This window comes from Lineus longissimus, chromosome 7, assembly GCF_910592395.1.
Source record: "Lineus longissimus chromosome 7, tnLinLong1.2, whole genome shotgun sequence".
Lineage (NCBI taxonomy): Eukaryota > Metazoa > Nemertea > Pilidiophora > Heteronemertea > Lineidae > Lineus > Lineus longissimus.
The window spans coordinates 15,904,568-15,976,656 of NC_088314.1; the positions used below are offsets into that span (position 1 = coordinate 15,904,568).

General features: G+C 42.9%; 2 protein-coding genes and 1 long non-coding RNA gene across 3 annotated transcripts; 1 reads left to right on the plus strand and 2 right to left on the minus strand.

Moving 5' to 3' along the window:
• Positions 1 to 16,734: 16,734 nt before the first annotated feature.
• On the minus strand, positions 16,735 to 17,784 carry LOC135491611 (uncharacterized). The gene has a single exon (XM_064777583.1). The coding sequence runs from the start codon at positions 17,782 to 17,784 to the stop codon at positions 16,735 to 16,737; it is 1,050 nt and encodes a 349-aa protein (XP_064633653.1).
• A 10,191-nt stretch (positions 17,785 to 27,975) lies between these two features.
• Positions 27,976 to 28,587, plus strand: LOC135491613 (uncharacterized). Its single transcript, XM_064777584.1, has one exon. It carries the CDS (start codon positions 27,976 to 27,978, stop codon positions 28,585 to 28,587), a length of 612 nt encoding a protein of 203 aa, XP_064633654.1.
• A 4,105-nt stretch (positions 28,588 to 32,692) lies between these two features.
• Positions 32,693 to 39,323, minus strand: LOC135490639 (uncharacterized). The gene is made up of 4 exons (XR_010447747.1): positions 39,253 to 39,323; positions 35,543 to 35,625; positions 34,295 to 34,346; positions 32,693 to 32,785 (listed from the first exon to the last, which is right to left on the minus strand). It is a non-coding gene; the product is annotated as an uncharacterized LOC135490639 (long non-coding RNA).
• Between the last annotated feature and the right edge of the window lie 32,766 nt (positions 39,324 to 72,089).

The window sequence follows — 72,089 nt, forward strand, 5'->3', positions numbered from 1 at the left end:
TTGAACAGGGGTATGCATGAAATGACGTCGCGCCATTTGTGGAGCCAGGTAGGCCCGGCCATTGCACTGGCTAGTGAGACCTTAATCAAAATACCAAAAAAAGTGAAATCATAAAATATGATAATAAATGTCATTTTGAACATCATTTGACTTCATCGAATGCATTCGGGTGGATAAAGATGCTTTCATCTCAGTTCATGGACCAAAAAGGCCTCCACAGCTGAGGTGTGCTGTTACTCGAATTCCCTCTGAATTCCGCTTTCTGAACGAATTTGAAAATGGGTGAAGTGCTGAGTTTGCCTATGATTTTGAATGGATCACCACTGGAAGCTATTCTTGTTGGACCTGTCATGTAGGATACCAAAATGTTTGTATCAATCCAGATTTTCATATTTTGTTGTAAAAAGGGGAAATATGAGACTGCATGTTACCATTAATCAAAATACCAAAAAAAGTGAAATCATAAAATATGATAATAAATGTCATTTTGAACATCATTTGACTTCATCGAATGCATTCGGGTGGATAAAGATGCTTTCATCTCAGTTCATGGACCAAAAAGGCCTCCACAGCTGAGGTGTGCTGTTACTCGAATTCTCTCTGAATTCCGCTTTCTGAACGAATTTGAAAATGGGTGAAGTGCTGAGTTTGCCTATGATGTTGAATGGATCACCACTGGAAGCTATTCTTGTTGGACCTGTCATGTAGGACACCAAAATGTTTGTATCAATCCAGATTTTCATATTTTGTTGTAAAAAGGGGAAATATGAGACTGCATGTTACCATTAAGGTCTCACTAGCCAGTTGTGATCAGGTCAACATTGGTCCCCCTTAAAAAAAAGTTCTTCAATCTCAGGCGATTACCATGGATACAGATGAGCCTATCATATCGCTATTGCTGCATGTTCAAATGTCGGTGTCCTGGGTATTTTGTGAAGAGGTAGCTCTGACGATTATTTGAGGAAAATATCAGCTTCTTCTGTGCACGTCCGCAGTGACCAGGCCTCGCATGCTATGTATAGCTCAATCGGATGTTGACATGAACTGGTTCCTGTCAGAGTGCACATGTTCTCAAGGTGAGACTTCGCGGTCAAAATGCTCAAAGAAAAGCCGCAACAGCACCCTATTTTGGTATCAAAATTTAAAATTGTTATTATTTGGCTTTCTCAAGGTGATAAGTAGAAGTTTATAAAACTATTATTTCACCATCCATGTTAATTGTCAAGTTATAAGGCGGCAAGGTGAAATTTTCAAAATTTTCATCGATGTACAGGGTGTCTCATGTATTGTGCTGCCCCCATGTTCTCATGACTGAATTACTTGATAACAATGAAAGCTGGCCAGATGTATTCTAGAAGCGACAAGCTATTTAGAAATGTATAGGTTTATGTGTGAGAGTGATATACTGCAAGGTCGACAGCCACTTGAACAGGGGTATGCATGAAATGACGTCGCGCCATTTGTGGAGCCAGGTAGGCCCGGCCATTGCACTGGCTAGTGAGACCTTAATCAAAATACCAATAAAAGTGAAATCATAAAATATGATAATAAATGTCATTTTGAACATCATTTGACTTCATCGAATGCATTCGGGTGGATAAAGATGCTTTCATCTCAGTTCATGGACCAAAAAGGCCTCCACAGCTGATGTGTGCTGTTACTCGAATTCCCTCTGAATTCCGCTTTCTGAACGAATTTGAAAATGGGTGAAGTGCTGAGTTTGCCTATGATTTTGAATGGATCACCACTGGAAGCTATTCTTGTTGGACCTGTCATGTAGGACACCAAAATGTTTGTATCAATCCAGATTTTCATATTTTGTTGTAAAAAGGGGAAATATGAGACTGCATGTTACCATTAATCAAAATACCAAAAAAAGTGAAATCATAAAATATGATAATAAATGTCATTTTGAACATCATTTGACTTCATCGAATGCATTCGGGTGGATAAAGATGCTTTCATCTCAGTTCATGGACCAAAAAGGCCTCCACAGCTGAGGTGTGCTGTTACTCGAATTCTCTCTGAATTCCGCTTTCTGAACGAATTTGAAAATGGGTGAAGTGCTGAGTTTGCCTATGATGTTGAATGGATCACCACTGGAAGCTATTCTTGTTGGACCTGTCATGTAGGACACCAAAATGTTTGTATCAATCCAGATTTTCATATTTTGTTGTAAAAAGGGGAAATATGAGACTGCATGTTACCATTAAGGTCTCACTAGCCAGTTGTGATCAGGTCAACATTGGTCCCCCTTAAAAAAAAAGTTCTTCAATCTCAGGCGATTACCATGGATACAGATGAGCCTATCATATCGCTATTGCTGCATGTTCAAATGTCGGTGTCCTGGGTATTTTGTGAAGAGGTAGCTCTGACGATTATTTGAGGAAAATATCAGCTTCTTCTGTGCACGTCCGCAGTGACCAGGCCTCGCATGCTATGTATAGCTCAATCGGATGTTGACATGAACTGGTTCCTGTCAGAGTGCACATGTTCTCAAGGTGAGACTTCGCGGTCAAAATGCTCAAAGAAAAGCCGCAACAGCACCCTATTTTGGTATCAAAATTTAAAATTGTTATTATTTGGCTTTCTCAAGGTGATAAGTAGAAGTTTATAAAAATATTATTTCACCATCCATGTTAATTGTCAAGTTATAAGGCGGCAAGGTGAAATTTTCAAAATTTTCATCGATGTACAGGGTGTCTCATGTATTGTGCTGCCCCCATGTTCTCATGACTGAATTACTTAATAACAATGAAAGCTGGCCAGATGTATTCTGGAAGCGACAAGCTATTCAGAAATGTATAGGTTTATGTGTGAGAGTGATATACTGCAAGGTCGACAGCCACTTGAACAGGGGTATGCATGAAATGACGTCGCGCCATTTGTGGAGCCAGGTAGGCCCGGCCATTGCACTGGCTAGTGAGACCCATGGACGAATCGTCGCGGCTTCTGAATGAGTCGCCCGTATTTGGAACGGATCGGAACAAAGACATTTGCTTTGTAGCAATACTTATGACCTGCAGTCCAAATTTAGTTATCATCTCTTTTACCTCTGATGACTGGTCTACGATCTATTCTGAAATGTTTTGAGGTTTTTCGCAGAATTCACCTCAGTCACATTTAGACCGGCAGCCCAGGGCCCTCGGGTTAGTTGAACTAGGTACCAATATCTGAGTGTGGGAGTGGGTAAAGGGTCATCTGAGATGAATAGATGTGGCAGTCTGCCGGGTACCCCCCGTTGCATGTGGGTCTGGGGACCCCCCCCCCCCAAAAAAAACCCCCCAAAAAATGGTCCCAAGATAGTAGACTGAGATACCACTTGTAACCAATAACACTCTGTGCTTACTACTAAACATTCATCAAAAGTGCTAGAGACAGACATTTTTCGCGTCGCTAAGGGTCCGCCAGACCCCCCAAAAAGGGCCCAAAAAATGGGATAGCATAGACGAGCGAGATACCAAGTAAAATTAATGTCAAATGATTAAGCACTGTCCACTGTGTGTAAAACAGGTTACCCCAGATAAATTTTCCGTTGCACAAGCAGTACCAGACACCCCCAAGAATTGATCCCTCGCCCCCAGAGTCAAACTAGGCTTGCTTAGATATTGTAGGTACCAGCTGAAACCAGATTTAAATGATCAAGCACACCATTGGGAATACAGAATTATCAATGGCAGACAAAATGTTTATTGTAGCGACCCTGCCAGACCCCCCAAATAGGCCCTGGGGTACAACTAGGCTAGCCTGGATATTGCAGGTACCAGCTGAAACCAAGTTTAAATGATCAAGCACATCATAGGGAATGCAAAATTATCAACGACAGACAAAATGTCCATTGTTATGACCCTGCCAGACCCCAATAGGCTCTGGGGTACAACTTGGCTAGCCTAGATATTGTAAGTCTGATGTGGTCGTTAGATGTATACAAAACTACAAGTATCTGAGACAAACTAAAACATATATTTATTTCAAACATCTAGCTACATGATGGCAATGATGCAGGCAAGGTGATAAAAAAGACATATTGAGAAGTATGATCTCATCAGTGAGTAAAACTGCTGGGTTGAGATACCACTTGTAACCAATAACACTCTGTGCTTACTACTAAACATTCATCAAAAGTGCTAGAGACAGACATTTTTCGCGTCGCTAAGGGTCCGCCAGACCCCCCAAAAAGGGCCCAAAAAATGGGATAGCATAGACGAGCGAGATACCAAGTAAAATTAATGTCAAATGATTAAGCACTGTCCACTGTGTGTAAAACAGGTTACCCTAGATAAATTTTCCGTTGCACAAGCAGTACCAGACACCCCCAAGAATTGATCCCTCGCCCCCAGAGTCCAACTAGGCTTGCTTAGATATTGTAGGTACCAGCTGAAACCAGATTTAAATGATCAAGCACACCATTGGGAATACAGAATCATCAATGGCAGACAAAATGTTTATTGTAGCGACCCTGCCAGACCCCCCAAATAGGCCCTGGGGTACAACTAGGCTAGCCTGGATATTGCAGGTACCAGCTGAAACCAAGTTTAAATGATCAAGCACATCATAGGGAATGCAAAATTATCAACGACAGACAAAATGTCCATTGTTATGACCCTGCCAGACCCCAATAGGCTCTGGGGTACAACTTGGCTAGCCCAGATATTGTAAGTCTGATGTGGTCGTTAGATGTATACAAAACTACAAGTATCTGAGACAAACTAAAACATATATTTATTTCAAACATCTAGCTACATGATGGCAATGATGCAGGCAAGGTGATAAAAAAGACATATTGAGAAGTATGATCTCATCAGTGAGTAAAACTGCTGGGTCCGGTTTCTCAAAACCTCTGTTAGCCCTTACCACAATCGTTTATCCTCCATTTAGCGGTGCTTTTTTCAGTTAAAGGAATTATGGCATTCCAATTAAGATAAGAGAGGGGTAAAATTGTCATTATTGAACAGACCCTCAAAACCTGTTTTCTGCATCCAAAATTAACCAAGGGTTAATGCCTGATTTGTTACAACAGGTTAGGGCTAAAACCACTGTTTCGCCCTAACGACTGTTTAACTTAATAGAGGCTTTGAGCAACTGGGCCCTGAATGGGTAAGATACATGTAAAAGACAGAGCAAAACAGGCACGACAGGAAATTAACTATTATGCATTATACTGAGCACTTTAGAACTGTCCACAAATATGAAATTCCCAACAACGCCTTTGACAAATGAAGTGATAATTGCACAATGAACAACGTGAAAAACTTCGAAGAAATAGTGGCGAACATTATTGCTGGCAGTAGTAGTTCCATAGCATCAAAAAAAGACTAGTCATTTTGACTGAATATAAAAATAATTACACACACACAAAAATACATAATGGGGAACTTTGTTGCTACATGTAGCAGCAGTAGTTCAATCAACATAACATTATATACTATGATAGTCCCTTTAACTGATTGTCATTTCATTATATACCATGATAGTCCCTTTAACTGATTGTCATGTCATTGACAATTTATAATTCGAAGGGGCTACCCAAAAGACAGACAGCAGAGCTGTTCTTACATCTCACTTTCGCTGTCTGAGTCATCACTCCATTGTTTTCCAGAATCCGTGTCAATGACAGTATCATCATCATCCACGTCTTCCGTTTGCCCGTCGGCGTCTTCATCAGTATTCTCAGATTCCTCACTCCTACGATCACCTCCAAAAAGGTTGTCAGGTTCTGCAGGCCCAGGATACCAATCAGGTGTATAATATCCATGTTCATCCTTCCATCCGTACTGCAGTGGATCCAAATCATGATCTGGTTGTGGAGAGTCCGCATTACCCCAGACAATAGATACATAATGTGCACGGCGAGTCTTATTTGACAGAGCTTTTCCACACGGTGGTAGTAGCGCACAGTCAAGCTTTTACGATAGAGAAGGATACGGATATCCTTGGTACCCGGTTATACCGGTTCTGACATAGTCTTAAAGGGGAAAGGCCTCATATAATAGGAGATTCAAAATGGTTCCAGCCACATAACGCGGCGTCCGACATCCGCCATCCGTCCTAGGGGCTTCAAGGTTTATAGATCTGTGAACTTACTATTGTATTCTCCAATTATTTTCTGAAGAACATCTCACCTGGTTAATTTTTCCTGTCATTTGAACCAGTTTGTTGTGCCTTGCTCGATTCACTTCCTCCACGTCCTTCATTCCATACAGGGAGCACACATACTCCTCCGCTTTCTTTTGGCTTGGTTCTTCTCTGGCTCTTAGCGACGCGAAAATGTCTGTCTTTAGCACTTTTGATGTATGTTTAGTAGTAAGCACAGAGTGTTATTGGTTACAAGTGGTATCTCAGTCAACTATCTTGGGACCACTTTTAGGTCCTTTTGGGGGGTCCCCAGACCCACATGTACCCGGCAGACTGCCACATCTATTTATCTCAGATGACCCTTTACCCACTCCCACACTCACACATTGGCACCTAGTTCAACTAACCCTGCGGCAACATGACGTATATGTTTACGTCAGTTGTGCAAGGACACGTCTCCACTCTCTGCAGTCTTGGGCAGCTGTGTGCTTGGTTTTCCACCCGCGTGGCCTCGAAATCAGAAGACGAAACAGTGGGTTCGTATAATCGGTGGGTTTTAATCACTTATAGAATAATACACACAGCATGTTACTTGGTCTCACTTCCGCTTCTCCAACCTCTTCCCCGGTCTCACTCCACAGTCGGCATATGCCAGGTCTCACTTGCCTGTTAGGGTGCAATCCCCCCCCCCCCGGGGTATCATACATCACCCCCTTCTTTAGCGTATAAGGCTCCTGTCAAATGCAAATGAATTAACAACATGGGTTACTCTAAATATCAGCAGCGATTAGCATCAATCCAGTCAACCTACGGTTATAAATGCAAAAATACAAAAATACAAAAATGCAACAAATATCCTAAATGAATGTTCTGAATGATTTCAAGTTCACGCGCAGCAACCGGCATCAATCCAGTTAACCACTAAATATCATGCCCACACTTGATATTTCATGGCGACTGGCAACAATCCAGCCAACCACTAGAGTCCGTAGTGGAACATGCATAGCGACTAGCAACAGTCTAGACAACCATGGTAATAGGAAACCCCAGACACGGCGACAAGCAACAATCTAGTCAGTCACTGGACGTTCCCAGTGTCGAAAGGACAAATATAAGGAATTTACAGAGTGATGGACATTCAAAACGGCATGCCATATACATGTTACACAACAATAGCACAAGGAGTAAGTCCATAGGACGGGTAATGTGGCCCTACTTACAATAACTGATTCATACATGTGGCCAGACTATACTATTCCACTAAGGAAAACTCTTCATCTACTATACCTTTAAGTACTAGTACCTACCATAAAGTAACAAACTGCCCATTTCCTTACAAGAAATGGCCATTTTGTTAGTTCATACTTACCTATGGAACACTTTTGCATGTTACTCCATTTGGGCTCAAACACACGAGTATCCCTTTAATTTTCTAAAGGGAGAACTGAGTTAACAGCCCGGCCGCCAGGCGGCGCCCAGACCGATCCCGCGAGATCGCGCCGATCTCATGCCGCCATATCCAGTCTTACTCTTGAGCGTTAATAAAGAGTATGTCCCGTTTGTGGGGACGGCGGAAGGGCCGTGTTCCATAGGTAAGTATGAACTAACAAAATGGCCATTTCTTGTAAGGAAATGGGCATTTTGTGTCATTCAAACTTACCTATGGAACACTTTTGCATCGAATCCCAGCAGCTTATTGGAGGTGGGAAACGAGGACTTACCTAAGGCTGAGCTGTTGTTCCATCAAGGAGGCACCACCGGCATATTAGCTAAGGAGGACCGCCAGGGGAAATAAATGGGGAGAACCGGGGGACCGATATTTTGATCTCGGTATTACAATCGTATTTATAGAGAGTAATAGACCCATTCTCCGGAAAGCGCTAGAATTGCGTAATAAAACCATCTTCTTTCCCGCAACAGAGCTTAGAGCAAGTAAGGCATGTTCAAGGGTGTAGAATGAGTTATTGCTAAACAACAATAAGAAATTGCGTCCTATCTAGTCTACTAGGGGTTGCCTGGATTGTTGAAGATAGGGCATATCAAAAATGGCGCAAGATGCGCGTTTTGACTCTTCAATCGGGCTCCCCCCCCTCTTTTGATCTAGCCAGGATCAAACAACATGCCCCGCAGACACAATCGGGCCAATTATGTGCATGCCATCTACGAGGGAAGAAACGTCTCGTAGGTAGAAACGAGAGAATGTGGAGTGATTACTCCAACATGCAGCGGAAACGACTTCTTGAAGAGCAACTCCTCGGTAGTTAGCCCAGGAGGTGGCTAGTGCTCTAACTTCGTGCGCTGAGATGTTAGCTAGCGCACGAAGATCAGAGGAAGTCTTCAAGGTGTTGTAGGAAAGACGAATAGTCTCCACAATCCACCTTGAAATAGTGGCGGCCGCTATCTCTCGTCTATTTCCCTCCTTACAGGACAAAAACAAATGCTCTCTCCCCTGGCGGATACCGGGAGGTTTTGTCCTATTTATGTAGAACTTTAGGGCCCTGACGGGACATAAAGTTCTGTCAGGAAGATCATAAGATATCGTTCCTGACAGAGAGGGAATAGTAACCGGGGACCGAGAGGCGGCCGGTCCCTGGTTCTTCGCCAGAAAGCCTGGTATGAAAGCCAGGATAACCTCCCCTCCCTCTCTAAAAGCCAGCTTCTTAAAAGAAAGTGCATGGAGCTCTGATCTCCGTTGGGCGGTAGCAAGGCTACTAGAAAGACCGTTTTGAGTGTCAGATATTTCATGGATGAAATAGACATAGGTTCAAAAGGATGCCTCATGAGCACCTTAAGGACAACAGAAAGATCCCATTTAGGGGTGTTGTGAACCGGTCTAGGACGCTTTAATATCATTCCTCTGAAAAAAGGGGTTATTTGGTCCTCCCAACGAAGATCCCAGGTGCTTAAAACACGGAGGGTAGAAGCGATGGCGGACTTGTACCCTTTTATAGCCGTGACAGATAGTTGTCTTTCCATGAATAATTCAATAAAGAAATCAACTAATCTGTATATAGAGGGAGAGATCGGATTAACTCCGTTCTCCCTGCACCAGGAAGTGAAGGTAGACCACTTTCCTTGATACACATCAAGGGTTGACCCCCTTTGAGGTGCGGACATGCGTTTGACAGCGATGTCCGAAAAGCCTCTCTGGTGGAGATGCAACTGGATAAGTTCCAGGTGTGAAACTTGAAAAATCCACGGTTATGGTGGTAGCATCTCCCCAGGGGGTGCCACAGGAGGTGCTTCCAAGTAGGAAGACTCCTGGGGTGGTCTATCAGGAGCTTCAGCAAGGCTGGGAACCAGGCCTGATTTGGCCAGCAAGGTGCGATGAGAGTTATTCTCACCGGGTGGCTGGTCAAGATCTTGTTCAGGACTGGTTGGATGAGAGGGAGGGGTGGAAACGCACATGCGTTCAGCCCGACCCAAGAGGCTGTAAGGCTGTCGACTTCCAGGGCCTCTTCGTCCGGAAGTGGAGAGTAATAGATGGGAAGGTGATTGTTCAGCCTGGTGGCGAACAGATCTACCTTCGGAGATTGCCAAAGGCGACAAAGGTCGTCTACAATCTCCTGATGGAGTGTCCACTCTGTCTGGACTAGTTTGTCCTGACGGGACAGGGCGTCGGCAAGGATGTTGCGTTTGCCCGGTATGTGTCTGGCACATATCGATACTCCAAGGTCGGCACAAAGATTGTAAAGCTCCCAAATTAGCTGGCAAAGAATGCCGGACTTTGTGCCTCCCTGTCTCCTGACATATGCTACTACTGTAGAATTGTCGGAGAACAGGGTTACTCTCCGATTCTTCAGGTGAAGGGAAATAGCCCTCACGGCAAGAAGGACAGCCTTCATTTCCAATATAATTATTGAAAGAATCCTCCCTCCTCCCTTGTCCATAGACCCCTTATGGACATGTCCCCGTTGTTCTGATGTGCTCCCCACCCTAGTAGAGAAGCATATGTGAACAGGGACACTTCTGGGGGCGGTGGAGCAAGATCTACACCGCTTTGGAGATGAGTCTCCGACTCCCAGAAGTTCCAGACGTTCTTGAGTAGGTATTGAGGTATCAATACCAACTTGTCTAATGGGTCCCTGTGGGGTTTCCATAGAGACATTAGAAACATCTGGATGGGACGCATATATAGATGGCCAAGAGGGATTTGGTCTGCTGCCGAATTCAGAAGTCGCAAAAGGCTCAAGCATCGCCTTGCGGGAGCTTGAGTCCTTCCTCTGAATTCTGCGACGAGATGAATAATTTTCTTTATCCTGTCTAGGGGGGGGGGGGGGGGGGGGGGGGGGGGCAGCATTTTCCCTATGGCCGTAAGGAACCGAACTCCAACGTAAACGAAGTCTTGGGATGGTGTGAATTCTGACTTTGTTTCGTTGATAATCCAACCTTCGGAAACTACTTTTTGCTTTAGAACCTGAAGTTGTTGCAGTAGTAGTTCCCGCGATTTGCAACGGAGTAGCCAATCGTCTAGGTAGTGATGGAGCTTGAACCCCATCACGTGAAAGGGAGCGACGAAGGCTGTGACTATCATTGTAAAAATTAGGGGTGCCGATGCCAGACCGAACGGCAGGGCCCTACATTGATACGTCTTTCCTTCGTAATGGAATCGAAGGAAGTGTTGATAGTCTGGATGGATCGGTACATGCTTGCTTCTCCAGTAATGTCGCGACCTCTGCTTGGAGGGCAGAGGCCTTGACTGGGTCCTTCGGTGGCTGAACTGGGGTTGGATATATGGTAGTCGGGGGGGGGGGGGGGGGGGTACGGTTGAAATCTAGCTTCACTCCGTACCTCAACATGTTTGGGACTGGGGACCCCTTGGGGCACCAATCGTCCCAAACGTCTGCAAATTTTGGAGACGGCCCCCAACTACCGAAGTCGGCTCCTTTTTGCGTCCGGGAGGAGAAAGGAGGGGGGAGTCACTTCTTCCGGCCTGCACCCCTTGGACGAAAGGAGTGCCTAGTCGGACCGGATCCACCCTGGTTAGAGGAAGTATTTTTCCTCTTTCCAGTCCGGCGACCCTCCGCTTCCCGTCGGAAGGATCCAGCAGGAGCAGGCTGACTAGGCGGGGTAGGCCTAGGCAGGACCTGCCTGGCGTACGGGATTGAACCCGATGCCTGCTGGGGCCTCTCTATCTTTCTAGCGTTAGGTATAGAGGTCTTGGCCCTCTGTTTCGCAGTGGGGGCATATAATTTGTCCCAATCTTTCTGTACTTGAGCCGCCTCTTTTACAGAATCTGCGAACAGGAAAGAACCGTCCATAGGAGCGGTTCTTAAGGCCCCTTCCAGCTGGAGGGATCTGATGACATTGAGAGAGCCCAGTGCGGCGTCTCTACGGAGTAGGACGCTATTTGCTGCGGTCTTGGCGGACAGAGCAATAGCGTTCCTAATCGAATGTGACAAGGATGTCACAAGCGATTTTGTGTCATCAGATAGTGACTCATTATCCTTTAGGGATCTGGCTAGGGCCAGGTTAGTGTGCTCTGCGAAGGAGAGCACCACTAACGTGTTTTTGGCCAGACCCTCTTGTGCTCTAAGTTCCCGGTAAGCCGAGGAGGAGGTCACCCTAGGCACAAGTTGGTCCAGCTGTACATCGTCCTTTAATATGGAAGTCGATGCTGCAGCTGGACAGCCGGCCGAGCTGACTCGATAATAGTCAGCGCGGTACTGCCTAACGGGAGGAAGTTGTGCCGTGAACAACTTCCCCGGTTTACACCAAGCTTCCGGTCCGGCTGCCGGAAGGACAGGGATGGAAGTACGTTGGTGGGCGCCTTGGGAGTCTCTGATTGTATGCTCCAAAAGTTCAGAGACTGCTACCACCGACGGGGAGGGAGGAAGGAATTCAAGGGCCTGAGTGGAGCCCTGAGAGACCTGTGGATTGGGTCCACTTCCTGTCCCCAAAGTGAAAAGGTCGGTGTTGATAAGGCTGGCAGTTCCGGCGGGGTAGGGCACAGATCCTGCGGGAGGTACGCTCTGATCAAGGATCTGAGTGTCCTCATATCCGACAAGATACTGGCCTCCTCTGGTGACAGCTCCTCCTGATTGGGGGAGCGGTAGCCTGGCTGAGAACTCTCGTTCTCAGAAAATTCCTCTAAAATAGAGGAGTCGGATGGTGGGTATCCGATGGGACCAGGCGCACCAGAGGAAACGGAACCCTGCTCCAGATGGCTGAGTCTATCAGTAAGACCTGCTACCATCTGGATGAGCTGGGACAGTTGCTGTCCCGACTCGGGTTCCGGACCCGACTTGCGGCTTCTCTCAACGACAGGCGGTTGAGGAGAGGGTGAGCGCATAAGCGAACCCTCGAAGCCGTATGTACGGGCGAATGGGTCTTCCGGAAGCGGAAGTTTCCCATATTCTGAACCAGAGTTCAGATGTCCCCTCTGCGTAGCTCGTTCCATAGGAACAACGCCTCTGCTACGAGGAGGGGGTGGCACTTCCGGTTGGCTCCACCTAAGAGGTTGGCCAACGTAGGGACGTGCCTGCATTTCCATCAGGACGAAGTCCGAAACCGGAAATGCCCGTAACTCCTTCGCCGGTATGGAGCTACCGGTTGCCCTTTTAAGAGGAGGTACAGAGGGCGGAAACGCTGTTACCGAAGACGCATGGCGTTTCGGAGGTGGCGTTATAAAGTCGGTCCCTACTCTACTGTGTCCGTGAGGACTGGGGTTAAAACCCCCAGTAGAGTCTTCGGTTACTGATAAACGGGAACCCACGTCAGCAACCAGAACTGCGATCGGCAGACCGGAAGCAGGGTGCTCCCTCGTACAAAGGGCTTGTACTCGGGGGAGCGGACGACAGAGGAACCGGAAGGTTCCCTGAGGTCCGGGGTATATTAAATCCTTGGAGACTTACTGGATGTAAGTCTCCCTTGGGACCATAGACATTGATAATGTCTGATCCCGCATCCTTCGCAGCCGCGGCCGGAACCGGAACTCGGCTGACGGAAGGGGTGGTGGCGGAAGGTCTGGTAGACGTCCGGGTTATTTGCCCGGAAACGGAACCGGAAGAGGGTTTAGGTGTCTTCGCGGCCCGTTTCCCGCCACTAGACGAAGTCCTTTGTGGTGAGACAAAGGACGCCGTCAGAGGGGTACGCCATTAAAAACACTGGGAACCCCAAGTAGGCCAGAAAGGACGCAATTATTAATGGAAAGGAAAACATGCCTACTTGAATTAATCACTATTGCAATGGATCTGAGTCTTGTTCATTACAATAGAGAAGAGAATAGCCTACGTAAATCTACCCTACCAAGATCAAAATAATGGAGCCGGGTCGACTAAGCTAGCTAAGAAAGGTCTATAATTAAATAGACTGGACAATACTAATGCCAAGATTAGTTTGGCGGTCTACTCCGTAGGTGAATGAACCCAAAAATCGTCTAGACTTGGCTGGTTGAATTTGGTTTTAAATCGAATTCACGGCAGCTTTGAAAAAACGATGTGCTTCGTAGAAGCACAAGAGTAAAGACTGAAAATGGCGGCATGAGATCGGCGCGATCTCGCGGGATCGGTCAGGGCGCCGCCTGGTGGCCGAGCTGTTAACTCAGTTCTCCCTTTGAAATTAAAGGGATACTCTTGTGTTTGAGCCCAAATGGAGTAACATGCAAAAGTGTTCCATAGGTAAGTTTGAATGACACAAAATGACAATGGTGAGTGTTACCCTCTCTAGTGAGCAGGAGTTCCAAAACAGATTCACTGTTAACACTATACACTAACTCAAATTTCCAAACTTGTTCCTCATCAGGAACATTATTGAACACACAGTGTATGGAACTAATTATGCAAGCAACATGCAAGTACCCGAGTTCATCCTGTTGCAATAATCACACATATATTCACAAGTATTGGCCAATAACATACCAAAGAAGCACACACACATTCACACTTTATGCAACAGACTACATTCACAGGGTCACAAGCAGACGCGAAGCAGAAGTTGGTAAAACTCACATCATTTAATCAGGCAACTTCCGTAGGCAACTCTCATCCATACACGGTTTAATTCTGACACCAAACATGTCGACCAATGGTGTCATTACAAGAGCATATATCTCTAAATTCCTATTGTGGGCGTGGCCACTCCAAATTTACTCCTCGTGCGATGCGCGACTTGTCCGCATGTGTCATCATGGTCCTACCAGCCTCATCACATTGCAGTAGCACTGTAAAATCCTCGTTCATTTCCAAGACCAAATACGGCCCAAGCCATGGACGGTGCCGATCTCCCTTGAATGACTTCCTAGGATTGAAGTAGTATACAGCATCTCCAGCTTTCAGCGACTGGTACGTTGGAAGAGATGTTTTCCACTGCTTCTTTTGTACCCGTTGCGTGGTATTGAGATGGTTCCTAACCAACGCGAAAGCCTTATGGAACTTGGCCTCCAGGTTAGTAACGTAAGCAGGTACATTGGTTACATCCTCTGAAGGAGTGGTGTAGAGAAGGTCAAGTGGCAACTTCGTCTCCCTTGCTGTCAATAGGAAGTGGGGGTTTCGCCTGTGCTTGAATGAATGGATGATCGGTACGCCATCAGGAAAATAGGTAAAATTAAATCCCAACTGCCGACGCTTTCCTTGTGATCATGAATGTATGTCTTCATCATATTCTTTAGGGTCTTGTTAAAATTTTCGATAAGCCCATTACTTTTAGGATTGTACGCTGTGGTCAGTGTTTTGTCGACTCCTAACTTCTTCATCAGGGCAGTATACAGGCTCGAAACAAACTGGGCGCCGCGGTCGCTATGGATGATGTACATACACCCGAATCTTGATACTAAATCCTTGATTATGGCATTACAGACTTCTTCCGTTTCCATAGTGCGAAGGGGTGTGGCCTCCACCCACTTCGTGAAGTTGTCCTCCATAGTGATAATGTATTGGTATCCTCGGTCCGTAACTCTCAATGGCCCAATCAAATCAATGCTTACCCTCTCGAACGCTTCGCCAAACAACTGCTGAGTAAGAGGTCGTTGTATCTTCTTATGGGGATGTTTAACCATGTTACAAGTGTAACAGTAGGAAACAAAGCGCATAGTGTACCTACGCCATCCGACCCAATAGAATCTCGATTTTACACGTTGCAGAGTTTTCGGTGTTCCCAAATGTCCGGCAGTAGGATTGCAATGAAGCTTTTCCAAAACTTGCTGACGCAGAGCTCGTGGTAGCACTATCTGTACCCGAAGGTCCTTATCCTTCACTTCCAGTCTCCGACATAGAATCCCATCACGTACGAAAAGATTCCGCCAGTGTTGCCTTAAGGCTTTGACACTGAGACTTTCTGCTGAAATGGCTCTATATATGGGGTAGCCCGACCCACTGATCTTTAATTGAAGAATCGGAGCAATATCAGGGTCACTACGTTGTAGATTAGCTAGTTCACTCAAATTTGGATTTGTCAATTCCGTTGTTGATTCAGGTATGTCCTCTGTCTCTCTTTCCTCTGCTTCCTTTTCTTCCTCCTTCTTTGTCCGTGAACGTGTCATTATGGCGTTACAAGATATCATAAGGTCATCAACCTTTTGTTCAAGATTGTCATCTGTGTCACGTGAATGCTCGCAGTGTGGCACTTCTGCTGGTGGTACTACGCGTCTGTAGTGTCTTGGCTTTCCAGGACGATCCGATGATTTAGCCTGTCTGCATTGGCGTCCACACTGCAAACAGGGTATCCTACTCATGGCATCAGCGTTGCTATGCAGGCGTCCGGCACGATGAACCAAGTCGAATTTGAATGATGACATAAACAATTGCCAACGTTGGATTTGCTCATTAGCATCCGTGAGAGTAAGTAGGTGGCTAACTGCACTATTGTCCGTTCTAATCAAGAAATGCTGTCCGTAAAGATAAGGTTTGAAGTGTTCAATTGCACGAATCACCGCCAGAAATTCACGCTTCGTAATGCAGTACTTTCTTTCTGAGTCCGACAGTAATCTGGAGTAGAATCCGATGACATGCTCACGTCCCTTTTGAACCTGACTAAGCACTCCACCCATTCCCATGTTCGAGGCATCCGTGTCCAAGATGAATCCTCCACCTTTCACGTCAGGATATCATAGAACCGGTGCCGACGTCAGTGCAGCCTTAAGTCGAACAAAAGCTTGCTCACATTCGGCAGTCCAAACCAAACCACTGGAACTCTTGGTAAGCGCATACAAGGGGGCAGCGATGTCACTCATGTTTCGGATGAAACGTCTGTAGTAAGACACGAGACCTAAGAAACGTTTCACTTCGGTTTTGAGGTTCTTCTTCGGCACAGTGGACAACGACGGCCATTCCTTCACTGCTTCAATCTTGCTCTTCAGTGGAGCGATTCCTTTCCGTGAAATTACATGTCCAAGATATTCCAATGATGATTGCATTAGTATGCACTTGCTGGGCTTTATCTTCAAGTTAGCCTTCTGCAGTCTCGTCAGTACCGCTTTCAAGTTGTTGAGGGTTTCATCGAATGTCCGACCGTATACTAAAATATCGTCCAAGTAGAGTAGACACTTTTCCCATTGTAAGTGACGAAGTACATTCTCCATCAACCGTTCAAAAGTTAAAGGGGCGTTACATAGCCCGAAAGGCAGAACCGTGAACTGGAAAGATCCTTGTTTCGTCAAAAATGCACTCTTTTCCCTGTCACTCTGGGTGGCCAAAGGTACCTGCCAGTATCCCGACTGTAAATCTAGCGAACAAAAGAGTGTGCTCCCATGTAATGAATCCACACAGTCATCGAACTTTGGTGGGGGTAGTTATCGACCTTTGTCACTGAGTTCAAGCGCCGAAAATCAATGCAGAACCTACTAGTTCCATCCTTTTTGCCAACGATGACAGGGGCACTTGCCCATGGACTACTTGACTCCTCCATGATTCCCCATGCAAGTCCATCCTTTACAGCTTCCTTGATTATTTGTTCCTTTTTGAATCCCTGGCGTCTAAGAGGGAGTCGAAACGGTTTAGCTTCACCCGTATTAATCTCATCTCCCACAAGCGATGTCTTGCCAATATCTGATGGTGACTTGGAAAAAGTGTCCTGAAATTCGATCAGCAACGATGCAAGTTTTATCCTCTGAGGCACATCCAGGTCCGTACTCGATTTATGATAAAGTTCTGACAGATGCTGTGGCATATTATCTTCGAGTTTCTCCAGCAACTCGTCATCATTTGTGATGGGACTTTCATTGCTCGCATGAAAGATCTGTTTGGACTCGACTTCCGTATCCTCAGATACACAACCTGGAAATGCATATCCCACTATGCTGTCCTTGGGAATTACAATTTCCTCATCCGTTGCATTGAATAATTGAACAACTGTAGATCGCCTCTTCCTCCCCTGGGTCGTTAATGATCGTGCTGGAAGTACTCCACTCTTCTGGATAAAGTACACACTGGGTTCAAATGACACATCCTCCTTGGAACGAAAAGGTCTGTTCAAACACGCCTTGGTGATCAGTTCGGACCCAGGTGCTATCTTTGTCTCATATTGTAGCCTCACAGAATGGGGAAGAATGCTATGCTTTTGAGTTATCATGGGATATTCCGTCCCATTGAATACGAAAGTTTCAGTACTCATCTTAAAGTCACATCTAAATTCAGCAAGAAAATCCATTCCCCATATTCTGTCCATGCTATCCATGTTCGCTACCGTCATCTCGAATTCAAACCTAGTATTATACACTCGCACTGGTATCCTCACTGTTCCGAGTATACCCAGTTTCGATGCTCCATCGGCCATGGTTATGACATCTCCAGAAGGTAGTAGTGGCGGCCTGTGCTTCTTCAGTATGTTGAAGTATGCCTTCGAGGACAAGAACGTCGACTGTGACCCAGAATCAATCAAAAAACATGTTGGCAGTCCGTTCAAATAGGTCGTCAAATATGACCTAGATGGAGCTCTATTGGTTGCATTCACGTATTGGCCGTGCCCCGCCGCTGCCTCAGGGAAGGCACGGCCTACTGGTTTTCCGGGTCCTCAGTATTCTGGCCGGTGTCGGTAAAGTGCTGAACACCAACAGGACAATCTCTCCAGAAGTGGTCAGGTGAATGGCAAATAAAACACAACCTATCTGCCTGCTGTAACCTCCTATCTTCTTGATTATACCGTCCACGTCCATAGCCTCTTCCCCAACCAAAGCCACGGCCTCGTCCACGGCCTCTCTGAAAAGGGTTGCCCTGCCCCTGGGTGTTCTCTGATGATGGCTCTGGGGTGTTGAGAGCTGCCACTTCCTCCCTGCCATAGATGGGCTGATTCACTGCCAGAAGGTGAGCCTCGTAACTCTTCGCTAGCTGGAGCACATCCGCCAATGGACGATCCTTATGTTCAAATAATTTGTCACCCAGTGGTCCCTGACGCAATGCAAGATAAAGCTGTAAGCCTAAGTCGGGTTGAAGGCGTCCGTAAGCTCGCTTGCTGTACAAAGAGATGCGAAACGACAGTTGTTCCAGTGTTTCTCCGTGCTCCCTCGTGACATCTCTGAGTTTGGCCACCCATTCGGATTTCTCACCAATGTAATGCTTCTCTAACTTGGCCACCAGTTTCTCAAACGTTACAGTCTCTCCAGCTAGATCCAGCGCTGCCAAAACCTTCGCTGCTGGTCCCGTCAACTTCTCTCTCAGTAACGCAAGTTTTCCCCCAGATGACCACCCTGTGGTCATGGCGTTGAAATTGGCCAGGTAAGATTCAATACCAATTTCCTCCTCCTTGAATGGGGCCATCTTGGGCTGTCTCCTATTCACTACCGCAGATTGCAAAGGATCGCCAAATGAACAGTTTGTGAAGTGATTTACTACTGGTGCACTGACACCATTTGTTTCCGTACTGTGGGTAGGCAACAATCCTGCCACATCAGTACTATTGTCACTCATCACTACCTCCGGCCTAGTACAGTGGACAGGCAACAATCCAGTCACATCAGTACCCATGTCAGCGAATGTAACTCCCGTTGCACTGCTGCTGGCTGGCTCACTTGACTCTTTTCCTACTGGTGGTGCACTTAATTCCAGGGCTGGTGGTGATAGGCTCCCCATCAGGATGGGACTGGTAGTAGGCATCCTAATCCCACGCAGGGGTCCCATGGGAGTTTGGACCACTGCTGTTGACGTCGCCGGCGCACTGTCTGCCTGGATCCATGTCTCTTCCATCGATAGGATTTCATAAGACGTCACACTCCCAGTAATAGACTTCACTGCCGAAAAAGCATTCGATATAGTCTTTCGGACAGAATTCAGAAATCCCAATGTTCCCATTGGTCCTTCATAGGTAATGGTGGGAGCATTAGGGGTGTTGCCAGGGGAATCTGTCCTAGCCTGTCTCCGTTCCACAGGTACATCACCCGGCCGTCCTCTACCCCTTAGCTCCATTCCTTCTTCTACTCTCCGATCCTCACCTCCGTCGGCCATTTTGAAAACCTGTCAAGTCTTATCAAACACTTAATCAAAGAGTAACTCCATAAAATCACCGCCCTAACCAACCAGTATAATCACACATACATGCACCAGAGCACTATCACACACAAATCACTACCATGTACTAAATGCATATAATTTTACTGTACCACTGTAAATAAATTCCAAGCAGCTTACTAATAACACATACACGCATGCATACACTATGCATACACTATACACTGTGTATTCAACAACACCAAAATTACCAAAATAAATGTGAGCGTTCAAGGTACTCCCAATCACTTAGAGACTTACCTATACCAATGAATGAACCACAAATGTACACTCTGTACATCTACCTATGTACATGCACCTACAGGTAATGCTGGAAATGGAAAACCAAAGTTATTCCCAAAGAATAACCACTAAATGTGTACTCAGTTATGCATGGTGATATATACATGTACACCGAATATAATACAAGCATGTAATAGGCATATCAAATATACCAGTAATACACAACATGGAAAACAAAATGCAAGTATCAAATACAGTTGGCATCCACAACTGCAATTCCAGAAAATAGCAAAATCACATGTATCAAATCTTCACTTTACCAATCTGTCACACAACAGAGCAGTGACTTAAAATATTAATGGTAACACTCACCAAGAAAATCATACACATCATCAAATTACCACCAAGAGTTAAACATCATACATGTGGACCAAAATTACAGCAATAATACAAGTACTCAGTGCACAAAAACTAATATACACTACAGAAGCGTTGGAAAAAATTTAACAGGTCGTCACCCAGCAGGAAAAAAGTAATATGAAAAAGACAAAATAGGGGTCGCCACCTGCTGGACAACAAGAATTAAACAAATTCCAAACAAATCATACTAGAAGTACATGTATATTTACATGTAGTTGCGTTCATATTTTCAGTTCTCTCGCACGTCTGCAGCCTGTTGTTATGGCCCTTCTCAAACTGAAGTTATATAATCGCATCCCTTCCTCCGAGGTGATTTGAATATCGTCCGATGTTAATGCCACATCTAATCTGACTATCGCAGCCCGCTCGTGTCGAAAACAATAAATCCTCTTGTTTGACTTCGCCTCCTTCTGAATTTCCGCATTAAAGGTTGCCGCTTTTTGCTTAAATTCTTCAGCGGTCAGTCGTGTCAGGCGATAACGACTGATGACCTGACAAAGTACAATTACTTTAACCTTTCCCTCAGTCAGGAGGGAATTACAAAATGCTATTAATCTTGCCGCAATCTCCGTCGCGTGTACAGTCCCATTCGGCCTCACCTGGCACAGATCGTTAGTACCAAGTTCTAATACTAAAACATCCGGACCAGACTCACTTACGGACTTCCTTACGACGCCTGTCCAGCATCATCAACTTTTAGACCGCCCTTACCTTGCACATGTACCACTTCACCATGTAGAGCAAGGTTGGCAGCAAAAATCGCTTTGGTCACAACGTGCACCACTGCACAGATATGTATGGAAGTTCCTAACGAAGGAGTGACCACACACAAGAACACGCATTGGTCGGTAATGAACGTCACTGGACGGTTTTCAGTTCGTGAGACCGTGTGCGTCGCCTTAGATTAGCTCGTTTCCGATGAAATAGATACTTTAAAAACACCAACCGTCCTGCCGGGGTATGCCAGATGCTCGGTTTTCCACCCACGTGGCCTCGAAATCAGAAGACGAAACAGTGGGTTCGTATAATCGGTGGGTTTTAATCACTTATAGAATAATACACACAGCATGTTACTTGGTCTCACTTCCGCTTCTCCAACCTCTTCCCCGGTCTCACTCCACAGTCGGCATATGCCAGGTCTCATTGGCTAGTTAGGGTGCAATCCCCCCCCCCCCCGGGTATCATACACTGTGCTGAGTACATTTCTCCCTACTCCTGCTGACGCAGCATCTATTGTCACTGCGTCTATTCCATCTCTTCCTGCATCTCCCTTTGCGTCGTTTTCCTCCGACTGTTTCTGGCCTCCAGTCGATCAGTGCTCGGGATAGGCGTGTCTGATCGATACGGGCCACGTTCCCATATGGGCTCTTTTAAATTGGAGGGACACAGGCTGTTTTGGCTATCGCTCTGCCATTTCGGTCACTTTAAACTAGACCAATTCCTGGCAACCGTCTCGGGATGACGCTGTCTCATCTTGGCTTTGCAATATGTCTCTGGAGCGTCCTTGCTCAATTCAGCGTACCCCCAGGTGGGATCTCTCGGTGGTGCTAAGGGCTCTTATGAAGTTCCCATTCGAGCCTGTGCACAAAGCAGATTTAAATATCTGACCTTTAAGACCGGTTTTCTGTTGGCTTTGGCCTCGGCACAGAGACGGTCCCAGCTCCATGCTTTAACATTTGATAAATTGGCTTTTAACGAGAGTGGTGCGGTCCTCGATTTGTCCTTGTGAAAATGAAAAACATTGTCAACATGTCAATATTGATCAAAAGCCTCGAAAATAATGTTTTTATCTGACAAAATAATTTCCAATACTTTATGCCTGGACGTGAAATATTTGATCTATCATACTGAATACATGTTTCAAATACCGCAACATAATAAATTCGGTCGAGATGGTACCTGGTCGGCACGATGCTCCTCTTCCGCCGACTCCCTTCGACAGTTTATCAAAGTACTGTCAGATGGAGACGGCGCATTATTGGGTACGATAAACATTTTTCCCTCCTTGGATCTTTGTCGACAATTCGGGGTCTCTTTCATTCATCAATGCCCTCAAGGCACGGAGGGCTGTTCTCCATCACCTTTTTGGTGCTTACACCATCCTATTTATTTTCAATCGGCGGATTTGTAGCCAGGACTGTACATTAGCAGACGATTGTTAGAGGCGAGTCCAGGCCCGACTAGGAAGCTTTGTACTTTTTGTTCGTGGATTTAACAATCGCACTTTATGCAACCTTCCTGGTATTTGGGCATAATTCAAGCCACTGACAGCATCACTGTGCAAAATCCTGGCGTAAATCGCCGTAAACATGTTATTTTTATCGCCGATTTTGGCCTAAGACAAGACCACAATTGATTTGTTAAGCCTTTTAGCAGTTAAATTATCAATGTTTGACCGCGATGCATCAAATACTGCGTGGGGTTGTGAATCTGAAATTTTATTATGATATTCCGGACATTCGGGCAAGTAAATGGTGAAAAATAAACTGGTAGTTGACCACGGAATTTTTTTGATAATCGACAAACAGACAGACAGACATTGATATTTCCACTATTTTCAGCCAACTGGCAGAAAAATCTCAAAACACGCCTCTATTACCCAAGGAGGATACCGCGGTGACGTCACGGCTTTTCCAAGATGGCGCTGCATATTGTAAACAAACTCGATCCACCGCCAAGGGAAAATCAAGTCATCAAAAAAGTTAGATTTTTCGCATCAAATCAGAGTTATTAGTACTTTTCTGCTATGAAATAAGTTTTCAGACAATAAGCTATCATTTGAATAATGAAAAGTGCTGTTTTGATGGGGAAAAATAGGATTTTTTAAACCAAATAGCCGGGCACCGATCTTCCAAAATTAGCGATGGTTTAAAACAGTCTCACAGATATGGGGCAATCTCTTCATTATCAGTATGGGATTTGGAGACATGTTTGAAGATTTTACAAGTTCGAGACCTGTAAGACCTAAAACTCGCATAGATCCCCATAGATCCCCTCTATTTGTCGAGTTAGCGCCCCTGTAAGATCATGCATTTTCGGACACTAGAACGAAATCTTCCTGCGGATATCGCGGTTTCGGTGATGATTTAAGGAGAAATTGACTGTTCTTAGAGTTGTATGGGACAGAAATGAGTTCATACTTCATGAATACATGAATATATTATGATATGGGCGGGCTTCTAAGTCAAAACAATAACAAACTCAACTGCATCTCTACTGTATATTGCGTAGTGCATTGCCTAGTGTATTTCGTAGTGTATTTTAGCGGAGACATTATTTCCGCACTTTGGCCACGCCAAACGTCTTTTTTATTCGTGGAAGTTAATCTGCTCTGTAAATATTATTTTACACAGGAAGAATCCATACTAGGTATTGCAATATTTCATGTCTATTGGTGTTTTTGTGTACAGGAGCGCACCAGACAGTGAGTCGTGGAGATGTGTTCAGTGCTGCTGCTGTTAGTAGACTGAATTTGATTGGCCATAGCGATCAGTAATATGGGTCGGGATCACGTGATGTGACGTCACCGCGGTATCCTCCTTGCCTATTACCAAATTAGCAAAATTCGAAATTAATTTTTTCCTTAAAATAATTTCTTTATATCTGTAGACTTGCCACAACAAATATTTTTTCAATACCTCTCCAAATATGTACCCGAGAGTTAAAAACATGCACTCGTCTAATTGATAGGCATCGACCCTCCAACCTATGAATATTCATTAGTGGTCTTGTCTCAATGAAGGTAGATTTCAGGGGTTAACATTTTAAGAATTTTTTCAAACTAATGTAGGCGACATCGCGCAAGTCTCCAACAAAGGAAAGTGATATCTGGACATTTTTGGAGAAATGAGAGACATTTCCAAGAGTGGTATAACTGTGCCAAAAGCGACGAAAGAGGACAAAATCGACAAAAAGTCATGATTTTGCAGCCAACAGCACCAAATTCAAAGACCAGCCTTGGCAAGCGAGCTATGGAGCTGAAAATTTAGGATGTGATTGAGGAATATCTTTGCTGCTTAGGGCACATCTTTCAGAATCAAGGTCTAAGTAGTTTCAAAGAAATTGCAAAATGAATGGCAACACAACAAGACTTGTAAAAATGAAACCGAACTTAGACCGGTGCTAGGTTGGCTCATATTGCGGTCAAATTAAGTTTTTTTCTCATTATTTTAGCTTGTTTTGACCTGGAATCATCAGCAGTACAACATTCTAAATGAATTAGAGTGATTTGAGCACATTCAAATTTTTCACTAAATTGACCCAAAATGTAGTGTAAATGGAGACAAGACCACAATTGATTTTTTAAGCCTTTTAGCAGTTAAATTGTCAATGTTTGACCGCGACGCATCAAATACTGCGTGGGGTTGTGAATCTGAAATTGTGTTATGATATTCCGGACAGTCGGGCAAGTAAATGGTGAAAAATAAACTTGTAGTTGACCACGGAAATGTTTTGATAATCGACAAATTAGACAGACATTGATATTTCCACTCTTTTCAGCCAACTGGCAGAAAAATCTCAAAACACGCCCCTATTACCAAATTAGCAAAATTCGAAATTAATTTTTTCATCAAATAATTTCTTTATATCTGTAGACTTGCCACAACAAATATTTTTTCAATACCTCTCCAAATATGTACCCGAGAGTTAAAAACATGCACTCGTCTAATTGATAGGCATCGACCCTCCAACCTATGAATATTCATTAGTGGTCTTGTCTCGCCTCTTAAACTTCATTGATGGTCGCCATTTGCAATTTCACGTGATTGATGAAGTCAGAGGTAAAATAATGCAATGAAATTTTGAAAATTATCATACCTCACGAGACCCTGTTTGACGTGACGTGATTTGCCTAGTTAGTAACGTTATTAGATACATGATTGGCTGCTATTGATGTGATGTTATCAAAATGTCTGACCAGAATTTACGCCGGTTTTTTTCTAAATCACAGAGATAAAATAAGATATTAGAATACGGTTTTTAGCAGAGTATGGTATATTTAGTTGGTCATATATCTGTTGTATTTGGGTGCACCTAATTCCATCCCTTCATTATGTAACAAACATTTCTAAAAAGGTCCAAAAATCCCTTTTTTTAATTTCATGTGCCTTTTTAAAAAAATTCACATGAGCCCATGAACTGTGCTAAATGACCATCCTTTTTTGGAATGTGCAATTCCAAGGAAAGTGTTCGATAGTCATGTCAAATGCACATTTCAGCTTAGGATTTTTATTTTTTAAATCTCTTCTATTACCTTTGATAAAGACCCCCAAACCTTCATGTATGAGCCGAGTTGGCCATAAAGACCCTGACTGACAGCATGGCGGACCATGCGGTGTGTTCTCAAAGGTCACCAGCTGTCTGAAAAAAACAATCACCTGTAGCGATGAGCTGAAACTAATCTTGAAAACGAAGAATTTAGCAGGAATTTTCTAGTATTGAAAGCAAAAACAACCTTCGTTGCAGCATAGTTCACCAATACATTGTGAAAAAGAAATAAAATTAAATTAAATAAAAAAGTTACTCTTTAGACATTTCTAGAATTACGTGTTACATAATGAAGAGACAGGATTAGCTGGGCCAAATACAACATATACATGGCCAACTAGATAAACCATTCTCTGCTGAAACCGCATTCAACACTTCTGTCCCTTAGATTTGATATTCCGTCTATGCGATCAGGCATTTTCACTGGGGCAATTAGACTGCGGGAGGGGGTGGGGGCAATTGAAACGCGGGAAAGTTGTCCAAGAACCCCTCTGGATATTAGTAATGATAATAACAATTAGCTGTAATTGAACCGAATGACAAGGAAGATGATTTACAGTTTATAGATGAAAAGCCAAATTATCAAAAATAAACTATATGTAAATTTTTCTTTGCTTCATTTCCCTATTGTAGACCTTTTGTGAAATCTATTACAAACTGATTTGGTCACATTTCACAAAAGGTCTACAATAGGGAAATGAACAACAAGTCCGTATCAACCTGTCAAGTTCAGATGCGACAGGCACCTAGTTTTGGTAGAGCGGGTCACATTTTTCAAACAAGCCTTGGTCAGACGGCGAGCTATGCGAGAAACTACTGTATGAACCCCAATATTAAATGCATGTCAAGCACGGCTCGTCATGATGTCGCTACTCGCGTCTGGAGCTTCGCCAGTCATGACATTTCTTCAATGGCACGAAACCCCCCTGCAAATTGTGTGTACTAAAATTTCCTATGCTGGAACATTGGATCTTTTTCTGGAGCGGTTGTGGCTGGAATGAATTTCGGAATGGAATAAAGCGCAGGGACATGTTGTAACAATCAAGGTTTGATGAAAATCCAAGCGCAGCTGTGAAAATGAGAGCGATTTTCAAGATTTCTGAACATCTTGAACCAGGCTCTAATTATTTGCTGAGGACAACCTTGCTACTATTTGTTAACTTGGTGAATGACAATTAGATGATTAACTGCACTTCTGTCAATATAATATTCACATCTTTATCAACCGCAAGAAGGTCCACAGAACCTCCAAATCTGCATTTTGATGAAAATAGTCGATTTCGATATGACGACTTGTAGAAAAACATATTTCTAGCGAACTATATCCAGGATGTATTTGAAGTACCACGCAGGGGGGTAAGCAGGTAAACATCATTGCATGAGGAGTAATGGCAGCCAATGCGCCTCGATCAAGTCCGTCCTATATTAGTCACTTGATGAACGAGCTAGGACATAATATGATATAGAACCCGACCGTTTCATGAATGCGTGCCTGCGATTTGAAGTACGAACACGCGAATTAACAACAAACGATTGGCGTAATACAGACTTGTACATGTATAACCGAATGAACCGACGTGTATTTCGTGGATATGATATTTCTTGCACGTTGATGTCCTAAAAATGGGCAGACTATAAAGGACTGGCAAACAACAATGAGAATATAGTTAATTTGATAATGATTGATAGCGTGAAATCAATACTGATCAATGTGGACATTTGGTTAAGTTGATGCCTGTATAAAATACATAAATTTATTAACAAATTTTGCATAAATTTTGCCACTCTGACAATTTTCTCGTTTTTCCATTTTCGCATTAGTTTATAAAGCATACCACTAGAGTGAAAAAATTTTTTGGAATATAACATCCTGAGATTCAGGTTTTTGTTCTGCTACCTTGTATGCAAAACCCTGATAAAAAGCAATACAATGCACTGGGAAGGGTGGCTGTTCCGATTACTTCAAATACCACGTATATAGTTTATATGGGTGTTGTGTTAGCCAGAGCTAGCCCTTGATTATGAAGAGATTTTCAAATGGAGGTTACCATGGTCTGTCTATGTGCTCTCCCCGGCCAACAGGCACAGCTTTCAATACTTGATGTTTCTAAAAAGGCACTCTTGGCATGGCCTATCAAGGAGCTGCTCACGGTGCTCAACCTCTAGCTTGCCTGTCGACTAAGTGCCTTGCCCGAGACCTTGCTAGGAGGAGCAAGCATTTTAAGATTATAGTAGTGATATTCCTTGAAAATATACATCTGATTGTGAGTGAATATAAATCAGAATGTTAATTTTTACACAATCAATGGAAAGAGTCTTTACCTTGACAGTTTCGAGAAGTGACACTTCTCTTCCTCAGAAAGTTAGTTAGTTCTAAGTTTGACCGCTAGATGTAGCCTTAAACCACAAACTTTCTGTTATCAGAACATTGTTCGACCGGAGAAATAACATCGTTTCCGAAGAGAGTGATAAAATTAGTGAAGAGAAACACATACACACATCACTGGGCAGATGTGGTTACCCTAATTGGTCATTCAATCGTGTTACAGCTCAAATGGCTAAACACAAGGTAAATAAGAGCAATCCTAAGAAAAAGAACACTCAGAATCCTGACAGCAGGCCAAAGGCCCTGGCTGTCCTCCCTTATGTAAAAGGAGTCACCGAGACTATAGAACGGTATATGAGGAAAGCGGGGGTGGCTACAGCATGTAGACCACACACCACCATTAGACAATTGTTGGTTCATCCTAAGGACAAAAGGGATATGCTTGATATTACGGACTGTATTTATCAAATCCCTTGTGCAAATTGTGACAATGCATATATCGGTGAGACAGGCAGAAAGTTCTCGGTCAGACTGAAAGAACATCAGAAAGACGTAGGGACTGTAAAGGACCGTAAATACACTCGTGCGAACAGACTGTCGTCTCAAAGTGAGTTCAACAAATCCGCAATCACTGACCACGTTGCCCAAGTCAACCATAACATCGATTGGGACAATAGTAAAGTGTTGGAGAAGGAATCGACAAGATTCACCAGATGGGTCAAGGAGGCAATCTGGATACGCAAGACCACCAACATGAACAGAGACGAGGGGGGATACAAACTGAGTCACGTGTGGGACGCCAGTTTGGCCGCTACATCTAGCGGTCAAACTCAGGACTAACTAACATTCTGAGGAAGAGAAGTGTCACTTCTCGAAACTGTCAAGGTAAAGACTCTTTCCATTGATTGTGTAAAAAATAACATTCTGATTTAGTAGTGATATTGTAATTGGTACGAGCCATTGGGCAGCCGACATGACGTGTGAAGGCCTATCTGAGTTCTCCTACTTCTTCTCCGTATAAAAAGGGGCCTATTGCTGACTAAGATCTCTATCCGGCCAATTGATATAATGTCATATACACGCAAAAGAACAGGGCCCGATCCTGTGGATAATTGGTTGGTTTAATTGTGTCTTCGAAATGGCCCCTTTGATATTGCATTAGATTTTCATTGCAATTCAATCTTTCGGCCCATGCAAGATCACGGGTCCGACATGCTCAAAAAAGCAAACATTGATTCATAGTTACGTTAATACCAAGAAAAGACAATGATGATAATGTTGATAATTGTCGCAACCTCTCTACCTGTCCTTCTTTTTCCTTTAAGCAGGGTGTACATTGGCAACATTTCTCCAACATTTTTACAACATTTTTACAACATTTTTACAACATGCCCTGTGTACACTATTTTAAGAGTGTTGGAAATTTGTTGGAATATGTTGGAAGTTTGTTGTAAAAACAGAGCGGGAAAAATTTTTTGGTGGGAAAATCATGGATGAATTCAAGGAGAGCACATGTGTTTTGGCTGCTTCTGCCACAGTTTTGGCAATTGTCTTGTCAAGACGGCAAAGGCGGAGAAAAAGGAAGTCAAGAGACAGTGGACCAGGCCGTGGATCCAAATGAGGCAGCAGCATGGAGCATACCATTGCCTGCTGAGGGAGTTGAGGATGAGTGATAAGCCCTCCTATAAGAACTTCCTGAGAATGGATGAGGGGGCATTTGAGGAACTCCTTGCTAAGGTTTCACCCCTTATTGCAAAGCAAGACGCCCAATTAAGGGAATCTATACCTGCTCCATTTTGTCCATCTAGGGCTGGTCACATGACTTCAGGTAGATCACATGATCAATTAGATGTTGTAAGAATGTTGGAAAACTGGTTTTGCTCTGTGCACACTTAGCAACATTTTTACAACACGACCAAAAACTTGCGACAACAAATTGACCAGACAATTCTTTTTGCAACATATTTCCAACAATTCTCCAACATTTTTACAACATTATTTTCTCTGTACACACTTGGCAACATTTTTCCAACACGGCGTTGCAACAAGGAATGTTGGAGAAATGTTGTAAAAATGTTACTCGTGTACACAGGCCTTTACGCTAGACTTCGTCATGTGGGAATGCTGCATTGATGACGTCATAACCTTAGGCGCAAGGGCGCTTTCGTATGATATAGAGTTTGTGGTGTGTATGTGCAACAACGCAACACACTTCTTTCTGTATTTGGCAAGTATATGTAATTCATAATTCAAGTCTGGCCTTCGTTTACTCTTACTAGCATAATACCCGTGGCGCGGGTTGTTTTAGGGTGTTGGCTGACTGTAGGGTCGGGGCAATTTGGGTAAAATGAAATTATATGTCTGGGGGTTGGATGTTGTCTTGATTTTGATATGCGTAAAATAGGTCGATGTGTGATGTGGAGCACTCCGCGCCGACCCAAGTGTTTACAAATCGAACATGATGATTTGGAGGATGATTTTCCTCCAAATTACTTACACTATACGCGCTTTGGCCAAAACGACCGGAAAAATAAAACTCCACCACTCTTCAAAGTGGTCTCGACTTATTTTGACGACATATTTCGCGAATGGTGAAGAGTTGGCGTGTTACGAACTTAGTACAACAAATGCCGCGAGCATAGTGGGTGGCAGCACCAGACGGAGGAAGTAGTTCGCCTAGGGTTTTTTCGACACCCTCCGCACGGACTCCACTCGTTCCGGAACACTCACTTACTTGTTAATCTGCAGTGGTTAGCCTGTTTTTATTGCAGTAAAGAAATGTTAATTGGGATTTTATATTATATTTTATATTTGCCCCGGGTATTCATATACGGAGCTATGCGCTACTTTGCGCCCAGTGCTTGGGTCGGCAGTTTTGTTATTATGTGACGTGTATCACGTGATGAATTCCCATACGGTACTTAGAAATATTAAGAGCGATTAACAACGTAAGGTGAAAGAGTACGACCAAAATAAACGGGGAAACTTGCGGAAATGGATGAATGCTTTAAACATATAGTGGCCCCAATACTTTCCCGGCTTATTTTTGTATAATCACACACTTTTGATTTAATAGATGGCCCCATATGCAAATCAGACCTGCTGAAAAGGCCCCTCATGCTAATGAGTATGCCCATATATAGAAAGAACAAAAAATGCTATTTCTCCGAGATCGCTGCAAAGTTTACCCATTTAACCAGGCGAGGACCATCTTCATATTAACCACGACTTTCAGGAAAGGTTTCGAGGTCATCCGATCTGAACTGACGGCGGAGATGTGTGACAAACTATTTCAGCTCTACGTCCATTATAGTAGTGATGCAGACAGCTTAAATGATGACCTCGGCAGCAGTGGGCACCTAGGCCTACTTCGTTCGACGCCTTGAAATCGTATTTTAGAATCATGCACATGTACCAATTTTCATCGATGATTAACGTTTACAACGGTAATTCCGATAACTACCAAAGCTGGCGCAGTCATTCATTAAATCTATAGCGTGTCCCTTATAGATTATCTCACAATTAATGGAACCCATACCGAGCTCAATAAATTGCCTTTAGTCTTCTGACAAAGCCCGCTCGCACCATGGCCTAAATCCCCATTGTACTACAGTCGTATCAAAGGGACATCAGGGCAATCTTGATAGCTTCGACCCCCACGAAACAGTTCGGATAGGAGTCGATAGGCCTGAATTGGCAAGGACAACGTGTATTGGACTAAATTGCCTACTACACTACATGCCAGTATACGCTACATTAGCTACATCTTGATGGTCTAGCTACGAGCTACTTCCCAGTGATATTCTGTCTCTGTCCACTGAACCTAGGCGATCCCTGAGGTCACATAACATAGCTTTTCTGCACTTTACAATGTATTATCTGGAGTCGTACGGTGGCAGGGCCCAGGGGCTTTGATGTTGACCGTCAACCAGAGTTAGTTTGAAGAAATGTCGTCGATGATTTCACGAGGTGACCAATGAACAAAGTTTTCATTTTGAGAAAACTCCACTCAATGATTCCGTATAGTTTAAATGACTCTGTGCATTTATACATATGAGTATGATGGCACGAAATGCATGTAAAGAGTTATAGAATTGATAGGGCTTTGAATGTCACCATGTTAATTGGTGTGTAAGTAAATAGGGCTACTCAGATGGCGCTGTTCTCTCAATTTTAGAAAAATTGTAGACTGGTCACTTTGTGAAATCATCGACGAAGTATAGAAGAATATGACAAAGTTGATAAAGTTATCCCGGAATATATTCATGTTAAAAAACAACTTCACATCCATACCTTCTTCCTCGCTTACTGTCAACAGAGAGTTTGAGACTGAATCGCTCTCATCTAGAATGATGAAGGGAGTTATAGTCTCGATAAAGGGGTGGATAAAAAATCATGATATTCCCAAAGGTGTGACAGGGGCATTCAAGTCGCATCGGGTGTTCAGCGACAAATTCGTCGTGTGCGCAGGGCTTCTCTGATTAAATCCTCGTCGAAGATGGAACAAACCCAAAAGTTGTGCAAAGTCGGAGTTAGGTTGCAGCTTTCTACCAGCCCGGTCCCTGATGGCGAACCATTTGGACATAAAAGTATAAATGCTGGTAGAATTTGATTCTCTTTCTTTTCCTCTCCTGGCGTGGTCTCAAGATGTCATGCTCAGCTTTGGTGTTGCGTAACGTTTTGCAGGTCAATGCGACATCCTGAGTATCAGGACTGTTCACTCGGAACTTTCAAATTGTGGAATGGAAGGTGTGCGAGGGGAGGAGCATATGCAACGAGAGCCTTTCAATAAGACTCTGATACAACTGACTTCGGTATGTGAGGATGCGGTATAGCGAAGGATGAATGATCGTGAAAAAGCTAGTAATGTTTTATAATTTTATTTCCATTGTATTGGTGTTTCAGATCTGAATGAATACGTCCGAGACAAAATCAACGGTCTTCGCACTGTGGTCTCCAATACCTTGGGCTGACAGGAACTACCTTGCATATCAACGGCGAGCAGCACGGACACAGGCTATGCCGAATTGGGGAGCATCTGCTGAAAAACAAACAAAACGTTATAATTATCACCACTGATCCGAGTGCCCGAAGCTATTAATAATTTGACATTATCGCCGCTGCTGTATTGGTAAATTGGCCTAAATGTCACAACTGAGCCAAATGTTTAAAAGGACTTCATGAATATGTATATTTTTCGTTGAATCTTTCACACTTCCGGACCTAGGCTGTCTATATTTTCCAACGGGCTACAATGACCTCGTCATTACTCTACTGTTATAACTAGACTTGGCGGTTTAACACTGTGTACAAGCGTACCGGGGCTATACACTCAATGAAAAGAGCTCACTGAATACTCTTTCTCATGCAGGGTATTTCCGAGGCAATACCACATGGTTACGTCTTCATATTGGCTGTACGGCGGCAGGCATCAAAATGTGCACGATTCCCCTAAATGACAAATGGTGTGGACTGTTCTTCCTGTATCTCTATCGCCGGAACTATATCACTAGCAAAGAAACGACACTAGGCCCACCTTAATGGTAAATATTCATGACCCTAGCAAAAGCCTATTTATAGAACAAGGCCTGTCAGTCATACCTAGTCAAATAGCAGAAGTCGATGTCTAGGCCGAGGCTGGTCAGTGCCGTCTTACGTCTTATTTCATGCATCAAACAACCATAAATAAATAAGCAGGTCCTAATTGTAAGTCATGGTGAATATTAATTGACGGGATCTGGGGTGGAATTATCTGGTGTTAGGTCCGGAGATAGGGTATACAGGTAGGTCCAGAAAACGCACCAGATACTTCCACTACCAGGGCCGAGTTGTTCAAAACAATGTTAGCTTTAACGGAGTCGTTAAGTCTTAACGTGAAAATGTTAATGGGTTTAACTGAAAGAGATAACCTTCTTGAGGATACTTAACGTAACCGTTAGGGATAACGTGACATTTGCACTTTTGAACAACCGGGCCCTGGGGGTTAAAACCATTGACGTTAGTGGATGGGGAATCTTTCGAGGTGAGAAATGATACCAAGATCGACCGATTTGGTTCAGTAGTTTTTCTTTTAGATCCTATTTTGTGAAGCACAGACAGGCTTCATTCGCTCATAGGAAAAATCGAACTGTGTCGGTAAATTCAACTTTTAATAGTAAATAGGTGGATTAAATGCCAGGTAATATATTGACATGAGATAATGTCAACAAGGTTCCTAGTGACAATTTGCAACCGAGTAAAGGTCGTGTTAGCATTGCCAGGCCTCAGCACACCACCGAGATGTTTGTAACCTACAACAGAAGCGTTCTGTTTTCTTACATTGCACCTGACCAAGGGACTCCAACCTTGCGTCACAAAAAAGCCTGTAAAACAAAAACTGCTGAACAGAATCATTCGATCTTGGCATCAATCTTTTTCTAAAAAGATTATCTAGCCACTGGTTTTAATAGTTTTAACCCCCTGCTAGTGGAAGTTGAAGTATCCGGTTGCGTTTTTTTCTCGACCACCCTGTACAGCCGGGTATGGCCACTGTTTTATCAAGTCCTACCGTTTCTCCCTGTCTGCTTCAGCATCCACAACTGCTTCACCCTGGCCCAGATCTAAAATATGAGATAAAACATTGTTCATGACCCAGTAGGTATCCTTTCGTTCCAGGCTCTAGGAAGGCGGGGGCAAAATGACAGGTCATAAACACATTTTTGGTGATAATTTAGAGTAATCTGCCCCCCCCCCCTCCATGTGATCGGACAATAAAACAGGGTATTTTATGCATTCTGCGCAGGATTTGAATTTTAAGGATAAATGAATTTTTATTTGGTACATTTTATGTCTATGTTAGTAGATTTGCACTGCTTCATTATATGGCAAGTGAGCAAAATTCTAATTTCATTCAAGATGTCTAATTTCATTCAGAGAAATGTCCATGAAAACGCATGTTAACAATGTATGCCGTGCGGCAAATTTCCATTTCTATCGTATAAGCAATATAAGATCTTTGCTCAGTAAATCAGCAGCAACAAGTGCAGTGCGGACCTTAGTTGTCTCGCGGTTGGACTACGCAAATAGTCTGCTATATAACATCTCTGAGGCCAATGTGCGTAAGCTTTAACTGGTTCAAAACTCGGCAGCTCGTCTCGTCACTAGGGTGTCCAGAGGGGATCATATCACTCCGGTTCTGTGCGCACTCCACTGGCTTCCTTTGAAAGCAAGGCTCGAGTACAAGGTTAATCTAATGGTCTACAAATGTCTACATGATTACGCACCAAAATATCTCGCAGACTGCTTAGAAGTTTACAGACCCTCACGCTCCCTGCGGTCAAGTACAATGGGTCTGTGTAAGGAAGTCCGCACAAACCGGGTGATAGGCTCCTCTGCATTTGCAGTGGCGGGACCAAAGCTATGGAATGAGCTTCCAAATAGTGTTCGTGGCCAGAGTACCCTGGGTCGTTTTAAACTGCACTAAAAACTCATATTTTTAAGAAATTCTTTTGAATCCTTTGCACGTTTTCATTAGTAATGACTTTTATTCTATCATGTATTAATGTTATGTTTTATTATAAATTGTAAAGCGCTTAGAAATTTTAACAACGTTAAGCGCTATAAAAATGTTTTTTAATAATAAAAATAATAAGATAGCGTTCTAGTTTTGCCAAACGACGATATTGAATTTCATATTTTGTACGTATTGATTAAGAAATTGGCAATTTTCAAATTTTAACGAGTGCATTGGCCTTAACTAAGGCGACTATTCCACTTCCATCAATAAACACTGGTCCTCGTTGAAAAATAGACTCACCAGCCAGTGCAAGGCCCAACACGAGCAGCCCAACAAGAAACACACAGGACGTCTTCATTTCAGTGAACTTAGATCCGCTAACTCTAAAAGGAAGGTGCCATCAGAAATAAAACAAAATGAGACACAGTTTATTAAATATTTGTGAAGGAATTGAGATATGTCATGGGTTACAGGCCGCTAGTACGAAGATCCGCTTGTCCTAAGACCCGCTAGTCCGAAAGCCCGCAAATTTGGAAAAAAGGCCCGCCAGTCCGAAAATGAAAAAAAAAACAATCGGAAAACGTGTAACCCTCAATGTTAGGGATTATATTACGCTAAGCCAGCTTTCCTACCACAGAATAATCATCAGAGTCACCAGAAAATATCATATTTCTTTCAAATAACGGTGTATTTTTCCATTTTGCATTATTTGGTATTTTTCCTGATTTAGACTAGGGGGCAATCGGACTACAGTGCGATCTTCTTCAAAATGAATTTTGTAGTGTAATTTTCGAACTAACGAGTCTCGGAATAGCGGACCTTTCGGAATATATAGACGTATGCGCCGTCAGTGTCGGGTAATAAAGGGCGTTTCAAGCAGAACTGACCATGAATGTTGTCTAATAGTGTAGAGTTCAAGTTGTCACTGTTCACTTTTCACTTGTCCCATGTTAACTGACTTAGGCTTGATAACACGATGTGAGGGTGAACTGGGACGCTGATGATAAGCTCTAGTTGACCTGGACTCGTTATTTCACAAAAACTGGGACAAAAAACATGGCTGACTGAACACCTGACAACCTAAAAACTTGACCACTCCCAAACACCTACCTCTAGGGGTAGGTGTTATACCTGTACATTTCTCCAATGCATTTGCCTTGTTTCTTCAGGTGGGCCAGGGTAGGTGTAACACTAGTGTCAGAAAAGTGTAACACTTTCCCAACACCAGTTTTGAAATCTTGGGGATTCCCTCCTCAAACACCGGTGTTACACCGGTGTAGCCCAACACCGAGCAGGGTGGTCAAGTGTTGGTGTAGTGATGGTGTTATCTTGGTGACGGTGTTACACCAACACTTTACACTTTTTCAATCCCAAGACTTGACCTGACCCATTGTGAGTAGTACGTCGCCCGCTCTTTGGAAATGACTTGTTCGTTCTTCGATCATGTCACACATGAAAAGTGGACAGCGACACGTTACATGTGAAAACATGAACTCTATCAAATCGCGGCCTAAGAGGAAAACACCGACAAATGAAGATGGTTATCATAAAGAAAGACGTATAATATTATCAGTGCAGTGCCCTAGTAAGCGCGCAGCGCCTTTAGGTTGGGGGGAAACCCCCCAAACCCCCTGGTTGGGACCCTGCTATAGTTCCTTCCGCCAATTTTTTGTTGTGATAGACAGTTTTCTCCGTGTATCGCATTAGCAGTAACTCAACACCATCGTCATAATAGCCGGCAAAGAAATGGAAAATGTCCCCCTCCCCCCCCGAAAGGTGTCCAGACTATCGTAGTCTGGGACTCTGGCAGATTCTAATGTAAAGTGCAAGCTCTATTGAACTCGCGCAACTGTCGCCATGGAGAGACCCCCCCCCCCCCCTACCCCCGTCCTTCTGACATGTTTTAGCTAGTGCATTGGGGGAAGGCCCCTCAACCCCCCTATTGGCCTCTCAATAAGTCCTTCTGAGCTGCTTACCCCGGGGTGCTTGAGTGGAACCTCCAAACCTTCATGATGGTGCAGGCCTTTGACACGTTTAACCCAGAGCGAGGAAGAGGTACTCCTTCGATGGTACCCTCACTGCAACCCTCAACCATCATTACCCTTCCTTTTCACTGGCATGATATTGGCAAGACTACCAAGAGGTTGTACTGGTGGCTTCTTTGAGACAATTGCTTGTGGTCGTATCTGGGCAACCAATTCAAGGGGTCAGGGATCTAGGGATCAGGTTTTTCCCCCACCAGCATATTGCCGAATGCATAAAAAATTGGTTGGAAAGGGTTTTTGCTGGCCAGGAGACTTGAAGACACTTGACTCTTGAGGAACACGAGACTGATGAACAAAGAACCTGAGGAACATAGAACCCTCTTCATACCTGGGAGCATAAAAAGCCTGCTAGCGAATATTGATTATTCTTTAGAAAAAAACGGAAGATCTGCAAAACCAATGGTACCCCATAAAAACATACATTCCTCCTTGAGGTGTCTTCGGATCCCACCACGGCCCGTGTGGAATTCGTTCAAAAGGTTTATTGAAATCTCAAAATAATTTTTTTTTCTCGAAGCGCCTGCCCGTCTTTTGCTTCATTATTTCGGGATTATATCCATTTTAAGCATCTTTTGGATATTATCACTAAAGTATCAAAAATCAAAACACATGTGTCGGGGGGGGGTAAACCCCCAGAAATTGAAGTTTGATTAAAAAACAGTGAGAATAATCGTGTGGTTCTCTCTCGGAGCTCAGAATAGTCGAGTTGCTACTTTCGCGCGTTTATCTCTTCTGGCGGCCATTTTAAGTCAAATTTAAGCCATTTGAAACGAATCCATGGACTTGAGAAACATTGTTTACATTGGATGACGTCGTATGCACGTTAACCATAGTAGCGCTTCGCAGAAAAGCCTTCGGCTTTTCTGCTGCGCGCTTACTAAAGCAACTTTTGCAAAAACTGACAAGCCGATGACACTACAGACTTTACTTTTACATTGTAGGCCAGGCAATAGAATACGAGTGTCTGTACAGTCTTTAAAAGTTAAAAGACGCCAAATACACAAGAATATCACCCAAACCACAATGGCTACACATTTCATGTATATATAAATATGTTGGTCATAGAACAATGTCTTTTCATAAAAATGTTTGAAAAGAGGAAATGGAAAACAAATCATATATTCGTAAATGAAATTTTTCTAATTTTTGGAAATCATCCGATTTCAAAATTTCTTGCAGCATCGCAATCCCAAAATTTAAAAAATATTAAAATTTTTCTTCAGTTTGTTGTATTTTCTTTCTAAATTTCCCCACCTCATCAGTTTTAGACTGATAAACCATACTATTGACAAGGTCCTCTTTGGTCTTGGACTATAAAAAGGGCTGTTGACTTATTTATAGTAGGCTTCAGCATCATAAACTGAATAAATTGACCAATTGAATATATCATACTGGCGCCTTTTCTGAATTCCAACGTATTAAGCTGGTGTCCAAACAGACAATGATAATAAAGGACAGGTAAGAGAAAGGTGACACCACAGAAATGAATTAGTGTTTGAGAACTTATTATTCTTCGAGGTGCATGCCAATTGATTTATGAAGGCCTAAATCTACATTGAATGGAGGTCATTAATTAGGAGAGGGGCCATTTAAGAAGTAATTTATGGGCTTAGGAATTCAGAGATATTCAGACAAAAAAATTTACCGAAAAAGCCATGGAAACTGGCTTACATTGTGTATTTGAGATATATTGGGATAAGTTGCTAAATAAATATCAAATAATATGAATCAGCAGAAGACATTTGGTGATTCAATAAAGGAAAAAAATCATCTTCAAATTTTATATTTTACCCTTGTTCCTTGCTTCTAAAACTTATCCAAATAGCATTGTTCTATGACCAACATATATATCGATAACTGGTAAAAACATGCAACGCGGAGCCCTTGTGATTTGGGAGATATTCTTGTATATTGGTGTATTTTTACTTTTTTAAACAAGACTATACATGTATAACAGAAACTCACCTGATAAAGACTTGACTAGACACTCAATTGACTTCAAAAACCGATATGGAGCTTGCGGGCAATAAACCGAGCATTTTATACGATTCTATTAATTATTGGCTTTAATGAGATTTCAATTTTATATTGGCTTTTAATCAGAATTATTCATGAACTTTGGAAGTGCCTCCAGGTGCAAATCAGCATATACTGTAGTTTCATGAAAATAACACCACTTCATTAACAGCCGGTGTCGCCGCCCCTGACTCATAGGGTGGCGAACAGAGCTGTTGAGAAGGCCGATCATTGGCTGGGATTCCAGAGTGGGTTGTCCAGGCCTCATATCCAATAATACTTCAGATTCGAGTCCAATCCTTATTGTTTGGGTTGTTGAAACCGATTCGTAGGTCTCCCATGAATGGGATAATGGGATCGGGCCTTCGGCCATTGTACTGAGTGTCCCAGAACATTTTCAACTAATCGTCATTGGTAGTGTAAAGGGTGTCCTAGTGCTAATGGCTGATAGTGTACAGGGTGTCCATGAAAAAAGTTCAACTGACATATTGGCTTCTACTGGTTTTAGGGACTGACCTGCCCTTTCAAAGTGAGGCGCTGCTCAGGGAGATAATGGAGCATGTCTTCGGGTCTTATCATCCCTTACCAGCTTCGGGCTTTCAAAGATACTTTGCAGTGCGAAATTGGTAAGAATGAGAAGTTGTCCGTCACATATCTGGAGACAAAACCGAACATTTCTCTGAATGTACAGTCTTGTCCGAAGTGATCAGTGAAGGAATAAAAAAGAGACCATGCATATCCCGATTCAATTTTTTTTCAAAGCTAAAGATACACATTATTAGATTGTCCAGCTTTCAGAATCGTACCCACAATTATTCACAACACCCACAGTCAATTCAAGTCCATCACAATGTCCTCCTCGACTACATTCACGAACTCTGGTCCATCCACGGCAGTCTCCTCTTCTTCCTCCAAGATAGCATGTGGTCCAGCTTCGATTGGCCTTGGTCGAAACGATGCTTCAAATCAGTTGACGATAACGTCCTCATCAACACCATCCCAGGCATCTCTGATGATGTTGGTCACGTCTCTCAGGCCGATGTGAGGGCAGTTTCCTCGTTCGTCCGTGTGGTCCTTCTTCCACGATTTCCATTGTCGCCGTACGTGACATTTGAAGGACTTCATGACTGCAACGTCTAACGGTTGTACGAGGGATGTGCAACCAGCAGGTACGTAATCCAGGCTGCCTCTCATGTCGCGGACTCTCGTCCGGAAGTTCTCTGTCCGGTGGACCTGATAATGATCGACGATTAACAGGAACTGGTCGGTCTCGTTGTCGGTGACGTAGGGTGACAGGACTTTATCTAACCAGTGGTGCGCCGTTTCCTCCCTCATCCAACCAGTTTCCGATTGGGTAATCTTTACATCTGCTGGTGGGTTGTCTTGGAGGGCTGCAAACACCCGGACGAAACCTCTTCCGGGGAAGGTGATGTCCGCCGGCAACTTTGCTCCAGAGGCTGCGATGCAGAGGGTGACGGTGTATCCCAGCTTGGTATTGGACCTGGATGATCGGACGTCTATGGCCTTCTCCCCCGTGGTGTTGGCCGTGTACATGGTTCTCATATCAAACAGGACAAAGGTTTGGTCCATGTTAAAGAAGAACTGCATCTGTATATCAAGACGATCGATGCTCCCAGTAACGCATCTCGGAAGGTCTGGATCCTTGCAGCAGCATCAGCGGGGACGGTCGTTGTATTCTTGGTCACCTTCCGTAGGGACACATGGCCTCTCTTCATCAAGCACTCCACCCAGCCTATGGATGCGTTGAAATCCCATAGCTGAGGGCGACAATGCTGAATCCCTTCTCTGACATCTTGGGCTTACTCATTTCACCAGCTTTGCCACACTACCAACGCCTTATCTGGAATGTCGAGAACGGAGACTGCGAGGCGACGCTCTCTCATCTGCTGCAGCCATTGGTAAAGCTGGTCCTAAACCTGTGGCCATAACGGATCACGGGGCTCCATCACCGTCTTCTTCCGGCCATGCCCTTGTTCCTGCTTCTGCTCGAGGTCCTCGAGATTCCACCTTCTAAACTTCTCCCAGGGGATGTTATTGTGGGCGGCGAACTCTCTCATACTGCGCACCGTACCGTTCACCAGTGCCTCCTGGTCTCTCAGGTAGGCAAGTTTTTCTGTCACGGTGTAGCACCGGCGTCGTTTTCTCAGCAGCTCTACAGCATCCATTGTCGCACAGGCTTCCTGCACTGTGGGTACCCTCAGTGGGGCTTCATTCATAGGCCTAAGAGGCCCGAGAATTACTCAAGAAAACCACAAATCCTAGAAACTTCGATTCTGTTTTCTCCCACGTTGGCCTAGGGAGTCTAAATCAAAAAAGAGGGTTGTATAAAAACAGATGATGAGCTCCTCGTTTTTCTTCGGAATTTCGTGACTACTATCATTGCCTGAATCTCACTTTGCTTTACTAATGCAAGCATTCGTAGATTTTTCTTCAGAGATTCAATAAGGACTTTTTTTGTTTTGGGGGCTTTGGAACAATCTAAAGGGTGCTTTAGTTTTATGAGACAACCTGTATAAACGGTCGGCGAGTGGCCTTACCGCCAGTGGGGTTCGAACCAGGTACCTCTTGACCGCTAGTCGGAAATCCAAGCAACTAGTCCACAGCGGCTCCTTGACAACAAGTCACATGAATAAGGAAGATATTTATCAATTCAAAGGGACGTTGCTATTTGATTTATTTAGACTGGTGCTACCCTCCTTTCTTCACCAGCTAGGCATTGGATTGTTCTTGTTGTGATGCTTAGTGGAATATTATTTGCACCAACAGCTGGCGACCTACACGCAAACACATTTCATGCAGTTTACGACTCCTCAATGATTTAATTTACCATTACAGCAATTTTCAATTTGCTTGGTAATTAAATTTGATAGAGTATAAGGGTGCGGTGCATCCATTTGAAATAAAATATATTTTGAATTAAACGTTTCAAATTTTTGACAAGTGGCGAGGTCTTAATTATGGCACATGGTCGTTCAATGCCATTAAACGTATTCAACTTTGATAGCCAGTCGGATGGGGACACCAAGTCGTCCAAAGGTCTCTAGCGAAACAAATACACATTGATATCCTCAAGGATATTCGTTTGTGTGTGGCAAACGGTAGAGTTACCAGCGAATGCGATAATTTTACATTCGTGTCTACTCGTGGCAAATCCGTAGTTACCTATTTAACACTGCCACAAGACCTGATTGGAAAGTGTATTAGCTGTAAATTAGACCTCGTATCTGATCTTGGTGAATATTAGATTTGAGTCGATTGTTAGGTGAGAGGAGTAAATGCCCTGATCACTCTTTAGTTACCATGCTACTAGACTGTGGTGTAGATCTACCGCTACGTTCTGATGTCAACTCGGCTGAGGCGACTCAAGATGCCAATAAAGGGGCAGGTAGAATTTATTTTTTCGATGGGCAACCTAATCCCTTTATGCGTGATGATACATGTATTTCTATTGATAATGTTTTGACGAATCGTGAGATGGACTCACACCTGCATGCGCTTTGTTGATGTCGGCTGTAAGTCAAAGGAATTGCATAAACTTTGCAAACCGTATTGGAACAAAGAACTGTTGGCGTTATGGTATAATGTATAAAAGAAAAAGGGCTTTGTGAAAAGAACAAGGCATATAGCAAGACGCCTTAGATTAGAGTTTAAGGACGCTTCATGGTTTGACCGACGACTAAGGTTCTATGAGCGCATTTATGACAGAAATATGATTTGAGAGTTTGACGAGTTGCAAACAACGGATCCGATGTCTTTTAAGGATGCGCTCCACAAACTAGGTCCGCGAAAGGCCAATGCGATACCTTCCCAGTATATACTGAGGTCATGGCTGCAGTATCAGAAAAATGGCAGTCAGCAAACGACAATTATATAACAGGCCAGCTGACCAAGATATTGAATTAGATAGCAGTTTTTTTGAGGAGGTGATCATGATCAGGAAAAAGAAGGTGTCCGAGAGAGAGGATAGGATGGCAGAACCGGAATATTTCGAAAACGAGTTTGTTAATGGAAGGATAACCTGTGTTGAGGTTAGAAATGCAATAAAGCGTACAAAGGAGGGAAAAAGCTCTGGTTTGGATATCATACCAAATGAAGCATTTAGAAACGACCAGGTCATGTTAACATTAATGCATTTTTCAATGTTGTACTGGATACAGGTTGTTTTGGCTAAGGGAGATCACTTGGTAGATCACATGGTATTTCTAAATCTGTGTAATGATGAGCAAAATGGTTTTCGTAATAAAATATCCTGTATGGAGCATATGTTTACGGTAACATCAATAGTAAGGTATATATAATGGCAGATGGTCGATCATCCTACCTTTGTTTGTTTTGTTGATATGCAGAAGGCATTTGATTGGGTTGACACATATATGTTATTATAGAAACCTCTTAGCTACAATATTTACGGTAATATATTACGAGTTATAAGAAACCTCAATCTCGAATTAAGATAAACAACACCTTCACGAACTGGTTCAGACGGTCCGTAAGTTAGATTTTCTGAAGGATAAACAGACGAACTTATTTAATTTAATTTATTCGTGTAAAATACATGTACAATATTAAAATTAACATAACAAGACATTTACAACCAATATACAACTTGATAAAATGTACCTGTACTACACAGGTAACCATATAGGTCGAGACCTATTATATGGCACCGAACGCTTCCGAGTGGAATCTCGGCTGCCACAGTCGTAAACCGTCACCCCTTTTAAGAGCCGGTGTTATAAAACACGTGCATCAAAATGCAGACGATTATAAAAAGAATTGTGCATAAAAACCAAGTCCTTAATTTCGCGACGGTACGACAGGGGCAGCAGAGACAACGCTTGCAAACGTTCAACATAAGGAATGTCTGGGCCTAAAATGTCACGAGTCACTCTCCGCTGAACACGTTCCACGCTTTCCAGATTACGCCGCACATGTGTGTCAAATACCTCCGTACCATATTCAAGGCGACTACGCACTAGTGATTTGTATAACATAATATTCAAATTTACGTCCGACGAACGCCCACATACACGCCTTATCATACCCCACATTCTACTGGCACTGCTTACGATACCATCGACATGAGATGACCATGACAGGTCCGAAGAAAAGACAATACCAAGATCCTTAAATTTATCAACCCTAGACGCAAGGGCCCAACGCGCCGCGTAGCGGCAAAAAAGCGAAGCTGGCGAAACATTTATAACGGGTCACCGTCACTTATTATTGGACTTATAGCGCATTTACGGGGTTGCAACTATTTTGCTTTATAGTGTCACCAGGAAAGAAAAGCATGCGACCTAACGCCGATCTATTTGTATAAAGTGATAATTGGAAGGTATATAGTAGGAAATATCAATAAAATAATCATTCCATGTCGTCTTTTGAGGGCATTTTTGATTGTAAAAAATATATGTGTACGTCACCGTAGTCTCTGCAATGATAATTTTATCAGAGCAGTCTCGCGCAAGTAGAAGTTCTTTACCTACTAGTTCTTCACTTATTAGTCTCAACGTCTGGCGCAAAGCCAGACGTTTTCCATTACGATTTCACTACGATGTTTGACAATAAGGAGCAGTGCGCGGGATATGCTAATGAGCAGACTTCCCTCGCTTGAGTTTCTGAAGAATGTTCCATATCGCGCTAAGCTCATCACTGCTGATTATGACAGGCGTGCAGCGGTAGGTATCTGCTCCCCAACTTCCACCCTAATACGGTACAATAAGTTACCATTTGATGAGAATGGGACAATGCCCTCACTGTGTATGGAGTCATAGGGATAAGAAGACATTATTCATTAGTGTTGGTACAAGTGATTTTGCCCAAAAAGCATGCGCATTCAAAAAACAAAATATGCAAGGTATCACGTACATGTAACATGACCATGACGACGTGCAGAAAGTGCACTGGCCAGTGCATACCCTATGGCTATGTATAGTAAACATGGTAAACATGAACAACATCATTATTCATCGGCAGTTCATTTTACTCCGAGCTTTTCCTGAAACATATTGCCATGATGATTAGGCCTACCATGTACCATGACCAATAACGGCACTAGATCATGTAGATGTCAACAAGTTCACATGAACCGTATAATCCCGCATAATCCCGCATGGCGCATGTGGGGCATGCGTCTAAACCAAAGCCCCAAAATCACTTGTTTTGGTCTATTTCACTTGTGTTTCCCCCGTCTCCCAGTCCATAATACATTTACAGTTTACAATCCCCGATCATGGCCCAACAAAAGGTCATCGGTTGACTAAAGCCAAGGAACACAACTGTTCAATGGATTTATAGTTGAATGCGATCAAACTACATCTTTTCAATCTTGGATTGTAAATTTAACCCCATGGGCCTAGGGAAGGCCCTATAACAATACTTTCGACACAGTTATTATCTCCGCTGCCTCCACCATGTTACACACAGTGCTCACTGCTGATTCTAAAATGCGCCACCTAGTCAATTGCACTATCGTCATCACCTCATCATACTTCATTGACATTACAGGCACACATTGACATAGACCACTGTTGCAATCAACGACACAGTCGCTATCCAAGTAGCATTGTGGAGGTAATTATCATTATCATACCTCATTAGCATGTGAACCAATCGCGTCGCGTCCTTTGCGATCACGGCAAAGCCTCATGGAATAATGTCTTTCAACGTTGAATAATTTTTCATATTCCATGCCTACAACTTCAATTTCTTCATAATCCATGGCTAGAAGTTCAATACTAATATAATATCCAAGCTAAAGTTACAAGAAGTAGTCAATAGGGGTCTCTCACCTCTCACTGTATGTCCACACTATTCACGCTTGTACGAGGAATACATTCAATGCTGAATCTAACAACACCCAGTGCCCTTACTCTGTATATTAGTCACTGGAAGATGGCCCATTTCACTCCTTGCTTCTACTTCACCTATAGTCTCATTGCAAACGCCTCAGTTCTATGATATCACATTCACTTTCAGCTGTCATGCAACGCAACAACTGTGCTATCTGCCATCGCACATCAACGAAGAAGTGCAGCCGCCCACATTCCACCTCACGTCTGTCCGACCAGCTGCAATCCTCGAGGACGCCCCACTGTACCACGATTTCACTACGATGTTTGACAAGAAGGAGCAGTGCGCGAGATAGGCTAATGAGCAGACTTCCCTCGCTTGAGTTTCGGAAGAATGTTCCATATCGCGCTAAGCTGACCACTGCTGACCATGACAGGCGTGCATTGGACTGGTACAGGTTGGAACTGAACATTGAATATGCTGGTGGTGACGCTTTCTGATGAGAAGTTGGTCGTGACTGATGCAGTATCCTTGGACTTGTCCACAGCATCGTTCAATCATTGCTCTCTGAGCTGCCTTGATTCTGTACCCAAATACTAAGACCAAATGCCTGTTGACTGTGCTTTAAGAGAGACTGGCGCCATGCCTAGAGATATGACTGACCCCTATTGGCAAATTTGTATGACTTTATCTTGCCTACCTAGCTGCTGCCTATAGTCTCCCTTTAACTGCGGAACACTTCAAAGTCGATAAAATGCCATGTTCCACCTTTTAATGTGTTCAGACTGCCATTTTCAAAATAATCAGGTCAGGACACTGCCTTCTAGTCTCACAATAAATTTTGCTTTCCTCAATATATAATAACATTTCTTCTTCTTCAATGCTTTCATCATTCCAAACTTCTCCTCCTCTGACTTTTACAGGGGTACAGTCATGGCAATCAAAACCCAAATACTGAGACCAAATGCCTGTTGACTGTGCTTTAAGAGAGACTGGCGCCATGCCTAGTCTCTCTTAAAGCACAGTCAACAGACACCAACCCCCTCAGACTCAGAAACCACAAACGCCCAACCCTTCCTGCTACCCTAATACTTCTGGATAATGCAAAGCCATTTATGTTATAGAAAAAGTGAATCGGATTTAACTTCCGCGTGTCTCTCATGACCATACATTTGTTTGGGCTGAACGTCATGCCCCACTGCCTACTCCAAGCGTACACTTTATCGAGGTCAGATTGAAGCTGAAAACAGTCGGTTACAGACCTTATCCCCCTACTCATTTTGGAATCATCAGCAAAAAGATCCATGGGTGTACCATCACTAACAACATCAGCAATATCATTTATATACAATAAGAAGAGTAGTGGGCCCAAAATGGACCCCTGAGGCACACCTGACAATACATCTAGGAGTGACGACTCCGAGTCATTGACTATAACTCTTTGCTTTCTGTTAGTAAGGTAAGATGTTAACCAAGTCAGGAGACGTCCGCATATTCTAAATGAACGAATCTTATGTAATAAGAGGCAGTGGGGGACGGAATCGAACGCCTTGGCGAAATCTAGGTTAATAACATCAGTCTGACCCCCATTGTCTAAAACCTGGCCCAGTCTATGCTGAAATTGAACTAGTTGCGTGGTGGCGGAACGCCTGTTAAAAACAATGCTGACCTTTATAGATTAATGGACTTAGATCTGGATAAATACTGTTATAAATGCAACGCTACATTACTTTAGAAACCACAGGTAAGAGAGACACAGGTCTATAATTTGAAACCAAGTGCTTGTCACCCTTCTTATACACTGGTACAACGTTGGCAATTTTCCAATCATTTGGTAAAGCACCCGTCTGCATTGAAAAGTTGAATAAAATAGCTAGTGAAGAACACAGTGGAGAGGCACACTCGTTTAGAACTCGCGTAGAAACCCTGTCATGCCCACCAGCCTTAGACTTGTCCAGCTTGAGTAACACAGACTTCACTTCTAATGGTGTAAAAGTAACAGAGTCAAGATTATAATTAGCATACATGGGAACATCAGGCTTACTCAAGTCGACATGATGAGAAAGATTTGAATAAAAATAATCATTGAAAGCATTGGCCTTGCGCTGAGGACTCTCAAAAGACTCATTGTCCAGCTTCACTGTCTCTAGAACTGAGTTTGACTTTGTCTTTGCGTGATAAAAGTTCCAGAACCTTTATGGGTTCATGTGCACTTCTGAACCAAGAATGTTTACATGAGTTTTGTATTTGTCACGAGTCAAGTTTCTGAGTTCATTTCGCAGGCGTCGGTATTTCCTCCGACTAGAGTTAGTGTTTCTATGCTTAGCACTGCGGCGGGCAGCGTTCACTTTCGATGACATGCGCCTCACTTCGCGGTCAATCCATGGTGGATAGCTTTTGTCACGTATTGTTTCCCGCGGAATAAAGCGGTTTATTCCAGTGGTACACACCCCTCGCCGTTCTGACCACAAGTTGTTAATTCCTTCCTCGCGTGCTCGCAAACAAAAGGCAGAGTCAGGGCCTAGCTCGTCACAGAAGAACGACCTTAATCCCCTTTAGTCCGCATGCTTAAAGTCATAGACCACGCGCGAAACTCCACTCCTAGGCGGCATTCTAGTCCGGAAGTTTGACACAGTTGGGAAATGATCTGAATCGTACATCCCTGGCCATGTCTCGGTGTCACTGAAGCGCTCCGGTTGATTTGTCAGAATTAAATCGAGTGTGTTTCCATGCTTATGAGTTGGGTTGTGGACTAGCTGAGTTAACGAGAAATCATGCACAATGTTACAAAAACACTAGCCACATGGGAGCCGTTGGTACAGGTCACAGTATCCCAATTGATGCTCGGAATATTCAGGTCACCCGAGAGACAAATATTGCTGAATTCACCCTCACAATTTGTGAGAACATCCCTGAGGTCCCCCAGGAATGCCATCTGCTCATCGACAAGATCCGGTGGATTATAGCACACAATAAGAACGAAAGGCTCATGAGAATCCGGTTTAACCTCGCACACAAGAATCTCAGAATTTTTCTTTTCTAGGTCAATTCGACGGTACGCGGGCATGTCCGATCGACATGCCATTAGCACTCCGCCACCATGTTCGTGATCCCGAGAATTACGGTCCCTCCGGTGGATGGTGTACACAGGCAGCAACATCTCACCGTCTGCTACTTCAAGTCTCAGAAACACACACGAAATCAAACTGATTGCAAAGCACCAGCTGCTGGAATTGCGCCAGCTTATTTAGCGTTCAGCAACATAAAAGAATGACCATCCCTTTCATGATTGCCAGCGGAGTTGTCTCGACACATTGCGTCTTCCTAGCGATTACCGGTAGGATTCGCACCACGGTTAGCTCCTCCGCGGCGATAGTTCGTGTTGCCCTTAGGCATGTTACTGTTAGGCCGACCTCCGTTATTTGTTCGAACGTTTTGAGTATTCCCCTTGTTGTCGTTTATCTGTTGCTTAGAGACCAACCGTGAACCTTTGACCTCCAGCACATCGACAGCACCCGGAATGCTAGTCACAATTGTCCGTTAGTTGTTCTCGGCAATCTTGTGCGACAGAGGCTTGTATTATTGTCGTTCGAAATATACATATTCCTGTAAAGACGGCTATCCCGAAGCAATTGTTTGGCCTCCATGATTAAAGCTTTGTCCTCATATGACCGGCACGTGGCAATAATCAGGCCAGGGCGGTCATTGTATGAGCGTTTACGTTGACTTTCTGAAAAGACACGTCGTTTAGCTTAGTCATTCCCGCACAAGGGCCCGTGCCTTGTTTGTGGTATTTTCGTTTTGGCCGTCTTGAAGGTTCCGAATCACAATATTGAGAATCTTTGAGTCCGCGGAATCATCCGACTTGCTACTCAGAGCTGCAACCTGAACCTTTACTGCTGCAATCTGAGCATGAGTGTCCTTACAAGCCTCCGCTACTTCCTCCTTCACCTTCTCACACACAATATCGTTCACCTTGCGTAACACAGATCTTTAGACGATAGTATCCATGGCGACGCACGCGAAGAGGTTAAGACAAGGGTAGGAAGGTCGCAGATACGGGAACATCAGGTATCCAAAGCGAGGCAGATAAACAAGTATGGCCGACTTGTTGGTAAACGTGCACAGGAGGAAAAACGCAAGGTGGCCGTCAAAAACGGCACGATCTCGGCGGAATATATCGACAAATGGGTAAAGAACTGTTCTCAGCGGATTCTGATCGATCCGGATTCGTCTGTGTTGGCGAAGGAATTAAACTTTGCGGTGATTAAGTGAATTGCGGTGAAGGGATTAAGCTTTGACCCAATCGAAGAAATCATCACGACAACAGAAACTGCATGTCGAAGGCTCAACGATGGTGATGCCAGTGAACTCCATGGTACGGTCATCAAAGAGATCGGCAACCGCAAGAACATTCAACAGAATATCACCTCAGAGGAGGCCAAAGCCATACAGACTCCACAGAAAGACGATTCGATCAAGATTCTGCCAGCAGACAAGGGCAGGTGCACTGTAGTGTTTGACAAGACAGTTTACTTTGATAAGTGTATGACTCTCCTTAATGACACCAAAACCTCTCAGGTGCTCTAGAGAGACCCCACTCAGAAATACAAGAAACAATTTGCCAGCTTTCTGAAAAAGTTATTTGAGAAGGGTGCGACTGATTAGGACATACATCGTAAACTAAACCCCACAACTGAGACCCCGCCTTAGTTTTGTGGACTTCCTAAGGGCCATAAAAAGAGACACTGTTGCGACCGATTGTGAGTAGCATTGGATCGATCTCGTACAACTGTACCGGGCATGTGCCAAAATCAAGGATTACGAAGCAAATGATGACGATGAATTAAGGTATTGATGTGAGTGCCCTATTCACTAGTGTTCCTGTGGACGGTGCCTTATCTGTCATCCAGAAACACCTGGAAGAGGATGTAACACTCTCTGTCAGGACGAATATGACCACGGCGGACGTCATCAGATTGTTAGAACTATTTCGTTAACGACGCCCACATTAAGAAATAGAAGGTGTGAGCTACTGAGTTCACGGATCATTTGAACAGCATTGATCCCCATATCAAATCACTACATTGGAAGAGGTGGACAATGCTGTGGCATTTTTCGATACCCTCAACCATGGTTACATCTCCAGCAATGTGTACAGAAAATCGACCCCGCGGACCAATATCTCACCTCCAATGATCCCCTTCAACACGTGGGGGTGGTTCTCACTCTGCATCACAGGGCAGAGAGTGTTGTGTCGGACAAAGACAATATTGACTGAGATCAATCATGTGAATAAGGCAAAGACCTGATGTGGTTACCCCTCATGGTTTTCCAAGCGTAAAATCACTGAGTGACGTCCCCAGGGCCCAATGACCAACCCACCACTGACCAACCTTAGTCCAAGGGGTCGGTGGTGGGCCTGTATGTCAATAAACTGCCTGAAGGTCTAGGTCGCATTTTCTGAGTATATGGCATCATTTTGCACCACAAACCTGGTAACACTCTGAGACAATATTGCTTGTTATACCCAAGGACCCTACCCCGCCTGAGCAAGTTTGAGGACCAGTTCACCACATTATGTGTAAAGGGGGGGGGGCGGGGCATGGTGGGCATTGTGAACAAGATTACATCGGGGAAATAGAATGGACACTCAAGGCTCGCGTCAGTGAACATCATAGACCCAGCTGCTCTTCTTCCAAGGTTTCCAATCATTTGTTTTAGGACTTAGTGGGGCCGAATCGGTAGATGTCGTCCTGGGTACCCCTAAAAGGTACCCAGTTTGAAATTCGCGAAACGCTTAGGTACCGTTTTCAAGAACCTCGTCGGCAGGTTTCAAAAGTGCGCGAATTTCAAACTGGGTAACTTTTATTGTCCTAAAGGGTACCCATGATCGTCCTGCGTAACTTTTAGGGGTGCCCAGGACGACATCTACCGATTCGGCTCAAGTGGACACAATTTCCAGCCGGAAAAAGTGAAATTCCCATGGCAAGGGAACCCGATTGGCACAAGAGGGGGATCAAAGAAGTCATCAACATCTGGAAACACAAGCCGGCGCTAAATCGAGATGGGGGCGCTACCAACTGCCCAGGATATGGGACAATCTGATACGTCATTTTTGGCGTGGCCATCGATTTTTTGGTACGAAAAATTACCGATTTTTTTAGCGTGGGTACCGACCTTTTTGACCCTAAAACCAACATCTTAGGCACTCCGTCACGTTAGGCGTTACACTCTCAACAGACTTCCATGTACATATACTGAGTAATTAAGTAATTAATGCGTATCACACAAAGATTACCATTAATAAGGCAAGGAAATTGAAAAGTTTCATGGAACTTGTGTTTGCCAGGTTTAATTATGATAGGTACTAATTGCACAATTCCCAGTTGCTATTCCCAGTCTTTTATTAATCACCTCTAACGGTTGAGTATGCTGAACGAGATCGACACGCATGCACATTGAGGGCCTAGCTGGATACAATGCCTGTGGAAACATGACAACGATAGCATGGAATTCGTGCTAAAAAGCAAGAGATTTTCGAAGCAGAATGTTTTCGCGAGCATGACCTTCTTGCACGTTGTACTCTATGTCCTGGTAAATACTCTATGTCCGGGTAAAGTGCGTGTTTTCTGTAGTACGGGGGGGGGGGGGGGTGATCAACGTTTGATGTACTGGCATGGTGGAATGGTGGAATGGCAATCTGTTCTGTGTGTTGTCGGAGAAAATCTCCCTTGATCTGCCTGTAGAATGTTGTGGACGAAGTAAGCTACATCTTAGAAGCAGTAAAGACGTGCATATTTGTTGCTAACAATCGGTTCCACAAATTGACCCTCTTTGGTAATGTGAAGCTGACGGCAGCGTTCAATGCACCTGAGGACAGAAGGTCCACCATCTATCTTTGAAAATTCACCACATCCATCGCTCTTCTGATAAACATACACGTGTAATACTCGCAAAGAATAAGCTAAGCAAACCACTATAGACCCTTTATAGTAGTGAACTGAATTGACACGCACCCGAGAGTTAGGCTGCTGCAACTTATGCTCAGACGCCTTAATGGACTTGTTACCTTCGTCGAATTGTAGCATATTAACCCTTAGATATTTGGCTTGCCTTATACGCACTTCATCGTATAAAAGTAGACATTTGTCCACCATATCACTGAGGCTTAATCTAACATGATTGTACATGTATATCTGCAATTGGATGTATCCATTTTTCAAGCGTATAAAGTTATCTGTAATTCGCTGTTGGTATATCTCGATGAGGTATTGTTTCTGGTTGATGCAATGCACTAAAACAAATCTTTCCATCATACCTATTCTCTTTATTTTCCCTGAAATAATGGTTGGTTTTGATATACTTCGTGACCAGGTGAATTTGTCAGAGTCAGGAAATTCTAGAATACGTCCGGAAGCTCCCTTAAGAATATCGATCACCTGAATTCTATGCTTTCGCCAGAGAAGGAATATCATGGACGACTTATATTCCCCAAGCACACTGATTTCAAAGGATAGACGGATTATTTTTCTAATAATTCGGAATTGCCCATTTTTTGGGTCAGCTTTGAATATAACGAAGGACTTTCTGTATGTATCGACCTGCCATCGAATTGGGGCTGCCAGGTAATTGTTATATGTAAACATTTTTCGACAAGCTCCTCGGAAGGCTTTACTCTCATATGCGTAGCAGTGCCTATATATGAAGGTATTAACTGGAAGTGATTCCTAAAAGAGCAAACGTTCAATTTATGTGGCGCGCTGATCGAGTCGTAGAACAGATTCGGTATTTTCGTTTCTTGTCAAGAATCCTCGCCAATCTACAACTAAGGCACGGAGCACAAAGAGATAAATGTCCGCGAGATCATGTCAAACAGTCATGTTTTTAAAATTCTGCATTATTCGGAAATAAACGAACGGTTTGTTGTTGGCCTGAGTAGAATGTTCACCAAGCACACACCAACTGGTCGACGGACCACATTTCGAGTAATTTGGAATTTCCCATATTTCGGCTTTTGTTCGGATAGTTTGAATATCAAGCAGGTGTTTTCCGAATAATTGCTTCGTTTGCTGTTTGCAGATTTGCGTTCTTTGATCAAGTTACTCCAGTTGCAGTATAAGCATATGTCATCTCCTTGTGTTGCTTACTCGAGTCTAAAGGTGCAGGGATATCGGTACAAGTCATGTGGATACCGGTACACTCTATCATAGGACTGATTTACCTACCACGCCAGTCCTGTGGATATCGATATACTCTATCACAGGACCGATTTTTCGACCTCGCAATTCATGTGGATATCGGTAAACTCTATCATAGGACAGATTTACCTCCCTCGCCAGTCTTGTGGATATAGGTACACTCTATCATAGAACAGATTTACCTACCATGCCAGTTACACTCTATCATATGACAGATAACTACCACGCCAGTCTTGTAGATATCGATACACTCTATCATAGGACCGATTTTTCGACCTCGCAATTCATGTGGATATCGGTAAACTCTATCATAGGACAGATTTACCTACCACACCTGTCTAGCGGATCGTAATACGTTCTCCTAAGATTAACCTACCACGCCAGTCTTGTGGATATCGATACACTCTATCATAGTACCGATTTTCGACCTCGCAAGTCATGTGGATATCGGTACACTCTATCATAGGACATATTTGCCTACCACGCCAGTCTGGTGGATATAGGTACACTCTATCATAGAACAGATTTACCTACCATGCCAGTTACACTCTATCATATGACAGATACCTACCACGCCAGCCTTGCGGATATCGGTACACTCTTGATCTATCAGACGACAGATTTTCCGACCTCACCAGGCCTTTGATTATGGGAGAATATATATCCTCCCCCCCCCCCCACCCGTACGAGCGTACGCCTAGAGACCACTTTAATACTCGATGAATTCACGCGTGAGAAAACGATGCGGGAAACAGCTATAAACCTTATAGTTGGGTGTCATCAGAACCAAGCCAAGTTTATCGCGTGTAAGTCCCGGCCTCATGTGCGATACCAATATGATTCTCTTGATTATCACGGTTATCTATCATCTAAGCATTTTTCAAATTTGTTCAGAAAATGGTTCTTGGATTGTGTAGGCCAACGATTTTTCATAGACCCCCTCCCCCAGTGCGTTCATACTTAATGGATGCTCCCTAATCGGCATACTCCATCATAGGACATATTTTCCGACCTCACCAGTCAATTGATATCGATCGCCTCTATAATAGGACAAATTTTCCGACCTCGCCAGGCCTTGGGATATCGAAACACTACATTATAGGAAAGATTTGCTCTGTGGACATTGGTACACGGTTGATTTAACAGAGGACTGGTTTACCTACCACGCCGCCAGTCCTGTTGATAACCGAAACGTACCTTCTCCGTGTAACGCTGGTACATTCTGTACTGTCCTGCATGCGACACCTTTCCATAGGAAAAACATTTGGAATCCGCCGGCCTATTATTAGAGCTACACTGGCAGGTTTTGCTTCTTTTCCCGAAATTGTACTTTACTAAGGTGAGGTCAAGTGCTATCAGGCAACTTTTGGCGCATTCTAGGAGCGATCTATCCTGATCTCGCTGAGCGAAATCGGGAAATGAGATCAACTTATTTTGCCCGACTAGAATAAATCTGTTGTTGGTAGCTTTCACCAGCGTTGCAATTAACAGAGCAAATAAGAACACATGATTTTGCAAGTTGTCCATCTTAAAACAATATTACTGTCACCAAGCCGCAGGTCTTTTTTACGCATTCGTGGTGAAAATCCTATTCAGCATTGTACGGTAATCATACATGAATGATATCAACAATGTTCCTGAGAATTTCGTAGTGAGAATCTTAACTCCAACAAAGTGTTTTCTTAATTGTTTACGAATTTGTATGGGACCGTCTACGACTTGTATCTGGATTTTCGACTATAGATGGCATACTCTTTGACATGATCTTGTCATTTTGGTTGAAGTCTCTTAGCCGCTAGCATTACCTTGGCCAAGGTGTCCTTGGTGAAATTAGGAAGATCATAGCGATGGCGCAGATTAAGAAGCTAAGCTACTTTTTGACCTGCTTCACCGCGATGACAACTACATGAAATACGATACTGGAACCGACTCATAGCGCCTGGCTTGTCAGCTATACTGAGTTGATTTCAATTATTTTATTTCAAATAAAATACTGACTGTGCTTCGTTGATTTTATGAAAATTAATTGAATTCCATTGTACGTTTATTGCATGTATGATGTACACTAACGTACACGGAAAGAATGCTCAAACAAAATGCCGTAAATGTGGCGATTTACTAAAGATTTTCGAGTCTGCTGTAATGTATCCCCGTTTGATATTATTAAAGTGTATACCGATTCCCATTTTGAGCCGGTTTAACCTGTTAGAGGCCAAACTCATTTGCTTGAAATTATCGTATGCACGCACAAACCTGGTTACACATTTTCTAAACGCTTACAAGCCCTCAAATGACCTCGTTTTGTAGGAGGATTTTTTACAGACAAATACTTGAAATGCAATGTGCCAACCTATTCAGAATTTTTGAAATAACAAAGCCGCAAAAAGATGTGTAGTTTCGTGGATGAGGGAATTCACAACCTCGTTTACCCAAGAGTCATTGCGCGCTTCTTTGGTCACTTGCACTACCCCTGTAACATGTTGAGCTAAAACATATTTGATTGGTCAACGAATAACGTTTGAAATGCAAATAAGATGTAAATAATATTTTGACACTTGGCATATTCATGGTATTTTACCATTTACCCTGATGCGATCACAAATCAATTGGTGGCATAATAGATCTTCATGGACACGGATAATATGCTGATACTCCCGAGCAAAATAGAACCGAAGAAACACGTGTTACAATACCCAATCGCGCGAGCACTGTGAAAGTCTTTTTTCGAAATCTCTTTTGGTAATTTATTGTTATACTAGTATAATACTTCTTTATCTGTATACACCCTGAGATAATTGGTCAGTTTTACAATTGTTTGATCGGCTACAAAAGATTTTTTGTCATTTTGAAACAGTGCTGGCACATGGTGCCCGGGTCGAGCGAAATGATCGGATATGACGTACACGAGTATCCATGGTCTAGTGGTGCAGTCTTTTTGAATGCTAATCAAGTAGACCCCGGATGTAGAGGTTACGTCCATGCGTGAAGTGGCCACCGGTGAAATTACAGGAAAATTAGCCAGCCGTTATCAGATAAAATAGAAGCGCTATCCGATATACATGATTGGCTGCCAATGATGTGATGTTAATGATATGTCTGTGAGCTAACGTTTTGCAGAAATGTCGCACGTACAAAGCGTTAACTTGGTGAATGGCCTTAGAAAATGAACGGCACTTATGTCGGTACCGTATGATATTCGCATCTATCTAAACTGAAAGAAGATCCCAGAAAACATCCAAATCAGTATTTTGGTGAACATATTTCGATTTCGATATGACAACTTGCAGAAAAGTGTATTTCCAGCGCGCTATTTCCAGGATGAATTTGAAGTATCACACAGGGAGGAAAGCAGGGAAACATCATCGCAAAGGGAGTAAAGGCAGTCAATGCGCCTCGATCAGATCCGTCCTATATTAGTAACTTGGTGACGAACGATTCAGGCATGCCATGCGCTATAATAAAACCCGACCATTTCATGAATGCGCGCCTGCGATTTGAAGTACGAATTCAACACGCAAAACTGTTGACGGAATACAAATTTTCAAATGTACAATGTACATGTGACCTATCCGAAGTTCCGTCTAAAGGCAAACCACAATATGATCGATAGCGTTAAATCGATACCAGTCAACGTGAAAACTCGCTTATGTTATGTCTGAATACGATAGAAATTTGTGTCTGAATACTTAATCCAAAATTTTATTAACTGTAAGATCAAAGTTTGCATAAATTTTGTAACATATAATTTGTGTGTTTTGGTTAAATCTTGGACTTAGGTTATATCTTATCTTCATTTATTTTTGAAGTCTATATGCCCGTATTTACAAAGTATTCACCCAAAAATGACATAGATTGTATATATACCATAATCCGTCAGCCTAGCCGGCAGGGGCAGGCGACTGAACGCAACCTGCATCCCCTAAATACGACCCTTGGCCGGACACCTTTGTCTTGGGAGACAGGGTGATCTTTCTGACGAGTCAAGTTTAAGAATCAAGTACCCTACATGTGTATAGTCTTGGTTGCGGTCTTCGCCAACTTCACGACGTCGGATACCGTCACGACAACGAAGCCACCTCTGAACCAATAAAAGCCACCTCGAAATATACGAAGACTTGTGTTCTCCTTATTCTGGGCTAAAACTCGATCAAAAACATCACAAAATGTGTTTTACATGTCTGACTTATTTTCATAGTGAACACAAAGTGACAAACATGCGCTGCTGGTGCTGAAACTGGCAGAAATGTAACCGTGGTTGAGATGCGCGGGATATCGTTTTGGTGTGCATTTTTTGTTAGGTTATTGCATATTGTATTCTCAAATTTTCTTTCGCGGAAGTGTACAATAGCCCATCACGAGTATAGCAGGATCGATTGTACATTGTGTATACACATGTCCTCATGTCTTGAATGTATTATGTCCGGTAGTTGATAAAGCTTGGAATCAGTGAAACCATGTAACCAGTGATAAACCTTGGAATAGTCAGTACTAAACCGTGGAATCACTGTGCAAGTACCGCGTGAAATCGGGCGCGTTCCTTCCACGATTTATACCCTCCCAACTGCCAATCTCGTCTCAGCTGACTTTATTGATAGCAATTTGCCAGTAGTTCCAGAATCAACCTTTTTGTGGAGGATGACGTCATCATTAAATGCATTGGAAATGTGTTGTTGTCGTTAAAAAATAAACTTATATTCATGACGGGCCGCCTTCGCGAATATCTAATTATTGCCCTTCGATGAAAGCAAAAGTAAGCTTTTGTGATTGTTTTGTAAAAACGTTTTATTTTAGTAGGTGGAATACAAATTTCAAAAGCAATATAGGAACACCACAAGGAGACTGCGCCAGCGCCATTCTCTTCAAACTGTATTTAGCAAAATCCATCCGAGAAGCCAGACCACCGAACCCTCCACACCTCCTTGATCACAACTATCACAGAGCCAATCCACAGCCAGAGATTACCCCTCCACATCTCCAAGACCATAACTATCACCAACAAAACCCAGCCAAAAAACTCAACATTGATCAACAGTTTGCAGACGATATAGGATGGGCCACAACAAGTAAAGGAATCAGAAGCTACGTCAAAGAAAACTCCCCACCAAAACTAAAGAAGAGAAACCTCCATGTCAACCTAGAGAAAACAGAAGAATTTACCATCAGCCGAACAGGAGACGAGGAATGGAAAAAGGCAAATACCTGGGAAGCCACCTTGACACGGAGAATGATATAAAGAGAAGAAAAGGCCTAGCCATGGACGCCTTCAACACCCTATCCAAATACTTCACCAACCCAAGAGCCACAACCAGAATCAAAATGAACATCTTCAGAACTTTCGTCACCAGCATTTTTCTTTACAACAGTGAACTCTGGACCCTCACGAAACTACTGGGAAACAAAATCGACACCTTCCAAAGAACCCTCCTGAGAAGAATAATTAATGTCAAAAGAGCAGACAGAATCTCAAACCAAGAACTGTACCAAACAACCAAAACCCACTCATGGAGCCAAGATGTAAAAAGGAGAAGACTGAACTGGCTTGGACACCTCCTAAGACTACCAGAGGGAACACCAGCAAAACAAGCCATAGATGAATTCCGAAAGCCGACAAGAAGACCCAGAGGCAAACCAAGAACCACGTGGATGAGCCAAATAAAAACAGACCTCGCTACTATCAACATAAACTTTGATATAGATCACGTGTCCGAACTGGCAAATGATAGGGCAGCATGGAGATGCCTTGTGACGCGCGAAATGTCAGCCAATGACGGAAAGCGTATTTGATGATGAATACAATGGTCAATGGCCCATGATGTCATGAAATAACTGCGTCACGAGGAAGGAAACAATGGGATTCACGTCCGACGTCGTAACTGTGGGTGCGGCGCGTCATAAATGCAGAATCGGCCAACGCGCGGCCCATATGGAATGCGACAAAACTGTACCGGAACCAGAATTGTCATGGGTCTGCACAATTTTTTTCAGATTCGATGGACATGATGGATATATGAATTTTGTTTACACTTTACATACAGTGTATACATACGTAACCATTACACTCACTACGTTGTGTGAGTGATAATGCTCTGATAAAGCTCAGTAGATATGACAAACATGCACACGGGAATCACGAAGAAATGTGACGAAAATATCTCTACATCCCTCGATGTGTACATGAATATGTACGAAATCGCTCACAGCGAAGGAATTTATTCACATTTTTCATCTCCAAACCCGACTAAAACATTCGGTAATAAACCTTCATCTACGTTTCTACGGAAAAGTGCCAGCCGGTACTGCATGATGTAGTCAATCTTCTCTGTATCACCCTGTATGATCTCACCGCTCCGTAGTTCAAATAGGCCCCGTGTGGTGGCGTAGTAAGTGGAGCGCTGATTGGTCCATATTATGGGTGTGTGATGGGCGTGTCGTGACGTGCATGCCTATATTTGGGAGATTAGTAATGTACACTGGAGGCGAGGTATGACTGGGTTGTTCTAAAATATAGATTATTGAATCGGATATGCGACTGATTTCTAAACTACCGTCAAACTCCGATCTGATCATGTAAAAATAAGCTCCAAATATTGATTCGTAACCACCTTAGGTTCAAATGGCATTATTTCATGTTTTTATGCATTTTTAGGACTGATTCCAAGGTTTATCACTGGTTTCAAGGTTTCACTGGTTCCTAGCTTTATCACCTACCATTATGTCCAGCATGTATTATATGTATACGGCTCATTCCACTATAACCTGTACCAAGGAAACTGTACATTTCCATGCGACCAATGTACTCGATAGCTCATCAAGCTACGTGGATCACTTATTGGAACGTATCACTTATTGCGCGGTTTCTTGGCCCAGACAGTTGAACGTGATATTTATTTGTAAAATTTTCCTCCCGTATAAGCTTATGGTTGTTGATAAATCTTGGAATCAGTGAAACCATGTAACCTGTGCTTAACCATGGAATAGTCAGTACTAAACCGTGGAATCACTGTGCAAGTACCGCGTGAAATCGGGTGCGTTCCTTCCACAATTTATACCCTTCCAACTGCCAATCTCGTCGCAGCTGACTTTATTGATAGCAATTTGCCAGTAGTTCCAGAAACCACCTTTTTGTGGAGGATGACGTCATCATGGAATTGGAAATGCGTTGTTGTCGTTAAAAAATAAACTTATATTCATGACGGACCGCAATTGCAAATATCTAATGATTTATTTTCAATGAAAGCAAAAGAAAGGTTTTGTATGGGCGGTTATTGACGCAAATAATCACCAACGCGCGAGGGATAGCAAGTTACTCCTAGAAGCCGATGAGGCGTATAGTTCGTGGCGCGTACATCTGTAATTTCTAAAATCTGCATTTCCTAGAATCGTCGTGAGGGATAGATACCGCGAGCTCCAGAACCCGCAGGTTCTAGAACCGTGAGCGATAGATCTCGTGAGGGATAGAAGTTCCAACAAAATCCGTTATGTGGCGCCACTGTCGCATAGTGACGTCGTCGTATTGTTTTTGCTGTAAGCATATCTGAACCTCTCGCAGGATTGGTTAAACACGGCCCGTAGGATGAACTAGTAAGGCCATTAATAAAACAAAGCAGATGGTACCACACAACTGAATACATGTAGTAGAACAGAATAATCATTGTAAATCATAAAGGAAGTAGCACAAAAATTATAATGTTGCAGTGTCGCTTACAGCAAAAACAATAACATAACATAACATAACATAACATAACATAACATAATTTATTTCTCTCCAAAAAACCCTTTCGGGTATAAGAGGTTACATGATTTAACATTTACATATGGTGGACCAAGCTGATGAATTATTTACAAAAACTATGAATATTGTCTAAGTTTACCCGGGAACATTTAGTCATAATGCGATGGAAAAATTCATGATAAAAAACCTGAGGTAATTCTTTTAAGTTTGGAAACAACCTTACTCGCATGTGACGGAAATACGGACACGTAATAAAATAATGAAGTTCGTCTCTTACACAAACCTGGTCACAAAGACCACAAATATTTTCTGCAGTTTCATTTCTATACATTCTGGTTACTGTTTCTGGGAATTTTATAGATCCAGTACGAAATTTACAAATACTGACCGTTTGATATAATGGTAATTTTTTAACATAGGGCTCCATATTCAGGTTTTGTTTAAACATTCTATAAATTATACATCTGAAATCGTTATTTACCTCGTTTCTCCATATTTGTTCACACTGGTCTCTCATTATCTGTTCAACTACAATTTTCAGTTCTCGTAGGGACAAAACCTCGGGAGTATACCAAATTTGAGTGAGGCCACAGCCGTCTAGAACAGTTTTCACACTTTTACACCAGCCTTGGTTTAAATAACCCTTGTCTAAATGCTCCCTAGTTATGTTATAAAAGATATAAGCCCATTTATCTGTTTTTCCAATTCTGAGTCTGTTCCAAAAAGATAACATTCGCACGGCTATGTGAATCTTCAAAGAGTGTCGCCCAAGTTCTCCCATTACCATTACTGTAGGAGTTCTTAACGGTAATCGTAGCAAATATTTGCAAAATTTAACTTGTACACGGTCCAGCAACTCGGTGTTTTGGTTACCCCACACCTCACTACCGTATAGCAAAACTGGTGTGACTACTTTGTCAAATATGTCTAGACTCAATTCGACCGTAAGAGAAAGTCTTCTACACGCTCTCAGTACACCAAACATGGCTTTCATACCTTTATTATATCTATCTTTTATTGCCCTCGCAAAATTTCCATTATATGAGAATGTTACGCCTAAGTATGTGAAATGGTCTACCAACTCGACCCTACCCCCATTATATCTAAATTCCGGTATATTTACTCTAAGCTTTCCCCGAGAAAAAATCATTGCCTTGGTTTTCTTAATATTTACGATCAGATGCCACTCCTCACAGTAATCGTGCAATAAGTTCAGGGCGTTTTGTAACTCGTTAGGATCATCTGCCATAAGAATCATATCGTCCGCATACAATAATATTGCCAGCTTCAAAAAAATCTCCAAGTTGTCTAAAAACTCACATCGGCTATTGATATGTAAATCAGAAGGACCATTAAAACCATGGTCGTTCAAAAAAATTTCAAAATCGTTTAGATATAACGCAAATAAGAGTGGCGACATATTTTCGCCCTGCCTAACCCCTATGGAACACGGAAAATAATCTGATCTATTATTGTTAATCTGAACACACGATTTCGCTTTATCATACATATTTACCATGACATTCAATATTTTACCGTTTATACCATTTCCAATAAGTTTACGCCAAAGTCCTAACCTCCATATTTTATCGAAAGCTTGTTTGAAATCAATAAATACCACATATAAGCGTTTGCCCTTACTCAAATACAAATCAATCAAACACTTCAGAACAAAAACATTGTCCATGGTAGAGTAACCTGATCTGAAACCTGTTTGTTCTTCACCTAATACCTCGTGTAAATTCACATACTCGTCTAACCTGCTATTTAAAATAGCTGTGAACAATTTACCTAAACAGCTTAATAAAGTAATACCTCTGTAATTCTCACCCTTTGTTCTATCACCCTTTTTCTTATAGATTGGTTTTATAATGCCATTAATCCAATTTGTCGGTATGCATCCACTGTCCAAAATTCTGTTAAACAAATTATAATAAAAATCTATTAAATACTCCCCGGTGTTAATGATAAGTTCGTTTGTAATACCGTCAACTCCACTGGCCTTTCTCCGCTTCAATTTTCTTATTTTGGTCAAAATTTCCCCCCTCTCTATCTGCCTATTCAACACTTCATCTCCCCTGTTTATCTGCTCAGTAGTCATCTCGAAACTTTCGTCGGCCACATTCCCAGCATTTAATTCTTTAAAATGATTTTGTAAAGTGTCGAGCATATTATCAGGTATTCTATCTTGTTCATTTCCCCTAACATTCAACATCTTCCAAAATTTGTGAGACTCGTGGTCTTTCAACTGTTTCAGATCCTCTATTCTACTCAGATTATACCTATGTGAGTATGCAATGCGAATATGCGACAGTGGTGCCACAAAACGGAAATTGTTTGAACTGTTATCGCTCACGAGATAGTGGCGCCACATAACGGATTTTTTGGAACTTCTATCCCTCACGAGATCTATCGCTCACGGTTCTAGAACCTGCGGATTCTAGAGCTCGCGGTATCTATCCCTCACGACGATTCTAGGAAATGCAGATTTTAGAAATTACAGCTGTTCGCGCCACGAACTATACGCCTCATCGGTTTCTAGGAGTCACTTGCTATCCCTCGCGCGTTGGTGAATATTTGCGGCAATAACCGCCCATAGTTTTGTGATTGTTTTGTATTCCATACTAAAATAAAACGTTTTTATCAGAAGAATCATTTTGTATATATAATGCTCTGATTAAGCTTGGTAGACAAACATGTACATTAAACAATCACTAAACAATCACAGGAATCAGTAAAAAATGTGTCCGCTTAGAAATGGTGACATCACGAAAATATCTTTACATCCCTCGATGTGTGCATGAAAATGTACGAAATCACCGTGAAGGAATTCGTTCTCATTTTTCATCTCTAAACCCGGCTAAAACCTTCGGTAATAAATCTTCTTATACGTTTCTTGTCACGTTTAAGATGATGTACGTAGAAATGCCAGCCGGTACTGCATGATGTAGTCAATCTTCTCTGTATCACCCTGTATGATTACACCGCTCCGTAGTTCAAATAGGCCCCGTGTGGTGGCGTAGTAAGCGGAGCGCTGATTAGTTCATATTATGGGTGTGTGGTGCGCGTGTCGTGACGTGCATGCCCATATTTGGGAGATCAGTAATGTACACTGGAGGCGAGGTATGATTGGGTTGTTCTAAAATATAGATTGTTGAATCGGAAATGCGACTGATTTCTAAACTACCGTCAAATTCAGATCTGATCATGTAAAAATAAGCTCCAAATATTGATTCGTAACCACCTTAGGTTCCAATGGCATTATTTCATGTTTTTATGCATTTTTCGGACTGATTCCATGGTTTAGCACAGGTTACATGGTTTCACTGATTCCAAGTTTTATCAACGACCATAAGCTTATATTTCTTTGTCATACGCACAATACTGTATGCATCGCGTTGCTGGCCACCACCAGATAGATCAAAATAGGTCTATATTCAAATGTTGTAGGGGGCCTGGGGAAATGATAAGTTGTCCGAAGTTTCCGCATTCAGTAAAATGTTGAAAGCTAAGGAATGTTTTTTTTTTACTGGTACACTGGTATTGACTGCCAATAAAAATTGTATGCCATTGACAACGACGTTATGCAAAATGAATCAGAAGATGTACAAGCCTTAGCAATCTTATTTGATGTTGTAAGCATTATTTGTATGAAGTGAGTCTGAGGAAGACCCATTGGATAATGAAAAAGATGCTGGTGGTAAAAATGGTGAAAATGACTGCCTTATACCATTTGTTGGAGACAACTTTCCATTCCTCCTAATTTGGGACATGTTCCCTGCGCACCGTCATCACCGAGAAGATGCTCGAGGGTTCATTGGGCTGATAACAGGAAGGTGTACTACTATACAACCCTTGGACCTGACTATCATCCGTAGATTTAAATGCACAATGAGACGATTATGGAAGGAATGGAAAATTCAAAATAACGAAGTGAAAGGCCGTTCCCACAAATCACCAGAGGGGCTGTGGTTCAAATGATATCAATAGCTTGGGGGTTCAAGAAAAACCAAGGAAGCAATCCATAGCACATGGAGAGTCAGTTGGTGAACATGCAGTCGGCCTCAAAATCCGCCTGATCAAAAGGATGCTGCAGTTGATTCCGAAAATGAAGATGATCTGCATTATATGGAACATGTTGATGAGTAAGTTGTAAACAGTTGTATCGACAGAATGTGTAGCTGCCGTACCACTTTCTTATTGTCAGAGGGTTAATAAAGCCATGTTGTGCAATCGATGCCAGTTGGTATGTCAATTTTCCCCTGGTTATGTCACAGTCACACTGGGCCTACTTCCCTGATAAAGTTTACGAACAATGAAATTGATCTATGATGGCCTAGAACATGTAAGTGTATTGATAGATTTCACTTGAATGGTGCGTTACTTGACAATGTACAAAATCATCGTTATCTGGTCATCATTTTGATTGCATCAGGGTCTTTTTCACACACAAAACAAACATTAGCTAATAAGGCTCGGAAGGCCTTGTTAAAACTAAGATCTAATATTTCAGGTCATGATTTTAATTCTATGGTATGCATTCGACTCTTTGACCACTTACTTAGACCTATCTGTTTATATCGATCAGAGATCTAAGGTGCAGAAAATGTCTTTAGATAGAAGTCTGATGATTTGCTTTGTACATTTTTTGATATGTAAATTGATAAACAACCAGCTGAAATAATACACATATCATTTTGTAAATATATACTTGGAATTCCAAAAGGATCCTGTCATATGGCTGTCCGAGGGGAATAAGGCCGTTTATATTACAATATTAAAACTTAGATACAGTGATGGATGAGCAATAGCCTTCTAAAATCATGTTTAAATGAGTCTACATCTATTAATCAAGTTGGAGTCTTCTCATGATTCTTATGTCACGAAGTTGTCTAATTATCTAGGAGTCAATTTTCTAACTATTGGTAAAAATGTCATGAATGCATTGCAGAATTCAGAATTATGCCACGGCATCAATCGGAATTGTGGTGCACTATAAATTGACCAAAACCTCGGATCTCGTGAATAATGCCGCGGCATTAAAAGGAATTGTGGACGGAAGTGGCAATTATGGAGGACGGAAGTACATCGGAATTGTGGTGCACCATAAATCAACCAATCAAAACATCGGATCTCGTGAATTATGCAAGCGGCATGAAAAGGAATTGTGGACGGAAGTGTGATCTATGCCGCACCATAAATAAAACGATTGCCACTTTCTGATTGGGTAATTATGCCACACCACAATTCCTATTTATGCCGTGGCTTAATTCTGAATTCTGCCGCGGCATTATTCACGAGATCCGATGTTTTGATTGGTTGATTTATGATGCACCACAATTCCTACTTATGCCGTGGCATAATTAATTCTGAATTGTGTCCACTCGCGCAAGCCATAATCGTAAGCAGAATGGAACCTGTCTGCCAGACGACTTTTTCAGAAAAACGTTAGATCAAGCTGATCAGATAAGTACAGAGAGACACTACAGGGTGGCCCATAATTATTTTCCCTCACACAATGGATACACAATATAATTCTATTGCCCAAAGGAAAATAATTCTGGGTCACCCTGTAGAACAGATTGTTGTCCGAAATGTCTAGAGTAACCACATGATAGAAGATACCTGGATGGTATAGCGGTTGGTGATTTTGGTATCTTCTTACGCCTGCGAGTATACTGTCCTGGTGGAATGGCAATCTGAGTTGTCGGAGAAAATCTCGACTTGCTCCTTAAACATTTGTTAAATTTATTAAGACACTCTGCATACAAAAATACATTTCGCATTATTTCTCGTCTTTGCTGGGTTAAGTGCGTGCTTTCTGTAGGACGGTTGATAGGGGGGGGGGGGGGGGGGGGGGGATATACTGTCTTCTCCCACTTAACCGAGCGCGGCTGAATCGTAAAATGACTAAGTCCAAATGAATAGGCCGATTTTACTGGTGGCAGGCGAACATTAGAAAGAACAGCCACAGCTGATAATTGACTCCCTTTTCGTGGGCAATGCCAATGCCTTCCACGTAAGTGGATAAAAGACATGAACATTGACATGGGGTAGTCCTATACTGAATGAATGAATACAATACAACTAGCGTCCTCATTTTATGCCTATAGTGTTCGTTGACCAGAAATTTCTAATCTGGGGTCTATAATAAATCAAGCTTCATGGGTCTGCAGAATGTCCCAATAAAGAAGTCTTGCTGATAACGAATGAATTAAAGAAAAGATTTACTTATCAATTTACCAATCAATTTTATTATCCAAACGGGATTTACACGTCATCATAAAAAACACCATCATCCTCTTCTCCTTCCGAAAACTCAATCCCCTCAACAAACTGCTCAAGCTCATCATTTACCATCTCTACCCCCTCCCTGACTTCGTCATCGTCCTCAGGAACTAGGCCACTGGCTCTCCAACCGTTCATAATCGTCTGTTGTGTGACCCTTTCCCAGCCGAGGCTGATCATCCTGACCACATCCCGCCTGGTGATCCGCTCACAATGTCCTTGATCATCAGTGTGGCCGATTTTCCACACTTTCCAAATGGTCCTCAGGTGACACTTGAAGCTCCTGTTTACGGTCAAGTCCAAGGGCTGCAGCAGCGAAGTACATCGTCCTGGAATGAAAGTGTCTGTCCCATTCTCTGCGGTGATTGCATCACGAAATTGCTGATTTCGATGCGCCGGATACCTGTCTAAAAGTAACAGGAACGTGGCCCCTGCTACAAATGGCACAACCAGGGCCTGCAACCACTCGATTAGCGATTGGTGTCGGGCCCAACCCTGTGGACTACCAGTTACCTGGAAAAATAAACAAGTATGAACATTTACATTACTTTTCTGAACAGTCAGACACGCACAATGTTTTGGTTGCATCCATGACAAACCTACAACAGTCTTAGTCAAAGAAGTTCTGATTTTCCTAAAAAATACTACCATTAACTAGAATAACCGTCAATGACAACACTGATGACGTCAGGTACATGTCCTGTACTACAAGCACGGACTTGTATTCTATGCCAATACTCACTCGCACATTGTCTGGAGCATTCGCCTGAAGCTGCCGAATTACGTCACCATCTGGTGCCAAGCCTCTGAAGTTGACCTCGGCTCGTCCTTTTCGTCCGTCTGTCGTAACTACTAGAGTCACCGTGCATCCAAGTTTCGGGTTGCCTTGGGATGATCTAATGTCAACATTCTGAGACCCAGTCGCTTCCATTGTTGATCTTGGCACCATATCAAACAACACGAACGTCTCATTCATGTTCATGATGACATCAAAATCAGCGTCTCTGATTAGGTCGGCAAAATCTCCCCGGTAGTCGGCAACCAAAGCCTGGGCGTTGTCAGGTAACCCCCTTGAATCTTTGGTCTTCCTTCGATAGCTGATTTGTTTCCTTAAATGGAATTTGCATATTGTTAAAATTCACCGCATACAATCCATTAAGGCCGATCCATGCAACAGCGGAATGAAACTCACCTTTCCATAAAGTTGCTAAGCCAATGTGCAGATGCATGGAAAAGGTATCGCAGGGGTCTCTGTTCTTGTCTTTCGGCCTTCGTTTCGTTCGGAAGCTCTGCGCACCATTGCCGAAATTCTCTTTCAGCTTGCCCTTTAATATCCTCACCGGAAACAGGGAAACCAAGTCTTCGGCGCTCAAGGAACCAGGTGTTCAAATTGTTTTCCATTTCGGGCCAGTATGCTGAAATAAAAAAGCTAACACGTTTAACATCTTTGGAAATATTGATTGCCGATAACCACAGGTATGAACGAAATGTTAGTCCTAGGAATAAAGGTCCCAGGAACAATAATACTGATATTGTTAAAGGCAATGGTCAGGGTCAGTCGCTTTGATGTATAGTGCGACTTATTCTTCCGTCCATGACACAGAAGCGGACTTATTCCGGTCGGTATAGGCCAACAAGGAAGGAAATTCATTTAGCGAGGAATATAATGCTTGTAGAAACACTACCTTGTGCATCAGTGCCGTGTTGCCGTTGTCTTCTCCGTCTTCTATGGTCTTGAGTTGATCTATCTCGGAGGGCAAACAAGTCATCCTGTGTGCTTAATCAACGTCTAAATGTCTGCGGTGCTATGCGGTGGTGTCTAGCAAAGGATGTCGCAGTTTCAGCATGACGTAATCCTATAGCATGCTCCAATTGGTATGTCTCGATAAGGTCAATCTTCTGATTGAGACTGTAGCTTTTCTGGTGCCTACATGCACCAGGTACAGCCTGGTTAGCATCATGTACAGTCCTTCAAAAAAGTAAATGGACACACGAAAATCAAATTTTCTTGAAAACGGCTGGTGATAAATCGATGCGGTTTGCTGCATTTGATAGGGCATTTAGTTGTGCATCATGATATCTACCACTTGGAAATTTGCTATTTTACCTATAAGTCAATTTTTTCGATTTATGAAAGGTCCCAAAATCACGCATTTTTTGGGGGCAAATTTTATATTGACTGGAAGCTTCTGTTGAGTTATGAGTGAATATCTAAGAAATTCCACAGTTTTCACTTGAATCTGCAACTTATTAACCCATTTGTGCAAAAGGGTTTTGTTACCCGGTCTTCTACTGCGGAGATGCCCCCTTGATATTATTCACCTGGCCCAGACAACCGGAATCATGTCACCATTTCAATGGCCTTGTTTAATATGCCTATGAATAGCTCTCCCAGGCCTGGATTTGGCAGCTGGACAATGGGTTCACCAATATTACTTTACCCTCGCGTTTACAATACATCAATGTTAACAACATTTCCACCCCCATTCAAAACCTCAGCCAATAAGGAATTAACACTCGGGCTGCATGTTGAAACTGACATAATTGGCTATGGTCGACTTCTCCAAAGTAATTCCAAAGTCAATAAACAAGGTGCAAAATTTTGACATAAAATGCTGTTTTCCCACCAATTAACACAAGATATTTTCATCACCTTGATGGGGACGTGGGTTTTTCATCATGGTGATTCATCCTATCAAGAAAAAGTACGAAAAAAATCGGAAACGAAAAAGTTGATTTTGGGGCCTTTTGTAAATCAATAAAAGTCGGTATTAGATAAAATGGCTAATTTTTATGTGGTAGATACCATGATGCACAACTAAATGTCCTATCAAATGCAGCAAACCGAATCGATTTATCACCAGCCGTTTTAAAGAAAATTTGATTTTTGTGTGTCCATTTACTTTTTTGAAGGACTGTACATCATCATCATCATCATCATCATCAAAATCATCATCATCATCATCAGTAGTGGTATCAGGGTCAGGGCTGTCAACATCATCTCCATGCTCCATTCCATACGTTAACATCATCAGGGTGCCTGCTAGGCCTACCCACAAAATCCATCGCATTGCGTGCATCTTACCAGAAGAACGAGGTCAAAGCAAGATGGCAGACAACAATTATGACATTTGACACGAAAGTGCCCTTTATTGGATTTCCCCCACAAGAAAACGATTCCGTAATCGATTAGATAAAATAAATTCATTTGAAAGACTCTGGATTGGTCAACCATTTACATGAACTTACGTAACTTCAATAATCATCACCCTGACTGCAGGGATTACTGGCCCTGACCGCGACCAGGCGTTATTGAATTGACAACATTTACAAGGTTGTCTTCCTATAACCATTGATCAATATAATTGGCTGTCATATTGAATGTTTGCAGCCCACGGGTAAGAACTACAGACTGCCATGTTTCTGGACTTAGTCATTTTCGAGCCATTTTCCTGGCGCTCGGTTAAGTGGGAGAAGACAGTATATATAACAAATCAAAATTGCACGAGACAAATCAAGAAATTAAAGTAAAGGTGTCTCTGAACTATTTCACCTTAAACATTTCCTCACGGCCGCCAGGTGGCGGCAGTAACACCCAGAACTTGTGACATTTCGTCAAAATCGAGGCTATCTGTTTGCCTCCCCAGCAATGTTTCGACCAAATCACTGTCCATTCGCTCCAGTTCGCTACTAACATTAGCGTCGAATTTTTGCTCAATGCTGTCCCAAAACCGGTCCCTGTTACTGCT

Coding starts and splice junctions, on each gene's coding strand:
- LOC135491611 (XM_064777583.1), bottom strand. CDS start 17,784: ATGGCCGATGGAGCATCGAAACTGGGTATACTCGGAACAGTGAGGATA.
- LOC135491613 (XM_064777584.1), top strand. CDS start 27,976: ATGGCTAAACACAAGGTAAATAAGAGCAATCCTAAGAAAAAGAACACT.